This window comes from Anser brachyrhynchus (assembly GCF_964034855.1).
Source record: "Anser brachyrhynchus genome assembly, chromosome: 2".
In the NCBI taxonomy this organism is placed as follows: domain Eukaryota; kingdom Metazoa; phylum Chordata; class Aves; order Anseriformes; family Anatidae; genus Anser; species Anser brachyrhynchus.
In genome coordinates, this window is record NC_137695.1 from 141,092,096 (window position 1) to 141,164,184 (window position 72,089).

At 39.2% G+C, this 72,089-nt stretch overlaps 2 long non-coding RNA genes across 2 annotated transcripts; both read right to left on the reverse strand.

The window, feature by feature from the left end:
- Positions 1 to 18,824: 18,824 nt before the first annotated feature.
- LOC308189973 lies at positions 18,825 to 28,067 on the reverse strand. The gene is made up of 2 exons (XR_013946760.1): positions 27,219 to 28,067; positions 18,825 to 19,563 (listed from the first exon to the last, which is right to left on the reverse strand). It is a non-coding gene; the product is annotated as an uncharacterized lncRNA (long non-coding RNA).
- Positions 28,068 to 54,131: 26,064 nt separating this feature from the next.
- On the reverse strand, positions 54,132 to 57,039 carry LOC308191369. Its single transcript, XR_013947921.1, has 3 exons — positions 56,879 to 57,039; positions 56,339 to 56,393; positions 54,132 to 55,670 (listed from the first exon to the last, which is right to left on the reverse strand). It is a non-coding gene; the product is annotated as an uncharacterized lncRNA (long non-coding RNA).
- Between the last annotated feature and the right edge of the window lie 15,050 nt (positions 57,040 to 72,089).

Consider the following 72,089-nt stretch of genomic DNA (forward strand, 5'->3'; position numbering starts at 1 on the left):
ATGTCTGCAAGAAGTTTGGAGGCAGGCAGGTAGTTTCACCACATCCACAGACAGTCACAACATGCCACTGGATTCCAGTGTGCCTGCTGACTGCCCCGAAGTATCCTGTACCCCCTCCCCATGCCTCTGCCAGTGCTGTGACATGTGCTGATGGTACAGTGTGGCTCTCCCCTCCTCACGTCGACTCTAACAGCAGCAGAGGTGGTGAGGATGAGCACTGGTTTTCTACTCTTCTGTGATTCTCTTCATAGAATCATACAATATCCCAAGTTGGAAGGGACCCATACAGATCATCGAGTCCAACTCATGACTCCACACATGACCACCCAAAAATCAGACCACATGTCAGAGAGCATTGTCCAAACACTTCTTGAACTCTGGCAGGCTCGGTGCTGTGACCACTGCCCTGGGGAGCCTGTCCCAGTGCCTGAACACACTCTCGGTGTAGAACCTTTTTCTAACATCCAATCTGAATGTTCGACTGCAGTGGACCTGCCCCAGGCTCATAAGCACAGATCAACAAACAGTTTCACTTCAAAATGGGACAAAAAAAAAGGACAAGGGGGAATGGTCTAGGACAACGGGGAACGGTCTTAGTATAAAGGGGAATGGTCTTAAACTAAAAGAGGACAGATTTAGACTAGACATGGGAGGAAATCCTAAATTCTTCACTGTAAAGGTGGTGAGGAACTGGAACAGGTTGTCCAGAAAAACTTTGGATGCCCCATCCCTGGAGGTGTTCAAGGCCTGGCTGGATGGGGCCTTGGCCAATCTGATCTAGTGGGTGGTATCCCTGCCTATGGCAGAGGGGTTGGAATTGGATGATCTTTAAAGTCCCTTCCAACCCGAGCCATTCTATAATTCTATAAAATAAAACTTCCATGTGAAACATGCTCATTACCCTGACAAAGATCATCAGTCTGATCTGGAGCAGCTCAGCAGATTTACCCTTACTATATAAAGCTGGATAAGATCCTTTACGAAGAGGCTATCACCACGCCAGATGATCTACCCTGTGAAAACTAGTTTAGGAGACACAAGGTGCACACTCTTCTTTCTCAAGCCCTGGCCATGGCCACTGCAGGGACAACCTTTCTCCCCACCAAGGCAAGTCAAAGCTAAGAAGTTTGACGCAGCTGAAGGCTGAAGGGAAGACAATGCTATGCGTAGGGAAGGGATGTGCTCTGCACATCCCTCTTTATGGATGGCAGGCACTAGCAGCTAGGCAGTAGGCAGACCCGAGTGCCTGGACCACTGGGCGTGTAGTAATTATAACACTCCAGACTAGACCACTTTTTGTCCAGTGTGAGCCAAAGTGGTGCAGAGCAGGTATACTGCACCACTGCTCTATTAATCTCAAATACCCGTTTAACTTTTTACAAGAGCATGTGAGGAAGCCACAGGTTCTCCAGCCGCATACATGTAGGTCAGGAAGCTAAGACCAACAGCAGGCTAGTACCATTAGCATGGTGTTATGAAGGACACAGCTATCTGGCACCAGTACATGCTGCGGGCCACCCAGCTGGAAAACAGCTCTGCATAAAAGAACCTAGGAGTCCTGGTATACACCAAGTTGAACATGAGTCAGCAATGTGCCTTTGCTGCTAAGAAGGGTAATGGTATTCTGGGCTGCATTAGGCAAAGTGACACCAGCAGGTCAACAGAGGTGGTCCTTCCCCTCTGCTCAGCACTGATAAGGCCACACCTGGAGTATTGTGTTCAGTTCTGGACCCCCCCGATTAGAAGAGAGACACAGACATACTGGAAAGAGTCCAGCAGAGGGCCACCAAGATGATCAAGGGCCTGGAGTATCTCTTCTATGAGGAGAGGCTGAGAGAGCTGGGACTGTTCAGCCTGGATAAGAGGAGGCTCAGGGGGGATCTTATTCATGTGTATATACCACCCCTGAAGGCAGGGTGCAAAGAGGACAGAGCCAGGCTCTTTTCAGTGGTACCCAAGTGCCAGGTCAAGAGGCAACAGACACAAATGGGAACACAAAAGGCTCTGTCTGAACATCAGGAAGCACATTTTCTTTACTGTGCAGGTGATGGAGCACTGGCACAGGTTGCCAAGAAATTGTGGAGTCACCACCTTGGAGACCTTCAGAAGCCGCCTGGGCATGGTCCAGGGCACCCTGCTCTGGGTGTCCCTGCTTAAGTAGGAGGGTTGGACCAGATGGCCTCCAGAGGTCCCTTTCAACCTTAACCATTCTGTGGTTCTGCAATCTCTGCCAGCCTCCCAGTATTGCCACCTGGGGTCAGAGATCTCCAGGCAAATCTCCTGGGACAAGGTCTGCAAAGAAATGAGCCCAGCCTCAGCAAAGCAATATGAGTAGTGGTCTGTCAGGAGCCTGACTTTTAACCGAGAGTCTGCCCTCTCCTCTTTTTCCAGCATATTGAGGTACAGAGGAGAGTGAAAATTTGCTCCTGGGAGACTTATTTGAAGCTCCAAGTACAGGCTCAACCTGGCATGAAATATGGGACATGAGAAATATTAACATCAATGCCAGGTTTCTGTCCCTGATCCTGTTAAACTCTCCGTAATCAGAAAAGATGCATTACAGCATGTTCATGGCTTCTGTAGCCCCCAGCCATCATGTCCATGTGCCAGCCTTCATGAAGGAGAGTACTCACACCCAGAGGTTGGGGAGGAACAGAGCACTTGGGCCTTTTCAGGATCTGAATGAATAACAGGTCGTACTCAGCATATGGTCTGAAAATCATGGACCTGATTTCCACAGGGAATATTTTAAAAGATTTCCAGGCCAAGAAGGAAAGAGGAGGATAATGAGATTTTTGCCTTTTAGGTGTAGGTACCTCAAAAAGAACAGTTAAAAAGCACATATCCCTGTGGATATCACTATTGTCCTAAGAGGGACAGATACATCTATGTGACGTAAAAGACAGAAGTTTTTCTTCTGCTACTAATTACACAGTTGCCCTGTTTTGCTGAACAGGAACTGAAGACCGATCTTATATCAGGTAGGCTTTTTCTAATACCATTTTAGCTCAGTGCTTGAGATCATGGCCTGTCTCAATCTCCCCTTCTCCAAGGGTGCCACAGATATCCTGTTTGGTACGGGAATAGAGGCCTGAAAGCATCTGCTCTTTGGTTTTCTATGGGAGTTGGCTCCTGGCAGAAAGAAGAGAGGACTCTTTCCTTTTCTTGAGGTTTTGTGGACACCATGGGCTGTGTCAGATGTGGCAGGACAAATGGTCTTACCAGTGCATTTTGGTTTCCTTACTCATTAACTGCCATAAGCAAATGGGACACTGGCCCATCCTTGACTGGAGACTTTGGCCAAATACATTACAAACTGTAAGTGCTTGGGACTGTTCCAAAGTCAATATAAGGTGCAAAAATGGGTCAAAGTCTGTACGTGCTTGTCCATTTGTTGCATGAGCTAAGTGACAAATAAAGCTGTAGCAATAGCAAAACAAAACAAAACAAAAAACAAAACAAAACAAGAAAAGATATAGGTGCTGACATTTATATGCAGAGGGAAAAGAATTCTGTAATGGTACATGTTCAGTTCTGCTATCTGTGTAGTCACAAGCCAAAAAATAAATGATGCTAATAAATAATGGTGGCTGTGCTTGATGCAGAGGAGCGTGTGTGGTTTAGTACACAGTCCTAGCAGTACCAGGTCGCGTCTCATGACCCAGTGGCACTTCTGCCCAGGGATGGCTCTCCAGAGCTGCAGCCATGACTTCATAGGGTGGGCAGAAGAAGGCTGGCAGGTACCACAACCACTATTAATTCCCTTTGATACCAGAAGAAAGGTAAATCTAGAGGAGTTGGGAGCAGCCATTGTATGGCCTTCCAGTCCCAGGTCTCACGTGACTTGCTATCAGGGATGGGAGCACTAGGCAGCATGGTCTGCAGGCTCTGAACAGTCTGGTGAAGGGCCAGATAATGTGATTTGTGGTGACTGTGGCCTGTGGGTGAGGCTGGGATACAGGTAAAACTCAGAAAGTATGTAATAGGCAGCCTGTAAGCTTTAAAGGTCTGTGGGACACACAAGAGCACCCCGGTGTGTCCCAGGTGATACAAGCACAGAAGGCTGAGGTACCAGAAATGAGTGCCCACAGCAAAGATTAAAGGTGGGCCTAGAGAACTGCTGTTACCATTTGAGACAGCAGAGACATAGCCTACACTGTACTTACGTTTCAAGCTGTACATATACCAGTCCCACCATCTCCAAAAGTTAAAGAATGGGTAATTTGATTAATGCCTGACTACAAACTGAGCAAGGCTTCTAGGCTGTGGGCAAATATTAAATAGCATAACCCTGTACCCCCGTGCACACACAATTGCTTCCTCTGACACATAAAATAAACACAGGCTGGTGATCTTAACAGGCTTTAACAGCTCGATTTGTAACATCACATTTCCTCAGATACAATAGGTAATTTCACTCAGATTCAGACTTTCCTGGTGCAAAGGAAATATTTAATTGCTGACACGTATTTTAATGGTTCTGTTTTTAACTGGCAAATCTATTCATGTCAGAATACTATAAAGACAAACAAAATGATTTTACAAGAAATCGTTAGTCATTAAAATGCCCGAAGACAATTCTCTAAAGCACAAATAGAAGTTTTCAATTTCCCCAAAATCCTGAAACACTCCCAGTTTACAAGACTGGAGACACACTATTTTAGTGAGGTTGAAAATAACATTAATTATGTTACAAACTTTAATACTCGATTTGCTGACACACACATACATCTTGTCAATGCCTCTATTTTTCCTGTATCAAAGGCTGAAATCATATCTTAATTGTATTTACAATATTATCATTTAATCTTATTATTATATTTAAAATGCCTACTTTAAATATTTTGGACTGTTAGATGACTAAAGTCAAATAATAACTGTTAAGCAAACAACAAAATAATTTTAAGAATGCAATGAGAATCAAATGAAGTTACAGCAGGGTTCCTGCTGTGGCTGTAATTCAATTTCTCACTGAGCATGATCAGCTCTTCCTCTCTTGGCAAGGAGTGTGGCAGACAGGACTTGTCGTTTGCTCCGTTACCAGATGTAGGGCTGGTGGGGCAAATTGGTTCTGGTGATGACTGCTTTGGCTCACCAAAGATATTAGGACACAGTAATTGGCTGGTTACAGAAACAGTGAATTATTGCACTGGTGGTCCTTTCTCCAACATGGAGAAACTGGTATACCAGTAAAACCACCAATTGTTAATTCCCTGCATTATACAGCCATGTGGATGAAGGCAGCAAAGCCTTCATCTCTCAACCTCAAGTTGTGAGATAATTAAATATACAACAAGGTAAATCCTTCCCTGCTGGAGGGAGAGGTAAGGGCAGTGGAATGGCCAGAGGTGGGCAGGAGGTGCACAAGAGGTGGGCAGTCAAGCTGTCTTTTCTCAGTGTCAAACATCACCCAGTTGTAAAACAAACACCTTTGTATTTCTTTTCTATTTCCTTTTGTAGAGATTCAGAGAACCCAGTAGCTTAAAGCAAAAACTTGGAGAGCAAGACAGCAAGTTAAGGCTTGTTTATCAGGGCCACTTCTCATGAAGACTTTCAGCACTTTCTGAAAAAGTTTTGTTGTACCCCTGTGGTAGTTATTTTCCATCCACAGGAGAAAATGTCGAACTTGTCCCAAAGAGCAGAAAATGCACAAACAGCACTTGAAAGGATAAAGCTTACAATAGGCTACATCTTCGTGACTGAGTTTGACAGGAAAATTTTTCTCCGTTAAAGTGTAGCTTCTACTCCATAAAACACACGTTAATGATACCAGTTTCGGTCTTTGTGGCTTCAGTGCACAAAGGAGTATTCAGAAGAGATTCAAGGAGTAGAGGGCAATGCAATATAAGATGTGAGTGCAGTATCTTTGAAGAGGGGGACACACTGTAGATGGAATCTGCCTTGTAAGTACAGTTGATAGGATGATGCAAAATGAAGTAAGGTAAACAGAATTTGTTAGGAAGTTTCACGAAGGGAAAAGGGAAAAAAAACACAGAATGATACAATGAAAAGGGAGACTGGCTTCAGATGGATGTGGAGGTGGCTGCTTTTAGTCTGTGCCAGAGGGAAGACACAGAAAGGTCAAGAAGCTCAAGCTGTAGGAAAGCTACCATAGTCAGGATGGGAGATTATGAGCACCTATAAATACGTAATGATCTAAGAACTGCCTAATTGGATGTGAAAGGTGAAGTGAGAGCTTGATTCCAATTCAGCTGGAAAACTTCCGGATTGCAGTAATAACTCCGAAATCCACTTTAGAACTGAAGTGCAAATGGAGCAATACATTATTCATTTCCCTCTTTTCTGTATTTCTTTTCTTTTCTTCCACTGTGCTGCCAGTTTGTTAGTTCACTTTTGATGCACCTTTCTTGTCCAACAACGATTCTTCTGCTTCTATCTTCTTTCTTTCTCTCTAATTCTCCCAGGCTCTTTCTTTCCTCCTGCCTTTTCTAGCTTCCTGCCATTAATTTTTTATCTACTTTCCCCTGTTCCCCTGCTTAGTCCCATGCCTCTTTCCACCAGTTCAGTACTAGTGACTGTTTGAGTTAAAAAACATACGCTGGATTCATCACTGACTACTCTTGTTTTAAAATGCAACTCTTCTGATTTCAGCAGCCAGCAGCATTTCATTGGCATGATGCTAGAACAGCAACACAGGCAGGGAAGGGAATTGGACTCCCACATTTACAATGGCTAAAATCACAGATTCAATAAAACTCAAAAGGAGCTGAAATAAACCCTGCTTCATGCCCTTACACACGTGGAGGTGTCTTCCCTCTCAGCCACACCTCTGGCATATGGGGCTGAGGTGCAGGAGGAAAGCTGCTGCTCACAGCTGGGAGGACATGTATGGCACTATAAGACAGAAAGAGTGACTGACTTTGCTTACTGGGTGTGCCAAATCTTTCTCAGAACACATCTCAAGCTGCAGCACTGCACTACAATCAGGGAATAAATCAGGACACCCTTGACTGTGAGCAAGGCTACCAAATGTCTGGGTTTTGCCCAGACTTGTCTTCTTTCCAGCCCTGAAGATCTTTCTGGGTGAATTTCTGGCATACAGAAACCCTTTGATGATAAAATTGTTGGTCCTACTGCACTTTGTTGTCGCAAAGTGACATTGGACTGATGCTTCTTTTGGTGGCTGATACACAGCAAAAAGGTCATATTCTCTGTGTTTGGCAACACAGATCCTAATCCTAATCCTAATCTTAACAACTGTTTATCTATTTTCTTCATTGGACAAAAGACCAAGCATTGAATGCAGTGGTTAACAAAGAGGAAAATGACAGTGGTCCAGCTGTAAATTGGGGATTGGGTGTACAGCTGGTCCAAGGGTGACCCCAGACTGCTATATGGATTATCCAACAGCTCTGGGAAGTGCCACAACCCTGCTTCTGGCTGTATTATGTCATTCTGGTACAGGAGCTACCCTTGAACTACTCTTAAGCTAAATGCTGATCAATAGTCAAAGATTAGTCAATCTGATCTAACATTTTTGTAGATGGTCCCAACGTTGAAAGCATTAAAACCACTGTGTATGCCCTGCACACTCACAGCAGATCTGAACATTAAGGTAAAATGAGAGAGCAACTGCCCCAAACACAGGGTCTGCCTACGACACATTGATGAGCTCTATCTGGCACTAAGGGGCACACAGTGACAAGGGACTGCTACATAGCTGGGGAACATGCCATGTATCCATATAGAGGAGGAAACCCTTGAAAAACCTTATATACAGCCAGCAAAATAAACAGAGTTATTATAGGGTTTTAAACTATCGACATTTTTTTTTTCTGGTTGCACTGCAAGCACGTTTCTTGGAATTATTAGTACCAGGACGGTAAGGCAGAACGTGTCAATATACCTGTTCTTGCATAGTAAGGACTGCTAATAAATATAATTTCTACATAAACAAATCTTATGGAAAAAGGGGTAATTTTGTCCTCTCCCTTGGTTATGATCATTTGCACCAACAGTTACAGCATTTAAAAAAAAAGTCTTTTATTATTATGTTGTGCTAGACATGACACTGTCAAAAATGTGGTTTAAATTAGGCATCCCATTTTCAAGCCCTGCTACTTAAACTTCATTGTACAAATAAGACTGAGGTCAGCGAAACTTCTCACTGGCCCCAGTCAATTAGCATCAGTGATGATGAGAAATATCAGTTCTCCAGAAAATTATGGCTTCATCAAAATCATCCAGATTTGTCACTAATTAAAAATGGCAATGGTTGTTTTAATGCTTTGATTTCTGAATGTTAAAAGCAATATAAATGAGATATTTGCAGAACTATTACTCAGTACTTAATGAGCACTAGGCTGCTGTCCATCAGTTTACTATTTTATTAATAATTACCACATGCATAATTAGAGTTAAAAATTTATCTCTACATTTGCAGCTTTGTCTTGGGTTTGATAAACTGATTTACAAAAGGCCCATAGCATATCATCAGTGTAAAAGCCTCCTATGCCCTAAGCTCAGTGAGATTATTTTTAAACCCCTGAGAGCTTTTGTTGGTTAGCTGTGAGAGAGTGTGGGAGGACGGGACCAAGTGTACAATTTTGGAGAATACAGCTGCCATTAGTTAAGCACAGAGCATGAATTAAAGTGTCTGCACTGCTGAAAATGTTCAGAGCCTTTAAAAAAAGCCTCCATTTTATATCAGTCAATTTAAATACATTAGTTTTGAGATTTTTTTTGCAATTTTTCATCACAGGAAGTCAAGATATTTTATGCTCTTTCATATAGAAAAAACATTGGAATATGCTAAATATGTTTTATATATATATATATTCTATATAAAAGCTATCTTCAGAATACATAGGCTGCAAAAACAGCCAAAGTTAAATGTGTCTGCACAACCTCTTGCATATTCATTACATGTAGGCTTTTTGAACACTTACTTTCATGCAACTGCCTATGGAATATTTTAAACCTGTTTTCACTAGAGAAGCCTCCCTGTTATATAGGAACAACCACCCTAAAATAAGCTTTATCCATTTTTGCAAATCAGCCCTGCAGGTTGAATGTGCTGTCATTTTCCCAGCTGTTTGTTGCCTGATCTTTGCTGGGAGCCATCGCCATCCCCATTCTGAAAGTAGGAAAACCAGGGGATCCTCTCCTTCTCTGCTTGCTTCCAGCATGGGCAGTGGATTCAGACCCCCAGGGCTCCATTTCAGCACACTGAGCCGGAGCAGAACTGGAGGCATGGTTCCTGTCACCTGCAAGGCTGTGGAAGGGGACAGACAAATGATGAGCAGCTTGGGGACAATAATATCTGCAGTAAGTACATCCCAGCTTGGACAAGGATGGCTGTCCACAGCCTCGCTTACACCAGCAAAATAGTATTTTTGCTGACGTGGTCGCTACGAATTCCCAGAACAGAATTACCGAGTGCAAAACTTGTTCATCTGCTTTCTTTCCTTTTTGATTTCTTTCTTTCTTTTTTTTCTTTTTTTTTTTTTTTTAACCTCATCTATCCTTGGAGTCTTTGCCTGTATGAAACAAAAAACGACAGGGAAATACCAAGAGATTTAAGATCTAGACCTGCCATTAGACCTTTTGCCTTGAAGAGCATTCAGAATTTTGAAAGGGATTACCGTATGGATCACAGGTCTGCATTTAATAATCAATCCTTCTCAGAAGCAGTGATAAAGATGTGGATCACAGGCCTGCACTTAATAGTAAATCCTGTTAAAAAACAAACAAACAAACAAACAAACAAAACAAACAGAAAAACAGAAATCCAGTCATGAGGCAAAGCTAACAATTTACTTCTTGTACTTTGACGTGATGGGTATTCATTTTCCTCCCATATAGAGTCCTGGGAGTGCACATGCTTCCTTTGACTACCACTTTAAAGATACGGTCTGCAGAGGTGTGTGGTGTAAGCAGCATCCCAGAAAAATTGCAGTTCCCATATCTGAAATCCTCTTAGTAAAATTCTTGGACCCTGTTTAATATTAAGAGTCGAGAGCTAGAAATCACACACTTGGTATCATTTTTTACCCCAGTGACTTGAGTGATTAGCTTTCATAGTAGGTAGGCATACCACAAATCTTTTCATATTTCTAATATTAATGTTCTTTACACTCAATAAGTTCACCTTCCACAATTCTGAGTCATTATATTCATCTCTTCGTAAAGAATGACTCAAATTAGATAGTATGGTTCTGTAGTTTGATACCTACATTAAGAAGGTAGACAACCCTCGTTCTTCCATCATAACAATTTTTTATTTGAGACATACTTGAACAACTTCGAATAAATCTTTATCTCCTGACCTTGATTATAGGACAAAAAATATATGTGTATATATATATAACCAGCTACTCCTCTGTGACCCATTATAATCATTTTCAGCTTGGCTAATGTTGGTTGCTCACCTTGAATGTACATTTCCACTGCTCCAATAGACACTGTATCCTCTGGGAATTAAAACTTCTCTTTAGGTAAGAAGAAAATTCCTCATTCAGGTTTTCTACAAATTCCTCACTGCCTTGACAGCTGCAAGAAGAAACGCTTTTGGAAAGTAAAATATGAGAGTCCCAGCATGCCTGCTCCATCCTTCCAACGTTTCAGTCATTTCCATGAGAGACAGAGGAATTTGATCTCCACAATCTATCCGTATTTTGTCCCTTCTTTGGAGCTGGCCAGCAAACTGGGTAAATTAACATAAATGGCAAGAGAGGCTGGACATCTGGGGAATGACACTAAATTCATTTTACGTAAACTCCAAGTAACCAGATGGCAAATGATTCAAAGGCCTATCTTCAAGAACCAGCTGTATAGTCCAGTTACCAGACTGGTGTTACAAGTCAGCTTTTGCAGCAAGAAATTACACCTACATCATTGACAAGGACCTTGCATTAAAAATAAGTTAAAATAAGGATTGCCATACTACAGGAAATTTATAAGGAGCTTATCTGTTAATTAGGTATAGGCTATCAACAGTTAATTGTATAAAGATAGTACTTAACAAGAAACTGGTTACTACAGTGTACATATCTTACTCACCTGTGCAGTCTGTATATTCAAAACAGATTAATGTTAATTAAATGGTCCATCAAACTGGAGTGTGCAAAATCAATGAGCACTGACAGCAGTATAATAGAGATAAATCTAAAACAGTGCCAGCTATGGAAGGAGAAGTTTAGACATTACATAGAAACCATGGCACCCAAATTTTGATTTGGACCTCCTCACAGATTTAGTGCTTACTTCGTTCACTGTAGATGATGAAGACCAACTTTCAATGTTGGTGGTTTCCAGACTTAGATAATAACACACCATCTCTACTGCTCTCACACAAATTTAGGCTGATCCACCTCTCCTCCTCCCACAAAGTTACATGAAGTGTGGCTCTTATAAAGGGATATAAACCTCACGCAAAAGATTTCTGCTGAACATCTACACTAAAGTCAAAGTGACATTTGACTAAGCAACCCCCATTGCTTAGTAAATTGTTATTTCAGCTTTCTTTGCAGAATCTACAAATTTAATAAGTCCTGTTTTTATGGCATAACATTGTTCTGTTCCTAAAGAAGGAATTTTGGTCCTTCTGGAACTTCCCCTCCCCATTCTTTGTATTAATCTATGCATTAAAACATCTTGAAACAAAGTAATGTTTTAAATGAAAACGTCATGGAGTATTAACTCCATACTTTATGAGATGTCAGTATTTTACTTGTGTCTATTTAATACTGGTCTAACCCAGAAATCCTAACAGTCTCATTTCTTTTTCCTCAGAAATTCTTGACAACAGGATGTCAAAACAGAGAGAGGACAAAGTAGCATTCATAAACCAGGTCCTATCCAATATCAGCTCTTTTCTTTCTGTAGCATATCTGCTCCAAACATACTACGGTGGCTTAAGCAAAGACGAGAGCATCCCTTGATCGTGTATTGAGATAGCTACATGACAGGGTGAAGAGAAGTAGATTAGTTATAGTCAATGTGGATTTTTAATTACTTTTCTTCCATTGAAACTTTCTAACAAGGACTTCTGTAAGGTCCTGCTGTAAGGTAAGCTGGAAACTTTGGCAAACAGCAAGAACCCAAACTTTTCACAGAGACATTTCTGTCAGGTCCTTAATCCAGGTTCAGAACTTGCCCTTTTGAATGAATGACTACCATCAGGCAGAGGGGAAGAGAAAACTCTTAAAACTTTACAGGTAATGAAATGAATGATGTTTGGTTTGTAAATCAACTCTGTTTTACTTATTTAGAAAGGTGCAAGCTCATCTGAAGCTTCTATATACAGGTCATTTGTGTTTCATCCCTCTGCTGTTGACTACCCAATGTCTAAAAGGGAATGAGCATATCTGATATCTTTTCCTGAGGGCTCATATGGTATCTCTTTCCTCTGTCCAATCACCTGCGGTCACAACATAATTACCTCTGAGGGCTGATTTCCACAAGAACAATGAGCTCAAAAGTGATTAAGAAGGGAATCCACATCTGTATATGCTTGCACAAAAGCAATATGATTTCATTTCTATGATAAGCCAAAAAGTGAAGCACTTCTTAGATATCGGTTCATCAATGCAATTTCCTACAGTCAAAATCTGAGGGAAACATTAGCCAGCTAATTTCAATTGACTGCTTTGATCACCAAAATGAAATAAATAAATAAATATATTTTTTCTTAAGAAATACAATTCAATAAGGTGTTAGAGGAAGATTTATGGAGTACATCTACATCGTGGAAACAAGTAGCACATCCTAGACAAAAGGATGAGAAAAGATGATTTTAGTCACTCAGTCTCATCAAAGACACTATACATGACAAGCAGTTCTCTGTCATTCACATAAAAGCCTGATATAGCTTGTGTACCCAACATTTCAAGGTGCCATCGCTGTCTTTTGGGATTTTCTCTTTCCTTCTTTGTCTTCCTGAGCATCTTTTCTTTCTTTTAGGATGCACAGAGACTCCCATGACTATTCATTCAAAGGTTTTCTAAGCCCCAATATTTTTGTTAGTTTTGTTGACTAAATACCAGAATATTTTGAGAAATTGTTTGAAATGTTTTGGAAAATCTAAAAAGGTCTTTTTTACCCTCAGACCAGAATGAAATATTTCAGCATTTTCATATAGACACATTTCATTTTCTTTCATTAAACTGAACTGAAAATAGTTTATCGAAGGCCACATGATGTTGCAGATGACGTGATGCTGAAGTGCCTCTTGGGACCTGTCATTCTAGAGCCCTCCCTCTTGCCTCAGGCTTAGGCAGCCTTTCCTGCAGCATAGGATTGCTGTGACAGTGTGCCATAATACATCATGAGAGAGATGCAGAAGAAGCTCAGACCACAGAGGAGAGGAGTGCCACAAAACATTTGCACAAATCCATGAAACCATTCACAACACTTGGAGGTTGAACTGACTTCAGTGAAAAAGTTTTAGTGCAGTTCAGAAGATTTTAATTTAGATCAGATGTATTCAAGACAAGGTCATTTTTAGGTTTCTTAAAAAACTGAAATAGTGGCGTTTGAAAAGTGATGGTTTTGAGGAGAAATACCACTGTGGCTATTCCTCTACTATGCACAGAAACATGACCCTGGGGACAGGACTTGCTGACAGGCAGTCCATACATTCACATGGCTGGAAGGAAGATTTCTGTAACAGGTTTGCCTGCTCTGCAAATGCTGCTCTGCTTTGGCTGCACATGGCAGCAAGCCCTTTTGGGACTGAATCAAACAAAAACATTTCTATTCATCTTTAAAGCTCACAAAAGCCTGCACTGCACCTGAATAGAGGTGTCAAGATACTTTGCATGTGAAGCTTATTTTGACTCAACTGTTCTGAGGTTCACACAAAAAAGTACAACACAGATCGGTCCTTAGTTCCCAAGTTTGGCAGCTTGTGGTGCTTCAAAGGGCCAACGTCAATTGTGACTGTGTTTAACTGAGCCAGTAAAGGGCAACGGTGGAAATTTTTACTTAGGGTCGTCCCGGGTAAAGTTGCAAGTTCTTGCCTCCAGTCCAGCAACATTTTTTCTGCCTGCATCACATGAAGTAATGAATGCCACCTCTGACCATTTCCATTAATTGGGGATGTGCTTACAGCACGTATCTACCAGCCGTGACTTCCAACACACCTTCAGTTGTCAGTGGACCAGAAAGGCCAACACAGAATTTAACCACTTGGCACCTTCAATGACTTATCTCCAAGACAGACCGCAGCTATACGACTGGGAGGCAGGAAGGGAAGGGGAGTGCTGCTGCAGAGGGGTGCTGATGTACACCCGGCCGGCAGGAGGGCCCCGGGACACCAGGAGAGCCGAGGGGGATGAGAAGGGACAGCGTGGGGAGATGGGGCAGCGAGGGGCAGTACAGGGGGCTGGGAGGCCTGGCTCAGGGAGTCTGCAAAGGGAGAAAGATTATTGCATCTCCTTTTTTTCTCTCTGTCACATCTGGAAAATAAATCACATGAGCAAATAAAGGCTGAATTTAACTGACAGTGCTGTGCTAGAACTGTCGAAATTGCTAAGAAACAGAGGACTGTAAATCCCAATCAATCAGGCTCCCCATGCAACCAGACAGCTCACATTGCAGGTCCAGGATGCTGTTTGCGTGAACTAATGTGCCAGCTTGCTCTCCTTCCTGCAGCACTGGAAGGAAGCTGAGTCTGAGTTATTCACACTCACAAATTACGGAATTAAAGATCCTTTTCAATTCCTAGGAATAACAGCAAGATATAATCCTCAGGATATGAAGCTGAAACATGATCATCTATGCAACAGACAAATTCCTGGACGAGTGTAATCTTGCCTTCTGAAGAAAACGATCTTTTACTGAACTTCTTGAACCCACAAATTGTCACATACAGGCTTATAAATGATTCATGTTTCATTGTGCTGCCAAACTACAGTACTGATGGGAATCCAAAGGTTAATCCCAGCACTTGAAAAGAATAACTCTGTTTTATTGATGGCATAGTGTTTCGAGAAATAGATATTTACCTATTAGTATGCATATTAAATTAGTGACAAGTTTGCATATTATTATGAGAATTATCAATACATATTGCACATTATTTTAATTATCAAAATATTTATGATGACAGAAACTTTACTAAAAAAAAACAAATCTTAAAACTTGCATTGTTTTATTGTGCCCGAGAGGCGAAAAGGACACAGTGGGATTCAGGCTTCCCTTTGGCCTGATTCATTTCTTTATTGGACTCAGAAGTAGGAAACAAGCTGTCTGAAAAATCAGGCCATGGAGAGTATTTTATAGCAATGTGAAGTTTCATTTTCTTTATGAAACTCTTTTATTTGTTGGCATTTTAACTGTATTTGACATTTCCATAACACTTTCCGCCTTCAAGTCTCAGAATAATCAAGAGAGTTTGTTATTATGAGAATTGCATTGTCTTTTAAACAAAAACAAAAACAAAACATTACCTTACTGAAACCTTAATTTTTATGCAGCTATACTAGTTTGGACAAAATGATTTTCAAAAAAAAAAAAAAACACAAACCACACACACACATTTTAAAATAGGTCAAAATGGCTTACATTAAGAGTTTATAAACCTTTGTTTGTTTGTTTCAAAATCTGTGTGGAAAATTGCTTATTAATGAAATGGAATTCAATTATTAATGAAATAGAAAAAAATAAAAGAAACATCTTAGAAAAAACACTATTAAGTTTCTAACATTTCTTGGAACAAGAGCCCTGCATTTTGACCTATTCTTATTTTGTCCATATGCAGATGACTGAAAAGTGATGATATTTTAACTAAAGTTCAAAGATGGGCTCACCAAAGTTTGGAATTGTCTTTTCCTTGCACATTTTAACAACTAAAGCTTCCACAAATTTAAATAAAACCCTAAAAATTCCCCCAAATCAATACATCTTAAAAACAACAACAACAAAAAATCAACAACAAACAACAGTTTGAATATACTAAACTAAGCTTAAGGAAGAGTTCTAGACTAAAGTTAGAATCATAAAAAATAAATTGAACCACTTCATTCCAATGTGTTACCGAAGATTGCTTTACCACTTTGATCAGAAAACTGTTCTTATTTATTGGAACCTTCTATGAGCCAACATATTTAGTAAACAAGAAACTTGTACTCAACAAAGAAAAAGGTAGACGTATCGCTGCTTTGCCAGCATGACATCAAGAGTTTAGCTGAAGTCTGGAATGAACAGCAGCAGTTTGTCCATCTTTGATAATAGCACTGCTGTGCTTTGGAAAAATTTTTTTTTTTCACTGTTTGCCCCACAAAAAGTAAAGTAAATTTATATTCAGTTAGCTCTAATTGCCAGCAGAAATGTTGGCAACTTAAACCCATTCTGAGGTGACTTACAAAGACACTCAGCCCACACAAACTCAGATTTTTTTGGAAGTAGGCTTTGTTCTCTGAAATGTTGACTCTCCCCTAGCAGGGTATAACTTTCTAATCTCTTTCTGAACCGGTTTAAATGTGTTCATAATGCCCCATAATTTTAAGAAATATTTCTTTGTCCTAAAAAGATGAGAAGATTCAGGCGTCTGCCTCTAGGGACCCATGAAAACATATTATTATATTCAGGAAAAATATCCATAATCTTACACACAGAGAAAAAGCCTTAGAAGGGATTAGGAAATACCAGTGTTCTTTGCCAGTAAGTACATAATTCATTCAATTTAGTTACTGCTAATCTTTTTTCTTTACTTTTTTATAACTGACCTGATGTGTCAAATTTACATACATTTCAATAGAAGTGCAATTTCTAGTCATACAGAAGTAGATTATTTATTTGGTATGGTCCTTAAGAGTTGCAAACTGCTTTTAAATCCTACAAAGCAACAGTTTATAACTATGCTAAGTGTTCTTTTTAGATAATTGCCAATGAGAACATTAGCACTCTTCCTACACTAACAGTATCAATTAATCTTTTATATTAAAGCTAACTTGAAGTTAATGTATCATTACATCAGCAGTGCTAATTCCAGAAAAAAAAAGTATTTATTTTTAAAAAAAGAGACTAAAATAATTTTTGTTTTATAACAATGTCCTTATGCATATGGTTATCATTATTCACTTTCTTTAAATCGCCCTTTTGCCAGACATTCTCATCAGGGGAATGACAGTAAACCAATCCATCACTTTCAAGGAAGTGTTACCTTTTAGGGTCTCTATGCAACCACAGCAGGAAATATCTGCTTAAAAAAAAAAAAATTAAAAAGGAAATACTAAAGAAAATGCTTTCTGTCAAGCAAAGAACAACCAAAGCTGGATTGCCATGTGATTAAGGACTAGGGTTTACAATTAGAAATCCCAGACTCAATTGTATTTTCCAATTCACTTCATGTTTCTGTGCCATAACTCAGCATTTGTCAGATGAAAGGAAAACACCTTGCTACTTCAGCAGCTAATATGTTGGAAGGGACTGTTTCTCCCTGTGCTCCTGCACTGTTGCTTCACAACAGTATCCTGGTGTGAATGGAGATTAGGCACTGTGGTAGCACACAGTAGAGCCCCCACAGAAAGATTTATACAGGCTTTAAGATTTCAAGAAGGGATTGTTAATTGATAGGTAGGCTATGTCACAGCAAAATGTAAATGAACCAGCTACACAAGCATGAGAGACTAAATTTAAGGTCATGGAGTGAGGTACAAACAAGTTTTGGAACCAGAGCAGAGGTACCATAAGGGTTTTAAAGCCACCAGAGCAAAGGTTAACTTGACGATAGGTCGTCATTTTGGACTGAGATTTGCACCTCCTAGTCATAAAAAAGGAAAGGATTGGCTGGGTAGAAGATTGTTCAAGAACTTGAAATTACTTCAAATCTTACAAGGCAGCACTGAATATTTTCTGGCTTTCTTTCTTTCTTTCTTTCCTTCTTCTTTCTTTCTTTCTTTCTTTCTTTCTTTCTTTCTTTCTTTCTCTTTCTTTCTTTCTTTCTTTCTTTCTTTCTTTCTTTCTTTCTCTTTCTTTCTTTCTTTCTTTCTTTCTTTCTTTCTTTCTTTCTTTCTTTCTTTCTTTCTTTCTTTCTTTCCTTCTTTCCTTCTTTCCTTCTTTCCTTCTTTCCTTCTTTCTTTCTTTCTCTTTCTTTCTTTCTTTCTTTCTTTCTTTCTTTCTTTCTTTCTTTCTTTCTTTCTTTCTTTCTTTTTCTTTCTTTCTTTCTTTCTTTCTTTCTTTCCTTCTTTCCTTCTTTCCTTCTTTCTTCTTTCTTTCTCTCTTCTCTTTCTTTCTTTCTTTCTTTCTTTCTTTCTTTCTTTCTTTCTTTCTTTCTTTCTTTCTTTCTTTCTTTCTTTCTTTCTTTCTTTCTTTCTTTCTTTCTTTCTTTCTTTCTTTCTTTCTTTCTTTCTTTCTTTCTTTCTTTCTTTCTTTCTTTCTTTCTTTCTTTCTTTCTTTCTTTCTTTCTTTCTTTCTTTCTTTCTTTCTTTCTTTCTTTCTTTCTTTCTTTCTTTCTTTCTTTCTTTCTTTCTTTCTTTCTTTCTTTCTTTCTTTCTTTCTTTCTTTCTTTCTTTCTTTCTTTCTTTCTTTCTTTCTTTCTTTCTTTCTTTCTTTCTTTCTTTCTTTCTTTCCTATGCTTTGTTTCCTTGGGTGGATTTCAGAAAGGAGGGAGGATGAAACACCCTATGGCTACTGACCTCATGAGAATGGGTAATGCATGCTATTTCCCAGTTCTGTGGGAATTCATCAACCCCCTTCTCTACCAGTTGAAAATCATTATGCACATCCTATTTTTAGTTCACATGGTATTTGTTTGTCTTTTTTCTGTATGTCCTCCTTCCCACCAGACTAGGAGCGTTACTGTGGGAAATTATACTCTTGTTTGATACATATTAATTCTGCATTTAACAATCCATTGTTTTTTATTTTTATTTTTATTTTTATTTTTATTTTTATTTTTATTTTTATTTTTATTTTTATTTTTATTTTTATTTTTATTTTTATTTTTATTTTTATTTTTATTTTTATTTTTATTTTCTATTTTTATTTTCTATTTTCTCCTTTCCTATGGACAAGACTATAGAATACTCTTGAATAAATGGCCACTTAAAAACTTGTAGATCTATTAAAATGGTTTAGATTTATTAAAAAAAATAAAATCTTAAAGGTGGTAGAGAACCACAATATCCCAGGATGGCTGAGGCTGGCGGGGACCTCTGGAGCCACCCGGTGCCAGCCGTGCCCAAGCAGGGACACCCAGAGCAGGGTGCCCAGCACCACGTCCAGGCGGCTTCTGAAGGGCTCCAAGGAGGAGACCCCACAGCCTCTGGGCAGCCTGTGCCAGGGCTCCGTCACCCGCACAGCACAGAAGGGCTCCTGGTGCTCAGGGGGAGCCTCCTGGGGGCCAGTTTGTGCCCAGGGCCTCCTGTGCTGGCACTGGGCACCACTGGACACAGCCTGGCTCCATCCTCGCTGCACCCTCCTTTCAGGTATTTAGACACGTTGAAAAGATCCCCCCTGAGTCTCCTCTTCTCCAGGCTGAGCAGTCCCAGCTTTCACAGTTCTCCTCATGGGAGGGGTGCTCCAGTCCTTTGATCATCTTAGTGGCCCTCCACTGAACTCTTTTCAGGCTCCACAACATTTGTTTGTTTTCCCTCACTGTTCAAGCAACAACAAAGAAATGATAAAGCAAACTACGCATCTGTATTCAGTCTCTAGACTGAATTTTGTCAAGCATGAGCTACCGGCTACCAGTCACATCTTCATCTGCCACACTGAAAACCCCTCATTTATCAATTTCTAATCATAGTCCAGAAACAAGTCAGCCCTTAGTTGTTTCTCTGTCATGCTAAAATGAAGGACATCCAGAAATCTCACAGTGAACGACTGATTAAAGTTTTAGAGTTTTCCAGGCTCTTCTCTAAACCTTCATTTAGCAGGGGGAGGAACACAGCCCTGAAACATGTGCATGGCATTCCAGCTATGTCCTGTGTGTCTGGTCCTCCCAGCTCCCGTCCGCCTTCCTCAGCCCTCCAAACAAAACAGACCAAATCTGCCAAGGTCTCATCAGCTGCATGCTGAGGCTCTGCAGCCGCTCTCCCACATTTCCCATTGCTGCTCCCATCCTCCTGCTCCTTCAGGGAGAGCCGCTAGGCTGTGCCACATTCTGTGGTCGAGGTCCCCCCAGGGGAATGGGTGCCATTTTGTGTGTCAGCTTCCCTCAGGACTGCCACAGCTCGTCACTTCCAGAGCTTAATTGCTTCCATGTTGTAGGATACAGGTACTATGTGCTGAACTACAGTATACAGAAAAATAGAAGAAGTTGTGTGGCCAAAAGTTTTTAGCTGTGTGATCACACCACTCAGGACTTGTATTGTGTTATTTATAGCTTCTCGTATCCTCTCACTCTCCCCCTTTCGCAGTTAACAAATCCCAGATATGTTTGGATAAGTCCTTCAAAACTGTAAATTTAAAGAGAAGTTACAATAGAGAGCAAATATTTACCATTGCCATGGAAAATAACTATACTCCATGCCATGCTCTGTCATTCTAAATTTTTTTAGGCCTGACTGGCTGAGCAACAAAAGGTAATTGCATTCAAAATACACCTAACAGAAGTCAAGTAACTATTTCTTCTTAGGCTGCAAAACCATGAAGAAGATGAGATGCAGCACTGATTGTAGTAAATCAAAGGATCCCAAAGCATTGGACTGTCCTTTCCACACCCTGGCTGGGTGACACAGCGCTGCCAGCAGCAGCCGTATAGTGAGTGCTGAGTGAAACCTTACTTCCGTAAGATCAGGAGGAATTTGTCATTACCTTCTAAATAGAGACAGCAAAATTCTTTCCATGGAAGTCTGAAAAGGATGAAGGAGAGTCATGGTAAAGCCAGATTTCTACTTCAGTCACTTACTCTGAACCTTGCAAAAAACCATATTACATTAATTCAAATGTTTAAGCCCTCCATTAATTATGGAAAGTTGTTTGCATACACTTTTATAGCAGGACCATCTGAAGCATCTATGTAGCTTTTAATCATTCAGTTGTGCAAATGTTTTCCAAAACCACACCACATGTAAAATATTATCACATTAATATTCTATGGCCCTTTTTTTTTTTTTTGGTCACTGATAAAAAGGTCATTTATCTACTTTAAGAGGAGAATTTGAAAGTTTAAAAACTTATTGTGAATTGTTGCATATGTTCTCTAGAGCACAAAGTGTTGAAGATGAGTACATTTACTTTGTGCAGTTGGTCTCTGAGACAGAATTAGAAAGCAGTTTAATCCCTGAGTTTGCTCTCAGCAAGAAGGGAGCTTTGAGGGAGTCTGTCTCCAGATCTAGAATTTGGATTTTATCATCTATTAATAACAGGCCAGAATCATGTAGTCATTAACAAGGTAGATGTTAATTGCCTTTCTTTTCCACTAGCCTTAACAGGTAAGAGAAAAGTTGATTGCATATAGAATCATAGAATCAAGGTTCTATACGCTTGGGTTAGAAGGGACCTTCAAGATCATCTAGTTCCCTGCCCCCTGCCACAGGCAGGGATGCCACCCACTGGATCAGGTTGCCCAGGGCCTTATCCAACCTGGCCTCGAACACCTCCAGGGATGGGGCATCCACAGCTTCTCTGGCCAACCCGTTCCAGTGCCTCACCACCCTCTGAGTGAAGAATTTCCTCCTACCATCCGATCTAACTCTCCCTATTTTAGTTTAAAACTATTTCCCCTTGTCCTATCACTTTCTGCCTGAGTAAAAAGTCACTCTCCATCTTTTTTTTTATAAGCCCCCTTTAAATACTGAAAGGCTGCAATGAGGTCTGCCTGGACCCTTCTCTTCACCAGGCTGAACATCCCCAGCTCTCTCAGTCTTTCTTCATAGGAGAGATGCTCCAGCCCTCTGACTATCTTCCTGGCCTTCTCTGGACTTGCCTTAACACATCCACATCCTTCCTGTGCTGGAGACCCCAGACCTGGATGCAGGTCTCCTGGTGGGGACTCACAAGGGCAGGGTAGAGGGAGACAATCACCTCCCTCAACCTGCTGGCCGTGCCTCTGGTGATGCAGCCCAGGATACAGTTGGCCTTCTGGGCTGCAAGCGCACACTGCTGGCTTGTGTCAAGTTTTCCATCCACCAACACCCCCAAATCCTTCTCTGCAGGGCTGCCTTCAATGAGTTCTTCTCCCAGTCTGTACTGATGTCTGGGATTGCCCTGACCCAGGTGCAGCACTTTGCACTTGGCCCTGCTGAACCTCATTAGGTTCACATGGGCCCACTTCTCAAGCTTGCCCAGGTCCCTTTGGATGGCATCCCTTCCTTCTGTTGTATCAGCTGGACCACTCAGCTTGGTGTCATCTGCAAACTTGCTGAGGGTGCACTTGATCCCACTGTCTATGACATTGATAAAGATATAAAACAGCACTGGTCCCAACACGGATCCCTGAGGGACACCACTCGTCACCAGCCTATGACATATACAATTCAACAATCTTGATAAAAGGGTAAATGGAACAAACATGTCAAATGAGCCAACATAATTATCATGATCTAATCTGCTGTAGGTTAATTCTTATTTTCAGATCAAATCCGGTGTTAGCTTTTATACTTGTCACATTATACAGTTCAAGGGGTCATCCACCGAGTTGCTAATACTCATCAAAAGCAAAATTTTTAAAATTAAAAAACACTGTTTTTCATCCTTAAAGATCATAATCTTTAGGATTTTTTTAGTATTTCTAATGCTGGATAAAATCTGGACATGTTGCAGTTCTGAAATCCCTAAAACGCTTCTTTCCAGGTGAATGAAGCCACACAGGAAACCTTGTCAGGTCATCAGCAATGATTGCTCTGTGTTGGAGAAGGTGAAGGAGGAGAAAAGAGATTTTAGTAATGAAGTGTGTAGTTGTACTTTACAGAGAAAATTTAAGGATTCTCAGATGCATTGGTAACATTGAATTTTGCTACTCCATCGATGGAAAGCCAAGGCTTTCACCATGGGAAAGGGCAGAACCGTCATGGAAAGCTAGTGAAGGTACAAGGTTTGCTGTTTTTGCTGCTGTCAGAGAGGAGGAGTGGGCATTCCTGCTGTGCAGGGCTGCCTACATGCACCCTCATCCTCACGCAGCAGCTCCACTGCCAAGCTGCCTTTCCCAGTTTTGCAGCCTAAGCAGGAGGAGCACAGCCTTCTCACAGACCTCAGGAGTCTGTTCTCATGAGCAAACACCAGCTCTGCCCATGCCAATGGTGTTCAGTTATCAAGATGTCCCCATGGCAGACAAGTTCCTACTCCTAGAATTGGTGCCTGGTATCACCTTTTGAATGCATAAAGCAATATTCTTGTAATCACTGCATGCATGAGCACAATAGAAAAATACAAACACGCATACTCAATATAGAAGGATCCTCAATTTGCTTCCTAACAAAAGACTTGTTTCCAGTATTAAGGGCAGATACTCAGTTGCTATAAATTGCTACATGGTGCAGACACTCAGAACTCATTTGAAATTCACAGATCTATGACAATTTTCATTTTCAAGCAAATCACACATAGTAGAGCAGAGTAGCTGTAATTATTTGTATTGTGGTGTACATAGATGGCTGGAGCAAGTAGAAGCTGTGTTATGCAAGACAACAGGCAGGCACTCGGCCAGTTGTAATCACAAGGCAAATGGACAGTGTGTACCCAGTGGATGGGACTGATAGAAATCACTGCACTATGAAGACAGGACAGGCTGGACGATGAACAAATGTAACATCAAGAACATGGTTTAATATCGACTACTCAGGTGTACTTTTTATAAAAAAAATGAAGGTATTGGTAGCAGCAAGTGCAGTATGAGTGTTACAGCTAGGAAAATAAACACATTTAAGATGATTTTTAAGGTCTTTTTAACTGCTACATCAATTATCACATTCAATTTCTCTAAATTTGCTCACTCATAACTATATTTACTTTCTAAAATCTCTGCACAAAGAAGTCAAATTGTTTGTAGAACCACACATGACTGGTGGTGAAATGGAGATGCACAAAGTTTGGTAACTGAGATATTTGGGCAGCCTAACTTTGAAAATGTATTTGGGTTCATCTTGCTTACTCAGCTACCTTTACTGTCACTCAGACTCCATTTCCCTTATTAAATTTTACCTTACTGGGGACCAGAAGCGATCCCATTTGGCAGAACTTGAAAAAGCCCATATTACCAACACTGAGGAACAAATGATCAAAGTAGGGGAAGAAGCCTTATGCGATGTCCTTGGGGTGACATACATGCTGTGTGTCCTCAAACAAACATACCTAAGTCTTAAAGACACTCTGTGAATAGTTTGCAAACAAAAACAAATGCAAACTGAGAAGGTTATACATTATCAATGTAATGATGGGATATATTCACCGTAGAAGCTGGAAAGTGTTTATTATTTCTACCATTTTAAATAAAAAATAGTATTTACATCTTGAAGTAGAATGAAATAGGAAAGGAATCCAGGTATATAACCTGGTCTTCTACTCATGTTGACTTGAGACATCTAAATCTTTTCAACAGAAGTAGTTATTAATTAAGAACACTAATTTCCTGGACTTGTTCAGACTACACCGTTGATTAAACATCCTCAGGACCCAGAAAGAATAAAAAATGAACGCGTTATGACTTGTCAATTATACAAACATGGCTTTTAGCTAACAGGAAAGTCTTTGAGCTACAGAAGTACATGCTGCATTCCTGCAAAACACAAACCACATGGTGAATCGCCTCTACTTACAAAAAAAGGCAGCAGAATTGGATATAACTAGTCATTTGTTTTTTCACTGCTTAAATCATAACTTCTTAATAGCCAAGAGGAAAAGCAGAGATATTACATACTGGTCAACACACATTTGTGCATAAACCTTTGTGCCCACACATTTATGCAAATACGACCAGCACTTGTTTTTCCATGAGTGTCACTTCTTCCCCACATTGTTCTAGTTAATTCCTGCATTCGTTTCAAAGATAAATAAGTGGGAGGAAAGGAAACAAATAATAGAGGAGACAAAGACAGTCTGATTAAATAACGTATTACCTCCTCCCCGCTACTCCATTACATCACACTCTAGGAAAAGGTTTTCTGAAAATCCATTTGTTCCAGATACCTTCTGCTCTCCAGCTAATACACACATAGCTTATTCTGCTCTCAAAACACTTCAGACTTAATATTTTAACCAGTTCATGTCTGTACATTTGTCTGGATCCATTTGTGTAGGTTAGAAACAACAAAGATCCAAGCAAAAATCTTTGCAGTGCTCTGAAGAGTATTCTTGCTGTGATAAGGATCTTTTCTTTCTTTATGCTGGCCATTTCTTAACCTAAGCCTATGCTTTCTTTTTCTTGGATGCTAGTCCTGCACTGTGTACGTTAAGACAAAGAAGCCTATAAGAGATCATTTATACTACCTGCAAACTCAGATGCACTAGACCACAAAATGTTCATCTGAGTCATTTCCTTTGTACTACCCTTAGAAATAAAGCTTAGTCTCCTTCCTTTCTGGTTTGATCTCTTCACTACCAAAAGAAGGTACAATAATTTGTTGGTCTATAATGCAGCACATGTCAAGGATTAGGACTCCTTTGTGTTAGAAACTACACAAACAAGGAAGAAAAGAAAACCCTTGTTCCAGAAAGCTTGCTGTTCTGAGAATTATGTAAACTAGGTTGCAAAACACTAATGGAATAGATTGGTAAGGCATGTGATATGTCTTCCCCTGCTTTGGTCCTTACATAGAACAAGGGCCAGTCTCAGTTCACTAGCAATCAAGCTGTAAGCAGGCAGCAGGGAGTCACAGCAGAGGTAAATCTTGAGGTAGATTTGAAGAAGTCTCTATGAATGTCTATGCAGAACACAGAAAAAGCAGAACTGTATTTGCTGGAATTGCATGCAATTACCATAAATGCACGATGAGAAAGGTATTACCCTTCAAGTGACAAAGGCTGACAAAGCTTAAAGACCAAATGATGGACATGCACAAAGATTTAAGAGGCTGTTCAAGCCTAGAGGCCCCATAAGCACACACCATTAAGTAACAGATATGGAAGGAAAGCGGTAGCTGCCAGTTTACGCAGATGTTTGTGACTCCACAGCCCAAGGAACCAGGTCTGCATTTATGCTTGAATCAATTGGGAGTGCAGTGGAAAGCTCCAGCTGCTCTGTATAGAGCCGTAACAAAATACATCAGGTTCCTTGCCCCTGCAGGCTGGCAGGGTCAATGACACAATAAAACTCAGTGGCAGCGTTTTTAGCTCATCTCCCCTTCTCTCGCTCCATCAAGCCATTCGCCTTCCAGAAAATGTTTGGGCAGCAACGCTTGCTCCTTGCTGCCCTGTGCATTTGCTACTGCAAATATAAATAAAAGGCAACTCTTGCACTCTGATCTCATGTGCCAGGGCTTCCCCAGCCCAGCCAGGACACCAGGTGGCCGCCAGGACACAACACCCAGCTGGTGGTTGAGGTTGTGTCCTTCCATCCTGCCCGATCGTCTGCTCTCCCCCTGCCCTGGCTCCCCCTTTCTATTGCCACCACATGCAGAAAGGTGTATGGACTCAGCTGGTGTTTCCTTGGAGCAGCAGCTATTTTCTCGGGGGGGTTTCTTTTACATATTACGGGGTGAGCCACAAAGCATGACTAAATGGAGGGCATCACCAATGAACGTGTTGAGGTAACAGGAGCATTCGCAGGAGAAAAGAATTAGGATGGATGCACTAGTTTTTGCTAAATGCCTCAGTAACACCTTCCCAGGGGTGATAAGGGCCTACCTGACGGACTGCCAGAGGCAAGATGTAATTCTGTATCTCTCAACTAAAAAAGCTTGGAAGATTTTATTAAAGAAAGCAAACCTCAGACTTTGTTAAAGGCAAGGACTGCCTGATGGAGCTGGTGCCTCTGCAGTAACTTCACCCCCTGCTTGCAGACTGCAAATACAGCACAGCTGCTCGGTCCCGGCCCTGCTGGCAGCACGGCCCTGCTGGACTTGCTCAGGACTGAGAGACACACAGCCCACAGGCCACAACGCCCGAAGAATTATTCGGATCAGGGCTCTGCCAAAAGAAGAGAAATTAAAAATCCAACCTGGGAAAAGTTTTCAGGCAGGGGGAGAATGTGCTTGACGTAATTGAAATGTACACTAGCTGTGGTCTAGAAGAAGATGGCCTGTACAGAGCACCGAGGATCTCTCAGCCCATAGGGAAAGGAGAGCACAAATCCCTCCAGCTTCCAGTCCCGCCTCCGTTTCCTGGTCCCACCAGTCTCTCCCACCCCCCACTTCTCCCAGTGATTCACTCACCGCTGCCCTCATTTCTCTCCTTCCCCACATCTGTGTTTCTTTGCCCTCCTGATCTACATATGCTCTGCCCCTGCTCCCTGAGGCTCCTCTGTCCCCGCCCCGTGGTCATCCCTGCGCACCATTTATTTTCTTTCTGGAAACGGAGTGTTTTCTGAACTTTCCACTGCACATAAGCTACATCTCTTTTTCAGGCCCCTCCTCCTTCTCTCCCCAAATCACTTTTCCTGCAGAACATAACCAGCTTTATTTTTTCTCCCTTTTCTTTTTTTTTTTTTTTTTTCTTTCTGCACAGATTACAGCTCCAGCAGCCACTGCCTTGGGGTGAGTTTCAGGGTCATTTCCACTTTCCTGTGGAAAAAGCTACCCGTCTCACAGAAAAACTGGCAGGCGAATGTATTTTGGCACCACTGCCTCACATTATAGTTTTGGTTTGCAAATAAGGTTAACACTTCCCTGCTTAGATCACGTCCCCCTTTCCTTGTTTCCTTTGCGTGTGTTTTTCCTTTCTTTCTTTTATTTTTCTTTCTCCTTTTTTTTTCTTATTTTTTTATTTATTACTGTTTTTCATGTTGTTCTCCCTGTAGGTCAGTGAGTGACAAGCTTTAGCTGAGTAAGCTTCAGCCATATAAGCTTTGGCCATGAGGAAGCACAATCAAAACATGTATTTATTTCTCCATGTTTCTGGAAAACTGTGGTAGAATGTGTCAAACCTTAACCAAAGCAATGTTCAGCACGGGGCTTTATTGCAGAAACCCTGTACTGAAATCGTACCCAGAGCTCCTCGCGGCCCTGGGCACTCCTTCTCCTTTGGGCATGAGGAGCCACCAGCCATTCCCAGAGCTCCGACCTTTCCACAGAAGTCCACCAGAGCTGGGGTTTTGCCCCAAGATGAGTTGATAAAGGTAAAGAGAAAAAGCTTGTATCCATGCGTGGAAGGCATAGTTGAATTTCTGCTGACTGGTAATCACTGGGAAGGTGTTAGTTGCAGGAAAATACCATCCTATAACTTCCTTTCTGAAAACATGGGTATAAAGAAAACAGAGCAAAAGGATGCCAGCCAAAGCATGCCATGAATCTGGCTTGTGAGTTTCAGCTCGATAATGCCTGGAAATAAATGTTCTCTCTCTCTCTTTTGTGTGTGTGTGTGTGTGTGTGTGTGTGTGTGTGTGCGCGCCTAATTTCTTTTTGGATCAGACCTTGCTCTGTCTTTTGCAGAAGATACCTGTTAGAATTGCTCAGGCTGCTGTCTCAGGATTACATTGCAATTTGGCGTACTCAAGGTCAGCGGTCAGGCTGTGCTGGAGCCCACAGGCTCCCTACTAAAAAGAGAGAGCAGCAGTGCACTGCGGGACTGGTTAACAAGGTCAGTATGTTCAAGAAAAGGTCTCCTTTTCAGAAGGATTAGTTGTAAAACAAGCAATCCCAAATGTTTTCTGCAAACTGAATTTATCATAAAAGTTCATGTCTGCACGTAAATTTGTTTCCGGTAGTTTAGATGCAATAAATACTAGGATGTTAAATCACAATAAAAGAAAAATTTCTTTAGTCTTTTACCAGCAGAGACGTTTAACTGGAAGCCCAAAGGAGGAGAAGAGCTCACTTAACTTCAAATAAAGCCAAATGCCAGCTGAGAAGATTTGCATTGAGTAAAGAGAAATACAATGCACATATGAAAAGCAGGACTCTATTTCCTATTTGAAAATTTTATATAATAGTTCTGTAAAAGGACTGAGCTTAAAATTAGATATCTGTTTAGACAGATTACTTAGCACTTTGGCACAGATGTTCTGTATTTTTTATTATAGCACTTTAATTAAAGAACATCCATCAGCATTCACTCAGCGCGGCGAAGTGCCACTTTGAGCAGAGCTGCACCCGGAATGCATTTGGCCGTTTGCAACAGCAGCTCTAAATCTGATGGTGACAGCGAACGATTGCCACGAAGCCAGTTACAACCTTTTTTTTCCACTACTGAGCAGAGAAGGAGGTGGAGAGGGGACTCTGGTCTGCCTCGCTGCCTCATCCCACTGCTTTGTGCTCTGGTCCCACCAGCTCCTGAGCAACAAGGGTGAGCTACCAGTAAATGGTTTTTAAAGTAAAAGTGGAGGAGAAGAGGGTAAAAGTGGAGGAGAAGAGGGTAAAAGTGACATACAATTTATCTTAGCGAAAGGAGAAATTTAGGATTATATATCCCAAGAAAAATATAAAAAGATATCCAGGGAGGGCGTAGAATAGTCCTCCAAAACTATGTGCCAGGTCCAAAACATAAATTCTTAAACACTGGATAGGATAGCAAGGAACCAAGGATAAAAGTTGACAAGTTTAATTACACATCCCTGCAAAGTATTTCTGGCAATTCAGTGTGTTCATCTCACAGACTTCTCATGGAAGCCTCTTTCAAGTGCATCAGGCCTTCTATCCTGGGCTCTGCCTGGCAGAGACCTGCAGAAGTGACTACTACTTGCCACAGAAATGAGCTGGGTGGTTTTGATTTGTAGAGAGCCTATCATTTGCCTTCTATCTCTTTCTAAACCTGTTACATCCAGACCAATGGAAGCTGTCAGCTGAAGTGATTTTGTCAGCCAGATTTGAGAGACTACACATTTTATGACCATTATAGTTTTCTGTAAATTCTCACTTGAATTTTTCCATGTCAAAGAACGTGGATTTTTTGGTTTGTCAAATTCCAAAATAAGCATCAGCAGTGATAAGAACTTGTCAGCCTGACAGGAAAAGAACTAGGATTTGTTCTCTGGGTTATTTCTGTTCTTTTATTCTAATGAATGTTTAATATAAATGCACAGACAATCTATGTCATTATTTTACAGTCGTGCTCCTTCTTATGCACTCCCATTCTTGACCCCATGGGTTTGGTTTGCATTACCCACAGAATTCTTCAGAGTTCTGCAGCTGTTCAGCAGTAGAAGGAGAAATCTGTTCCCCAGAACTTACTTTTACCCCAGTGCTTATGGTACATTCCTGGATCTTGTAAGGTGCACACTTGTTTTGGGCTGAGAGGGCCCTGAACCTCAACCTCCCCTAAGGCACAGGTGTCAACCTCAGTGGAAAATACCCATCTGGGTGTAAGTGGGGAGAAGATAACCTGAAGCTGCTGTGTCCTCTTTAGATACCAGCACCATTTCAGGCATGTTTATACTCTCAGACAGCTCCAATGCAGCACTTCGTTGGGAGGCCCGTAGCTCACCCACTTGCTGGAGCTTTGGGACAACAACCCTTTTCAGCATTGTCTCTAAAACAGTTTAGTGAGTCTCTCTTCCTGCATATGTCCTTAGTCTTTGTTTTTCTGATTGTTTTTTTTCTGTCCTATTTTGTGTCGGTATTGAAGCAAGTATCAAAATTCTGCTAATATGCACCTTGACTCCAGCTGTATGCTGATATAACAAGAAAACAGTCAAATGTCTAATGCCTTAGTCTTTGCTCTGGTTTTGAAGATGTTAAGAAATCTGGGAGACTCTATTTTGAATTGTGTTTCTCATACTTTGATCCCTACCCTGCTGTCCATAAAAGACTTTCCGGATGAGAGGAGAAACCCCGTGTGCCCTGTTTCAAATGCTGCTGTTTACCTTTCATAACTGCATGAATCAACAAGTTGGATAAATATTTTTCCAACAGGAAGGGATGACAGAAAGATGGAAAGAACAATATGTGACAGATGTAAGTGAGTTCACTTAATGTGTTACTGGATGGAAGTACATTACAAATACTTCAATCAGAAAAGCAGGCCAAGAGGAGAGAAGGATGGAAGTAAGAAGCACTGAGTGTTCACGCCAGAAAGACCATTTTGAAACCTCTAGAAAGACTGAAATGATCTCTTAACTTGTGTATATGAAGGGCAGGATATTTTCTGGTTATGTCTACCTAAAACAGGTTTTGTCAGTATCCAGGATTTTCTTCAGTTAAGTATCAGTGTGGCTGTATGTTAAAATGCCATACTGCAAGAGCAGGTACAGTTTATCATCAAGTTCTCTCATTAAAAAACAAGGCAGATAAGAGATCATTGGCTGCTTAATGTAGTTTAGAAATGTGATCCTACAGGAATGTGGCTATTCTGCAGAATAATTTGTGTTTCAGCCATTTTTCATTTTTTTTTTTTTGAATTCAAACTCTCTGAGACAAGTGTCACATCCCTGGCTTGCTTTGTGCTTGACAGTAGAGTTGTATATCACCCTCCTTTCAGGCCTGCTATCTCTCCTGCCTCCCAGACCTCACCACTCCATCACTTGTACAGAGTCCCTCGATTGCATGATACATGCACACTGGGATTTCTGAAATGAGCTGATGTGAGCAGAACACAGGTGAGCTACCTCAGCCCTTTAGAAAGTTGAAGATTTTATCAGAGCAATTTTGTTTGTTCAGGGCAGGGGTAAAGTAGATTTAAGATTTTTTCCTGATTTCATCTCAGTTTTATTTTGATATTTTCAAAAGCAATTTCAAATTAAATAACGAGAACATTTCTTAAAATTACCTTCAATTGAAAACTGAAACTTGAAATGAAATATTTGATTCCCTCTCCATCAAATCTTCTCTATCTCAGAAATGGTTTGGAGCCAGCAGTTCAGAGCCAAGGAGTGAACATCTTTCCTGTCATGTTCCCACACTGCCTCACCATGGCATTCCTCTGTGGTTTTGCAGATGAACCTTGAGCCCAGGGAGGTAACAAAACCAGCACTAATACCCTGCAGGGCAGGATTCTCTCTCTTTCCTTCACTCAGTACCATCAGGAGCAGGGACAGCTTCTTTAAGAGAGCAGATTGCTGTTTCTGCTCCTTTAAAGCCACTTTGCCCATGATGATGAGCCTCTTTGTGCCACAGGTTCCTTTCATTTTCTCTGCTCTCTTAGTTTCAAAAGCCCTTTAAGAGCTGTGTGCAAATTAAAGTAATTTAAAAGTAACTTAAAGTCACGATATTAGTAAGAGAAAGCATTAAAAAAATAAAGGAAAAATACTTCAGTAGTATTTCTAGCTTGGAAAGAAAAGAAAGAGAGTAGTTCCTACCAGTTTTGATGAATGTAGAGCAAAGCACAGGCAAAGCTCTGTCTGCCACCTGACTATTTCTAGAAACCAGTGTGGTCAATGAGATAAATGGTGACGGATATTGAACGGGAACAGAACATACAGGGCTCTGTTATAGAAGCACTGTAGGTCAGGACTTATGGACTACCAAGGCCAAATACCAATGTGCAGACCTGTGAGCTCCTTTTACAAGCCAGGCTACAGTAGTAGACAAAGAATACAATAGCCTGAAGTATTCTGGAGAGTTTTTTATTGTGATTTAAGTTTTTAGTGGTATTAATATGAAAACAGGAAAAGATACATATAAATCCAAACAGCAACAAAGGACTAAGGATATCAATACTTCCAGATACTGTTCGCAACAGTAGTTTATAAACAATAAAACTGAAGCTGTTCTGAAAGGACGATAACTGAAATTATAGCTATAGGTCTTCAGCAAACCGAAAGACACAGTTAACTTTAGAAGTAAGGAATTTCCCTCATCATCATCAGCAAGTAACTCAGTGTGCAAACAGCATCGTGGCCGTAGCTTGACCCCTGAAAAAAACAGCAAGATCAACAGCTGAACAGTGACTCAAAATTGCATGAAGTGGCTTATACATGATTTGTTTCTACCAGACATGTTGCCAAGATCCTGACCTGCATCTTTATTTACCAAAGAGGTTTGTCCTCTTCACTAAAGGAAAGTCCCTAAAATTAACAGATTTAAAAATATATATTATGTTTCACATATGGAGACAAAACAAAACAAAACATAACAAAACAAAACAACCCAACTTATAATTTGTTATGGAAGAAACAAAAAGAAAAAAAAAAAGGGTTTAACTGGCTTTCTTGTTAGAAGATGCAGTTTTGGAGCACTGCTGCACAGGCGCTTTAATGTATGATTTTGTTTAGAATTCACTGTAAATGTGTAAGTAATCTTCGAAAAATTGATGCTGAATTTAATTTTGATTTGAAAATCTGTTTTCATGATGAGATGAATATAGAGCTGCTTAAGTTCATATATTAGAGAACAAAATAAGTTTTTTTTTTTTTGGGGGGGGGGGATAAGATGCAGAGTTCATGTGTACAGGAACAGTCAGCTGGGTCCCTATGTGCACAGAGACAAGGAAGACCTTTCTTTGGTCAACCTACACCAAGTGTACAACAAAGAAGCATCCACAGGAGACGTGCAAATATATATAAACAGAACGGTGAGTAAATTATGTGAGTCAGTGTTTCACGGGTTGCTGCAGGGGAAGAAAAGTAATAATTGATGTGTAAGTCCTATGTTATGTACATAGTCTTGCTGCACGGGTTCCCTCTGTTCATCGTGTTGTAAATAGCTACACCAGCTTCATTAAAAACACCAGGCAGGCTAAATAATGCACCTGGTGAGGAATGCTTCACAGGTTACACATGCAAACAAATTCTTTTTCATCCTGCAAGGAGTTTAACCTCGTACGAAAAAGCGAGCCGCACCAAACGCCTACTGCCCAACAGTAGTTTGGCACCCCCAGCAGAAGGCAGCAGCGGGGTGGGCACGGCCACGGGGCCCAAGAGAGGCCCCACAGCGGCCCTACCGCGGCCCCACAGCGGCCCCATAGCGGCGGAGGGGCGCGGAGGCCCCGGCGGAGGCCGCCGAGCGCCGGCCGAAGAGCATCCTCTAGCGGCACCGGCCTCGACGCGCTCCGGCACCGGCCGCCGCTGCTGCTGGAGGTCCCCCTGCGGGAGGGAAGGGCTCGGGTCGGCTACAGCCACCGCCCTCAGGTTTAATGAAAGCGACTGTTAAAATCTGCTGGTGACCGATGAGCCCTGATCGCCGTTTAAAATGTCTATTACTGCTCGCTGAGTTATGCGGGTTTTACAATAAGCTGGAGGAAAATGGAAGCAATCTGAATGCCCGTTGACCAGCTGAGACTCTTCACAAAGAGAGTCGTCTAAATCAGGTCTAAAACCCTCGCAACGACAGTCCCAGTTCGGCAGTCCATCCCTACTCAAGTAAGCCGTGTCAGCATGCTACTGACTTCGCTGTGATGGATAACAATTTTTGATACTCCAGCATTCCCCATCTAGATACACAGAGATGGATCCTGCTGGGGAAAGCTCGCCACTGTTCAAGGAAAAACAGGGAGAAAGGGAAATACGAATTACAGGAATGAGACAACTTGCAGAAGAGCACAGCACAGACAATCAGCTGCCAATTTGCAACCAGAGTTTATTTTTTTATTTTTTTTATTTATTGTCTCAGATTAGTGTCCCTTCACTAATGCCAAATAGGTACATCGATATTCACCAGTGAATGAACAGATAAACGGTAGAATGTGTTCTGCCAGAAGTCAAAGACGATATGAAACTGTCTCCTCTTTCACACAGCTTGCATCTATTTGACCAAATTAAAAGTCTGTTCTCTTGGGTACATGTAGATCTCCAGATCCCATGTGTTAGCACTTTGCTTTCATCATCTACAATTTATTGAGCTAGTCAGTAAATATTATTTATACCTGTTGAAGCAACCCAAGCTGCAGGACTGGTTCTTCAGAAGTACCTTGTGGAAGCAGATAACAGGAAGCAGGTAAGAGAGCACACTCCACAGCATACCAGCACCATCCATCTCAGTGACAATGTCTGGACTGGCCAGTTCTGGGTTGAGGTGTATTTTACAAACACACTATTTTGTCAGTAGTCTCAGCAGTACTTGAGTTAGGGATGGAGTTGCATCATGCTGGAGATTTAATAGTTTTTCAATAAGCATGATTTTTGTCTGATTTGTGATCGGATTGAAATCCAAGTGTGAGTAGCATGCGAGATTAACACCAGAGTCACACAGACTACAGAATGTGAAAAGAAGCAGTAATATCCCAAAGTTTAACTGGACTTCTCTAGCAGTCCCGTAGTAGACCCACACTGTCTGGAGCTAGAATCAGACAACAACTAAAGTTCCATTCCCGCCAACAGTCCCCTTTTGGGATGTCTCCTGAGGTGGTGTGAGGGATCCTCTATTTATCACTGTCTTGGAAAGTGACTTCAGTGCACCGTCCCAGAAGTGGTACAAAGCTTGCTGCCCACCCTGTCCCTAAACATGGCAGTGAAAGCTGGTGTAACCTGGAAGAGTAGCCTGGGATAGGCCTTATTCAGTGACATGCCTTCTGTGTATTGACATCTGCTTTGCCCATCACAGGCTGGCTGACCGTAAACTTGTTTTAGTTCTGTTAGTTCTGCCAAGCCATACCCGAAACTCCTGTATTCAGTAGAGACTGAGGCATATATGTTGAGCACTGCTATGATAAACAAAACATGATTATTTGAATGGTTTTCCATTTCATTGCCAACTTTATTTCTACAGTTAAGGCTGAATATGCCAATCAGAACTCTGAAAATTCCTTAAAACTTATAAGAAAAGTTCAAAGTTCAAGTTTCCTGAAGCCTAAGAGCTTCAGCCAAAGTTGAGCAGCAGTGCTCTGGATACTTAATCTGCTTGAAGAATTTTTCCAGAGATTTCTTCTTTACAGTGCCTTCCCCACACCCTCCCTGGACTTATAAAGTTAATAACGAGCAGTTTTTAATAGTTTCAGCTCATGATTCTTGGTGTATTTATTAAACAACATAAAAGATCTGCTCATCATACAGTTTTGTTAGTGTCTCATAGCTCTAATCTTGACCTAGTTTGTGAATGTTTTATTTATCGATGGTGGGCTACACAAACAGCCTCATCTCAGAAGAATTCCAAACACAAGCTTGGTCGAACAGCATACATTTACTCCAGGGCAATCCCACCCCCTCTCTTCTTTCATAAGGTACCCTCTTCCTCCTACCATGTCTTTCAAATTTCGTTTTCTTTGATGGTGTTTCTGTCTTTCCTTTTTTCCAAACATTGCCAACAACATATACTTACAATTAATTTATCTTTCCTCCTACCAATGCTGACTACAGATTACACACACAAACCTTGCAGCATTATTGGGAGGTCTCCATGATGGTATGACTTATTTCTCAGCTGAGATTGCAAATACTTTGCAATCTATGGCTTTACATTTTTCTCTTCTTTCAAGAAAAATACTCTAGGAAAAGAGTCAATCTGGAGGATCAAGGAAGGAAGAGTGACAGAAACGCTGAGAGTAAGTTGAGCATGTAGTCACGAGCTTCATCAAGGGCCACACATAATGTAAAATTTTTATTCTGGGCTTCCCAGTGCTTTATGGCACTTCTAATTTAGAGAAAAACAGAAGTATGAGACCCTTAATGTCACCATCTGACAAGGTTCTTTGTCCAAAAGTCCAAAAGAAAAAACCCAGCCAACAAAAATCCCACATAGAACCACAAAAAGGTTTTTCCCCATTTAGTTCTAAAATATAACAGGAAGTTTCACATTTGCATCTAGAAAGAAACTGGTCATTTATATTCTCTACATCTTGCTGTACTTTTAGAAGAAGCCTGGGGAGGTAGGCTACCAGGAAAGTCTGAAACTACTTGAGCAGAAGGTGTTTGCTTTCAAGACAACCATAATACTTTTCAGAATACCAGGGCAGTGCTGTACCGAACTGTCACAGCTAGAGGAAAATAACAACAAATGAAAGCAAATAGAGACTTCCACTGCAGGAGGTTATTTCAAGAATAAATGTAACATGCTTTAAATGAAGCAAATTGACTCAAGAAGGCTGTAAGAAGGAAAACATTCCTCCCCAGAGCCCAGCACAGGCCTCCTCCAGAGAGCCATGAAACCCCCTGGTCCCTCTGGGAAGGCTCAAGTCATCCCCCTGGGACCACGGGTCAGGCTCAACCCTCGTGGCATCCCAGAGCTGCTTCAGCTCTGAAAAACCTCTGGGAAGACATTTTGGCTGCTACAAATTCCTGCAAGGAAAGAGAGCCATAGCGTGAAATGAGCAGAGCTTGGGTGCAAGGATGGAAAAAAGAAGAGAAAGACTCCAGCCTCTCTAACCTCTCTAACTTCTCTGACCATTTCTAACCAGCCACAGTTGTTTGGCTCCTGGCTCACTACATACCAAACAGGTCTCAGAATAGGTACTGCCTCCCTCTGCCACCAATGTATTTACAGACTGAATTTACTTTACTATTTTCTTGTCACGTGCCCAAAGTCCACCTTCTGCCCAGCTCTTTGTCTCTACCTCTGCCAGCTGTTACTATCGCAGCATCTCATCAGCATATACTTTCAATTCCCCATGAGACTATTTAAAGTCTATAAAGAACATAAATTCACAATTTTCTCTAAATATATTAAAGATTTGACTACTTCTCAGCATACTAAAACTGGACTTGTATAAAGAGGCTTTGAAAAGGTCAAATTCTGTGAACATCCAGTTTCTAACTACATTATATTTAGCTGTGCTTATATTCTTTTTGTGTTCACTTTGTCAGGCTATGCTAACAAATGAGTTTGCTGATATTATTTATGGGATAGTAAATCTTATGTGCAACAACATAAAATTCATACTAATGAGCAGAAATCCATCACTGATCTGTATGTTCAGGCAAAACAAAAATAAATATCTCAGACTGCTAATACAAAATTCTTAATAAGTCCTGAAGATACACAATTTGAGGATTAAATTATTCATAACATTTCCACTGACATCAAATAATATGTGTATTTGACAAATCTGTAACGCATTTCTGGTTAATTTATAAATGGGAAAAGATGAAATTTGCCATATATGTGATTCTTACATTTTTTTTCCCCCAAATAATAACTTCCTAATTTTAATCAATTTAGAACCTTGAAAGTTTCCTAATGAAGTACACTTCGATTAGTTTCAAGAAGATTGTATCGCTCTCCAAACTGGTTTACAGTGATATGATTTCACAGCCATCAGTGGAGCTAAACTGATTTATTCTTGATGAAGATCTAGCCCAAAACAAGGTACTGAAATCTAAGCGAGGGGCTGAGCAGAAAGGCCTCACAGCTGGAGGTGCCTGCAATAGTGTGCTGGTGAAGATGTGATGCAGGTATTTCCACTGTGGCCTGGGGCATTTTCTCTGCACACCCAGTGAAAGAAGGGCTTGTGGGGAGTAATCCCAATTTGGCATGGTGGCACAGCAGAATTACTTGCACCCAGACTCTGGTCTGATTTTGGGCTGTTTGCTCTTGTTTCAGTGTAACCAAATGTGAGCACCTGAGGGTCACAGGACGGGAATCTGTATTTCTCTACTCCACATCCCTTCAAAAAACCCAGTGAGGTCTTGAACTTTGCACTGAGATATCACTACTGTAATACATCCAGCATGTGCTAACATGCAATTTCATCTTATCAGGCACCCTGTGAGGGAAGCTTTATTTTTATATAAACCTTTTCACAAAATCTTTGCAGTCTCAGCCAATTAACAGAATTAGAAAGAGAGAGAAAAAAGTGAAGAACAGAAAAAAAAAAGAGAGAAAGAGAAGTGAAGAAATGAAATTCAGGAGGAAAATAACAAAGGAAAAGGAGATAATTAAAACCCATAAGTATGACTTCAAGCTGCTAATTAATATTGTGGTACTGTGGTCATCAATGAAAGTGTGTAACATTCAATGGAGATTGTCAGCTTTTGTGATTAAGGTATCCTAGAATAGTTTGTCACTAGATGTCTGCCCTTGCTCTGCCCTTACATTGTTTTCTTTCTTGTTCTCACAGCCATGTTGCCATTCAGTTCTCTGTTTTTTGTTTGTTTGTTTGTTTGTTTCACCAATGTCCTCTTTTGCCCCTTCCAGCAATGTTTCTGCATCTTTTGCCATCCCTATGGCTTGTGCAAGACTCACAGCTTGCCCAGCCAGCTCTTCTTCCCCCAACAGCAAGCGGGGTCTGTATTCCCCCACCTGCAATCTAAATACGCATGGTAAGGGGGGAGCAGGGAGGCGCTGCCAGCAGTGGTGACTTGCTCCAAGTCACAGCACAGGTCAGTGGCAGTGGCAGAATTCAGTTCTCCTGCCCTTCTGTATCTATTTACTGGGGTAGTCCCCCAGTAAAGCAAATATTTAACTACTCATTATATTGCTAAGCCATGATAGCTTTGGGCTTTTACTCTGGGTTATAAAAGTACCTCAAAGGGTTGAATCGATTCTGTTAAATGACATACCATAAGATGTCTTCTGTGCCAACTGTCTCTTCTCCCCTTTCTCAGTCCCACACCTCTGCAAATGACTCACTGATTTGTTAAGTAAGGAAGAGGAAACAAATGAGAAGGGAAGAGTAACATCACTTCTTTAGATTCTGATTACTAATGCAGACCTTGGATTTGTCTTATGGATGGTGTCTGGCTTCTAGCAAAGTTAGTGAGTACTCCTGCTCTGCATCGATGTGGGGAAAAATCACATTGACTGCACAGATCAATGGGTCAGACACACAAAAGCCTTTTGCATGCAGGCTAAATAAAGATCTGTTAAAATGTGCCATATAATCCACATTCAGAGAGCTGAATCTCCAAGAAACACGCTAATATTTAAATCAGACCTACAGTGTGAATAAATCTCAGTATCATCTGCTGGAAGTGACAGAAAAGATCTACTGGATTTCCTAGAAAAAATGACAGTCTGCTGTTTGGGAGTTGTCAGAGAATGAGGCTGTTTTCTGTATTGATTGATGCTATGAAATACTCACCCACAACCAACTCAAGGGTACTTCTTCCAAGAACACAATGCTTGTGACTTTAGTGGAAATGAGAGATAAGGAGAAGATCCTCCAGGCAGCCTGGAAAGAGAGAAGCATTGAATTCCAAGGGCAAGTGATAACAATTTCTCCAGACTTCAGCCAAAAGATACAAGAAAGAAGGAATTGGTAGAACTTTAAAAAGCCTTTGTAGATTTTAAATCCAAGCCTGTCTTCTCTTCTGAAACTGGGAGTTCTACATGAAAATAAAGATTACCCCTTCTGGGATGCAGATTGAGGGAAACAGTTTCTAACAGATATCACACTCACTGTGGCCCCGGGCCATTCAGATGGATTAATTCCTTGTGTTTTGATGGCAGAGCCCAGGTAGTGAGTCCCAGCAATGTGCGCTGTGTGCAGAGGGATCCATGGGAGTTACAAGCAGTCCACAAAGTCTACTCCATCATGGGGACTGAGACAGATGGCACAGCTGCCAAAGCTGGTGGGGTTGAGCATCTGGTAAATGTGGTGATTTAAAGCAGTTCTCAAGCAGCATCCACTGCTGTGGCTGAGACAAGCACAGTTCAGAGCTGCTTCCCTGGCTGGAGCCCATGGGAGAGTTGGGGTGGTGTTACCACAGCCCCTTCTTGGAAGCAAGTACCACATCCTTCGGAAGATGAAGAAAAGCAGCTTCCCTTCTGGGCAACCTGTCAGGAACTGCTGATATCAGGAAGGGAGTCAGAGCTGTGGAAGGTTACTGCTACCACTATTTCACAATGATATTTAGATTCCTCTAGGAAAGCTCTGGTCAGGCTTTTATTTTATTTCTTGGCTTTGTCAGTACTTCCTGTCTCTCTCCCTCTCTCTGCCTCGAATAAACAATGTCTGGTTTAAATATAACTATAGTTCGGCTTCTGACTATTCATAGCTGGAGATGAGCAAAGATTTCCCTGGGGTACAGACAGCACACAGGGAGAGTTTACCAGCCCAAAGCTGATACTACAGCTTCTGTGGCTAAACCTCAGCTAGTTTTAAATCATCACTGTGGCAGGCAGGGCAGGCTTGTTCTCTGTTTTTATTCAGAGTCTGAGACAGCTTTTTTTTCTCCATTTGTCCATTCTTGCATTTGCACCAAGGGATAGCACGCCATTTCAGGGCCACTTAAATATATCCATAATGATAGCAAATCAACAGATGAAAGCTGGTTGGAAGGGTCTGATGGAAAGATTACAGGCTTGCAAAAAGTACTGCAGGTTTATAGTCTGCATAGACAGCCCCAGAAAAGGCTATGTACTATTAAATACTGTTGTCATGCTTAAGAAAGAGAGCTGAATGAGGCCATATTATCCCAAATACCATTCCCACAAATTCAATAGGAAGTGGCCACTCAAATCTAGAGATATTTTAAAAAATACACCTCACTGCTCTGGAGATATAATTATTTATTAGAAAGAAGGAGTGTCAGTACAAAACCAATACCTCTTGTGGGTGTCAAGCCTACAACGCTGGAGAATGATGGCCAGCAGTGCTCTCAGGAAAACCCTCCAAGTATGCCCCATGTGAAAGCCTAAGCTAGGCTTAGGCCTTGGTGGTCAAATACGAAGGGTACTGGAGGATCAATTTATAGCTGTAAAGCCTGACAGTATTTATAGTTGAAAGCTTCTCCTTCACCAACAAATCCCTGCAAAGTGGTCACTGTGCCAACAGCAGTGAGATCACACTGCTTTTGCCAGCCATTTCTTGGATGAACACTTTTGCAAATGAGAGCTCTCTGATCAAAATGGCCAGAGTTTGCCTATGCCTCCTAGTCACATAGTCTTCTCCACTGTACAGGTTCCTTCATTTCTGTGACTTTTGGTTTACCTAAGGAATTAATGCTTGATATAATAGAGGCTGGTTTACACCTTAAGAACTGAGGAAACTTTTGCACATTGATAAAATTTGACATGTTTTATCTGTGCCCTGCCATCAGAGTACTAATGGGAATCCAAATGTTTTTAGAACTTTTTAACTGCCACACAAACTGTCAAGAGAGATACACTATCTCTCAAATCAGAAAATAGCTTCTTTCCTGCTATCTTATCAAACAGCACCACATAGTTCTACAAAATGTATCCCGGCTGAACTACTAATGGGGAGATGTTTACATACTAGACTGGAAGCTATGAGACCTGATTTGGGTAATCACAGGAAATGAGGGAGGCAAAGTGTGGTGGAGAAGGAATTCCAGAACTGATCTGAAGGGGAAAGAAATGTGGATATGAAGGCTCCTCTTAAAAGCATCAGGAACCTGGCTAACAAGGCTTTATGAATATGGGTGAGAAGATGTGTGTAAAATATCCATTTAAAAATACGGATGTAGTGACCAGAGAAAAGGTGATTATTTCACTGGTACATAGGACAGTATGAGAAATTTATTAATATTCATTAATTTGACAGTTTGACATTTTTCCATCATTTATATTAAACAAAATATTTAACAGCATATGTAAGCGTAGACAAAGAAAAGATAAGGATTTGTAAATTAAAGGAAGCAAACACATGATATGCATTCGTATGTAATGCAGTGCTTTACCCTGAGACAGATCAGCGGCAAAAGTAATCATATTTTGTTTAAAACTAAAAGATATTAGAAAGTTTTGGAGATAGTTGTACTTCTAACAATTCAAGAATATTGGTATATAGAATATAAATGTGCATGAACTTTATAATTTTCTGTTACTCTTTAAAAGGTGGAGTTGATTCTTATTTTGAGAAAGAAATAACAGTATTATTAATAGGAAAAAAACACTTCTCTGTTCCTCAACCCTTGGTGTTTTAGTGATACCATCAGGAAGAAAGGCACTGCTCTACACTGTAAAGTGTATTGGCCACACTAGACTGATGAGCTTTTACCTCCTCTTGCCACCTTTTGTTCCCATGTCTTTCTCACTTCAGCAGTCAGGTACTCATTTTCTCTCTCATCTTCCACACCCTGACCTGCTTGATTCCCACCTCCACCTACCTGTGACTGCCAGCTGGTGCTGCCTACTTTTTGCTTTCCTCAGAAGTATTCTTTTTTCTTCTTTCTTCCTTCTTTCTCCTACCCTGCCCCCAGACCTGGGAGATGTCCCCTCATGGCTCCTTAACCTCCATCCTTAAAACCTCTTTGCCTTGATGTCTACAAGACAAGCTGACACTGTTGAGGTGACTGGGTACCTTTGTCTATCACCTGCAATAATTGTCTCATTCCTTGTTCCTTCATGTCTGTCTACATCTGTCTGACTAAAAGCACATGGGTTTCACTGCTATGAATTCTCTTGTGTTCATAGAGATCCTGTCTGGCACAAGCCTTTGCCCAGAGCTGAGGGGCACTACCTCGTACTTTCACATGCTGCAGTTGAGGTATGTGGTCTTTCTGTGTAAGAAAGCCCACTCCTGATCTGCAAGTTTAAATATAGAAAAGACAGAGCATTTTATCCTTCCCTTACACAATATCCACTTGGATTTAGGAGTCAGCTCAGAGAGTCTTGTTCAGTCGCTGAGTTCAGCATGGCCGTAATGTGCTTAGTTACAGTCCTGCTCTTGAAAAATTGATTCTGCTTTCAGAAATATTACCAATTCTAGTGGCATTCCTCACCATAAATATAAGGAATTTTGGAAAAAAAAAAAAAAAGAGGAAATCATGGAAGCAGGGTCAGCTTTATAAATGTGTTCAAGTGTTCTAGCTCACCTGAAGTGCAGGAGCACAAGCCCCAGGTATCTGCAGGCTCATTTCATCCAGACTACTCTAATCCAGGAATACCTCAAAGAAGAGATTTTCTTACAAATTTTTATATACTCATTGAATGTCTGTTAAAAAAAGAAAAAAAAAAAGCCAGCTGAGCCATCAGCTCAGACTTTTCTGGTTTGTTTTTATGCGCAATAAGTGGTCTTATAACTGCTCCTAGACCTATCCTGCCCTAGATTTTGGCCAGGCTATATCCAGAAGATACATGCAGAACTTCACACCTGAGTCTCCCAGTCATGTTTCCACAAAGCACCACGTGTCCTAAGGCATCTGTCTCCAAACGAAGGGGTAACAACCCTGTATGCCCCTTGACAGTTAAGCCTTTGAAGGTATCTACACTGCAGTCAGCAGGTGTGGACAAGCGCTTTTGGATCTAGCTGGGCTTGAGTAGCAGAGAGACAAGCATCCTCTTTCATGTGCAGAGCTGAGTTGAAGTCTATGATGAGTTGAGTCCTTCCCACACTGCTACCTATAGGAAGCTATCTGAGAGGTACTTGCTGTACACACAGTGGCACATAATGAAAGCTTTTTACCCAAACTATAGGAAGCATAGAGGTGTAGAACAGTAACAAGGGCAGAAGGAAGAAATCCCACCTCCGACTTCAAATTGTCTTTTAAAAGGGTTTTAGTGTGTATGATAAGTTTGGGTTAAATATATATACACATATATTTAATTTGCCTGTTTTTTTGTTAATGTGTTGCTGGCCATTGTAGGTTCTGGTGTGGGAGTATCCCATGACTAAGTAGCCTGTGTTAGGCTACTTACTTCCATGGGAGGGGAATGTGGCAGGCCCAAGTGGTACCGACAGACACCAGGAGCTTCTCAAACCCCAATACCTGCTGTCCTGAGCACACCACACTTTTCTCTGACCTTGTCTTTTATGGTAAAAACTGACCGATCTGTGCATATGCAGTGACAACAACAACACAAAGCCATTAACTTTTAACATGAACATTTATTGTTAACAAGGAGCTCAGTTAGACATGCAAGCCACTCTTTCATGCAATATATTGTAGTTACTAATATAATATAAATACTAATATAAAATGCATTGCTAAATGCAAATTCCTACTAAAGAGAAGACAGGAGAAAAATACGTGGCATATGTGAGTCATATCATTTAGTGTACTCTTTAAAGATACTCATAAGCAGTGGAGGGAACAGCAGTACAACGACATTAATACAATAGAGTAGAATAGAAAAGAATAGAAGCAAAGTGACAGGATAAGTGAGGAAAACAAAGCAGTGGCCATAAAAAGAAACGTGGACACTTCTATATTATGAAGTACCATGAAATGAAGAAACCTACAACCTCAGGGAAATATATGTATATATATATATATATAAAATTATAATTTTAAAACACTATTTTTAAAAGGTTCTGTTAATCTTCATACGGACGCTAGATGGGGATCTTGAGTCAGCCATGCAAAAGACTCCTTTATCCTGCTTTTTCTTTATTTTAATCTGTTTTATCACGGACAGAGAACATGCAATGCAAGTTTACTCTTCGGGCATTTATATTTTTACTATTTTTTTTGAGGGGGGGTCAGTAATTTAAAGTAAATAAATATTTACTTTTAAACCTGCAAGTTTAATTAAGGTTACACTGCATCTTACAAAAGAGAAGGGAATGCATCTGGAATTGCAGAACACATGCTCTTCTTCGTACTAATTATTTGTTTAATTCCAGTGGCACATTACAATTGTTTTCTCACTTTTCAGTGCAGGATGCGGTTTACACTGACAATTGCCTTACCACCGTGTAGCACAGATTATGACAAGGGAAAAGACGGCGGAGCCGTTCACTTGCGGCACTACTAATGACCCACGCATTGTTATTTCCATAAATGGGATCTTTGTGTGCTAACTAAACCTGAGCAATACAACTGTGAAAGCTGCTTTCTTTCAATCTTCCCCAAATCTCCATATGACTTGTACACATGATAATAAATTAATCTCTCTTGTTAACATGTTGTTGTTCATTTAATAAATACCTCTTTCTTTCATGCTATGGAAAGCTCAGGCATAAAATGTGAATCATATTTTGAGCCATTGTCTTAAATAGTTCCTTTCTTGATAGATTCTTTCTTCTCCCTTCAGTAAACTGGGCTTTTACAAATTACATCCCGGAGCAGCACATAATGCACTGACCTCAAGCCTTTGGACACCGTTACTGACTGGCCTTAACTGAAATGAGTTTGACTGTCTCAGCTCATTTCATAGGGACACAATAGTGCACACCACAGAACATGCAGTTTGGGATTATTGCCAGTCTCTCCCAGATGCCCAGAAATGAATTAGTGAAGGGACTGAATTACTTCTCTCTACATCTGCAGAGATGGGGTGTGTGCAAGGCGAGGTGGGATCAGTCCTTGGGCCATAGAAAGGAGGGACAGTAAAACAAACAAACAAACAAACAAACAAACAAACAAATCTGCAGTGGACCTGCTGTTCTCAGTTTCTTATGCCATTAATGTTGGAACAATTTGCACCAAAACATTCCTGTGGAGGAATAAGACATGCTGCAGTGAAACAAGATAAACACCACATCAGTTATTTTAAAAGGATAAATTTTTAGAATGCATTATAAATAAGCAATTGTTTCCCAGTCTGGGGAATGATTTTATTTGATGGCACACAGTACTTCTTCTGCAGAGCAGATTGCACTGTCAGAGCAAAGGGAAAAAATAATATATTAAAGACATGAGATGCATGAAAAATGTCATCAAATACGTCTTTACTAGCCTTGAAATGGGGATGGTTTGCATAATTGATTAATCATAAGGGGACATTTTTGGTCACAGAAATTATCATTAGCAGAGCTCCAAAGTTAAATAATCTTTATACTAATAAAAAATGCCATTTTTTTTCCTCAGATCTTCCTAAGATCTCTTCTTTCTTTCAGGCTCTCTGACTTTTACGGGCCTTAATAACTGAATGGTATTTGACTGGAAGTGGGGGTGATGAAACCATTGCGAGCAATCTGCACAGCTCTGCAGGAGCAGCAGCATGCTTGGGCCCAATCCTGCAAGCTCGGCCCCGCAGCCAGCCACAGTGCTCCACCTGCCTGCACCCACGTCTTGGAGCTGGGTCCTTCTGTCCGAACTCCATGCAGTGGGAGCTGCCCACATTTCCTTCTTATAAAAAGAAAAATATAATCCTGGAAAGCGATATCTTTGTGCACCGTTTTTCCTTCCTGTGTTAAAAGGCAACTCTCCTGATTGTTCCAAAATTATTCTGACAGATTATTTCACCTCCTTGTGAAAATGTGTGCGTGATACATGCTTTCTAAGACAGTTTGCTGTCCTTTAGGATGAATGTTGAGGCACATAATTCAGAGATATAATAATAAGTATTTTTTTTTATTGCCAAGAATTTAATTAAGGGAAGCAGCTTTGGATACACAGCTCTCTGTCGAAAGGATTTTCTTTAGCCTGCTTTCTACCAGGCAGTTTTATATTGAATAAAACAGGGACTGCCTGAGGCAGGAATGGGTTAACCGAGGATTGCCATACCTGATTTCATTCATGAAAAATAAATGGAGTATGGGTCCTAACCTATTCCCTCACAATGAAGTGGCCATCTTCTCTAATTCTCATTTACTGTAAATCCTTCAGAAGGTACAAACAGTCAGAAATCACGTCCATGACAAAAGGAAGAATATTTGGCATCAGGCAAAAGACTTTTCCATTTGGTATTTTGCTATGGCCAGTTTAATGTGGTTTATTTAACCAAGAAATGACCCCTAAATTGAGACATATAGTACCTTCTTATCATAAATGTCCTTCTCAGGAGAGTTCTCATCAAATGTTGCTATACGCTGTCCAGACAGGAAAATGTGGTCAAAAGCTCATTTATTACTCCAATTTTTATAATGTGAAAATAGGGAAATATTTTTCTACCTCAGTAACATATTGTAATGGTTTCCAAACATAAGCATAAAAACGGGGTAAAATTAAACTCAGTCTATAAAACTCTCTGATTTGTATTTGTGTCTGTATTTATATAGAGAACATAAAACATGTAAACATAAGCTCACTATTCAGAGAAGCTTATATACTTACTGAACATAATTACACAGACTTGAATATTGATACATATGGGAAATGCACAGTGTAAATATTTAAAGGACAATGCAACAGACATTTAAGAGCAAATTTCAATGCATTTGGGTACTATTTGTTGCACAAAATTAAGATTTCTTTCATGAATGATAGTGGTCATATTTATAGCAGTGTTTTGCATGCGAGGAACTGTTTTCTAAATCTGTAGTTGTAGTTAGCCATATTCAAAACTGATTTTGAGGGTTTTGAAGCAAATCAGATTTTCCCCTCAGTTTCCTACTGGTTGTCATTAGTAGAGTGGAACCAGAGCAATGCAGAGATTTACATCTTTTCAGATTCCATGGGCAAATTTATATACTCCTTTGGTTTTAAAGAACATAAATTATGATTGCTGAAGGTTCTTAATACCATAACTAGTACTTAAAAAGCCCTTACTATTTTCCTCCAAATTTGCTTCTTCTCTACCTATATTTTATTAGTTCAATTTCTCAACCTGACATATACATATATTTAATATCTTGGTATGTATTTCATTATCTTGTAGGTATGTAAAACAAGTGTATTAAAGTTGTGTGCGTATTTTAGAAGATTACTGCCATAAACAGGGTTTTGCAAGTTAGGGACAATTATTATTATGTTTTCATGCTGTAATGATGGCTGTAATGAAGTTCATTTTATCCCTACGTTTTGGCACTCTCTTCTTCTGTATCATTGTACATTGACTATTCACAATTATCAAATACTAGTATGAACAGGAACATATTACAGTGCTCTAATATGCTCAACCAGTATTACATATTTTTATTTTGCATTTTGCATCTGAGGTTTTGTGGCAATCCTTCTGCCTCCACCTGCCAGTGTTTTCTAGTAACAATCGAAATGGCTCATTGAATGCTGTGATTTTTATTTATCTTTTTTTTTTTTTTCAGAGAAGTTGTTTGATGTATATATCCTTTCTCCCACTTCATCTCTTCCCTGTGAGCTCCAGTTCAAGAAAACTTCCCATCTTCTGTATTTAGGAAGGTTCTGAAAAGAATAATTTTGACAAGCTTAAGCATTTATTCTGAACTTGGTGTGTATATTCTGAGGAAATTAATAATTATTCAATATTTACATGACGGCATATGTACTGTCATGACATTTAACAGAATAAATATTTACAATGCAGTAGTCATCTTTGTCTAGCCCTGGAAAAAATGAGAGTTCAGCTGGTGTTAGTGGGAATACTTTCTCTCAAAAATATGAGCTTATCATCGTCTCAGCCCATGTAGAGTACTAAAAATCCATTGGATAGCAATGACTTTCAATCACAAAAAAACGGTTGCCTTCAGACTAGTGACCTAGATAAGATGGGATCTGTATTCTATTATCAATCCCTAAACTACCTAGTTGCACATGGTACTTTATCACCTTTCATATCCCAGTGTGTTATAATATGCTGCTAGATCATATAGCACAGGATACTGCATCCTAGCATGTTCTTCCTGTATTATTATGCTTTATATTTACTACGTCTTTAAAAAAAGAGATGTTGAGCCTACCGATCTTGTTGCAAACTACAAGAAAAAATAAAAATAAAATAAAAGGGAATTCTGAGACCGTGCAATTAAACCCCCAAGAGAACAAAATTTCCCTCCTGCACACATGGAGCTCCATCCAGACAGCCAGCACTGACTTCCATCTACCTCATCATGCACATTCATCTAATGTGTGCTAAATGTACATTGATTCAGTCAGCAGCTAATATGGGTGCCTGAGTGAATTATCCAGGGAGGGAATATTTCTCTACCTGGCAACACTGGTGCTGTCCACAGCGTACCAGGTTAACCTATTCATAGAAAGCCCACGCTATTTCTGGCACAATTCTGTTCAATATAGATACTTTTCATGGAAAATCTGTTTCCAGTATTGTGCACATGCCACTATCCCCTCCCTTGTCATAGTTGAATGCTGACATAAATCTTTTTCTAATAAAATGAACTATTCAAATTATTTCTTTACTGAATGATGTCTGAAACAGATGTATTTTAATCTGCTGGGCATAGAAAATGAAATTTACATGTCAGTGAGGTCTTTCTGGTTAATAAATGTTTTAAAAGAGAGAAAGCAGGAAGCTAGATGTATGTAAAACTGCACTGCTTTGCATAGTGTGTTTTTAGCAGAAAATACAATATTCTAATACTAAATTATGTCTTATTTATGAGACAAGAAGTATACGTATTTTGTGCTAACAAATATCATCCCTGTAGAGGTATCATATAAAACACTGGAAAGAATTCTGATTTCACCAGCAATACTTCCCTTGTGGTACTCCCAGTAATTTCTTTTTCTTTTTCTTTTTCTTTTCTTTTTCTTTTTCTTTTTCTTTTTCTTTTTCTTTTTCTTTTTCTTTTTCTTTTTCTTTTTCTTTTTCTTTTTCTTTTTCTTTTTCTTTTTCTTTTTCTTTTTCTTTTTCTTTTTCTTTTTCTTTTTCTTTTTCTTTTTCTTTTTCTTTTTCTTTTTCTTTTTCTTTTTCTTTTTCTTTTTCTTTTTCTTTTTCTTTTTCTTTTTCTTTTTCTTTTTCTTTTTCTTTTTCTTTTTCTTTTTCTTTTTCTTTTTCTTTTTCTTTTTCTTTTTCTTTTTCTTTTTCTTTTTCTTTTTCCTTTTCTTTTTCTTTTTCTTTTTCTTTTTCTTTTTCTTTTTCTTTTTCTTTTTCTTTTTCTTTTTCTTTTTCTTTTTCTTTTTCTTTTTCTTTTTCTTTTTCTTTTTCTTTTTCTTTCTCTTTCTCTTTCTCTTTCTCTTTCTCTTTCTCTTTCTCTTTCTCTTTCTCTTTCTCTTTCTCTTTCTCTTTCTCTTTCTCTTTCTCTTTCTCTTTCTCTTTCTCTTTCTCTTTCTCTTTCTCTTTCTCTTCTTTTCCTTTTCCTTTTCCTTTTCCTTTTCCTTTTCCTTTTCCTTTTCCTTTTCCTTTTCCTTTTCCTTTTCCTTTTCCTTTTCCTTTTCCTTTTCCTTTTCCTTTTCCTTTTCCTTTTCCTTTTTCTTTCTTTCTTTTTTTTTTCTTTTTCTTTTTCTTTTTCTTTTTCTTTTTCTTTTTCTTTTTCTTTTTCTTTTTCTTTTTCTTTTTCTTTTTCTTTTTCTTTTTCTTTTTCTTTTTCTTTTTCTTTTTCTTTTTCTTTTTCTTTTTCTTTTTCTTTTTCTTTTTCTTTTTCTTTTTCTTTTTCTTTTTCTTTTTCCTTTTCCTTTTCGTTTTCCTTTTCCTTTTCCTTTTTTTCCTTTTCCTTTTCCTTTTCCTTTTCCTTTTCCTTTTCCTTTTCCTTTTCCTTTTCCTTTTCCTTTTCCTTTTCCTTTTCCTTTTCCTTTTCCGTTTCCGTTTCCGTTTCCGTTTCCGTTTCCGTTTCCGTTTCCTTTTCCTTTTTCTTTCTTTTTCTCTTCCTTCCTTCCTTCCTTCCTTCCTTCCTTCCTTCCTTCCTTCCTTCCTTCCTTCCTTCCTTCCTTCCTTCCTTCCTTCCTTCCTTCCTTCCTTCCTTCCTTCCTTCCTTCCTTCCTTCCTTCCTTCCTTCCTTCCTTCCTTCCTTCCTTCCTTCCTTCCTTCCTCCCTCCCTCCCTCCCTCCCTCCCTCCCTCCCTCCCTCCCTCCCTTCCTCCCTCCCTCCCTTCCTCCCTTCCTCCCTTCCTTCCTTCTCTTTCTTTCCATGTGGGGGACAACATCTGCACAAAGTTTTATTATTATTATGTGTGTGTGTTATTTTGAACTCATTATGTTTTCCTATTATTTCCTATTATTTCAGCTGTTTACATAGCACCAATTTCAGTACATTACTGTAGCTTTCTCTTATTATGAGAGAGCCAGTTCCAAAGCTCACTGAAAACAGTGGAGGGACCCCATTAGCTGAGGTTGACTTGTGACGGGGTATCAAGGTTAAGACAACAAAGGGTTGGTGTCAGTGGCCCCTGGAGATTCAAATGGACTTCTACATAACCAAGAACACTTCTAGATGGATATGTAGTTGAAATGTTAAGATCCATCACAATAATGTTACTTATTCTGCAGTGTTATTGAGGGGTGGGGGAGGCAGGAAAAACAAAGAAAAACACACACACAAAAAAACCAACTTTAAACCTTATATACTTTACTAAACTGTTGCCAAATTTGATAAAGGTGCAACAGCAGAGTTTGCCTAAACTGCTTGTATGGAAAGGCTACAAATAGACCTGCAAAAGGAAGGCTGCCTCACTTGGCTGTGCCATGCATTTTTCTTTGACCAAGTCCTTCACCAGGACTCTTCTTACCTCCCTCTCTCTCTTCCTCCCTCCCTGTATACCTCCCTCCCTTCCTCTCTGTCTCCCTCCCTCCCTCCTTTGCCCCCCAGCTCTCTGTGCTCAGCACCCAAAGGACTCATCCCTCTCATCCCTGGGAAACAAAGCAGTAGCTTCAGTGACCTGAATTGGACCTCAGACATGACGACGTTGTGAGAGACTCTCTTTTCACCCCAGTCAATGGCTGGAAAGTGCAGGAATTCTGTTCTGAACACGCTTCCTCACAGCTAAAAAATGGGGCTTACACAGCATAGTAAAAATCATTCCAGAGGTGTTTCAATGAAGAGCTCAGTTGTTATCTTATCCTGATTAAAAAGTGCTTGGGTCTGTATAAGTTTTCAGCTAGAGAAACTCAGAAATGATGTCCAGATTCATTCTTTAACAATTAGCAACTCTGAGCTTCAGAATGACAGATTACTGCATTTTGGCATTATCACCAATAGACAGGGAGTTGTGAAATTGTAAGACATTATTGTATTGTTGGTAGCCTGAGTAAATCTAAATCTTTTCAAGCTTTGCTTCAGTGGGTTAATTCCAGAACCTGAATTACAAGTGCAATTTGAATTACATTGCAAAGACTGAACTTACCTCACTTTAGCAAAGACTTTTTTCTTAAGACTTATGAATTCCAGTTATTTTGAAATCCTGAAAATGTTGAAATCTTTTGATACATTTCTTATTATTTCCAGGAAAGACGGGTAAAGGTTTTCACTGACTTTCGCTGACAGAACCTCTTTATTTAGGTAAGTGTTTCTTTGACTCTACCTTTGTTTCGTGGTATCTCACCTGCTGTTGCAGGTTGTGTACATCCACAGTTACACCAAATATCTGCACAGGGGCTTTTTATTCTCCCAGTCCTAAACCTAAGATATTGTAATAACAGAAGGAAAAAAACCTTGCCAGAATCTGAAAATAATAAGAAGGATATAAACCAAATAAATGTTCTCTGTACATTTAGGAAAATTGAAGAGGGCTGTAAAACCAAGTATGATTTCAGTTTGTCTCTACATATTTTGTCTGGGAATTTTAAAATACTCATCTGACTCTAGCTAATTAAGTCTCAAAGCTTGATGCTGAGCTATATGAGGCAGGGTAGGGGACATCACCCATTTTTTAAGGGAATGAAGTGAGACATGATTACATGATCTGCTTGGTACAGAAGATTATTAAATATTGGATTTGTGAATAAAGATACATATTCCAGTTACAGTTTAACAAGAAGAATTGATTTTTTTTAACCACATAACAACAGCAATGACAGTAAAGAAAAAAATATTCTGCAATGAAGTGTCTTATATATATATTTTATCAGTAGCTTGAGTTGTTGAAAGAAAGCTGTATCTGACAAGAATACAATTTTACTTACAGTAAAAGCTATGATTGAGCTATACCAGCTGAAAACTATAGTTTTTCAGGTTATTGAGGTGTTTATTATACATTCTCCCCAATAAGAATACTGATTAAGTAATTGTTGCAGAAGGCAGGAAAGTACAGGATAATAATAGCAGTTCAAAAACTCAACACTGTTCTTTTTTATTTTATTTTATTTTATTTTATTTTATTTTATTTTATTTTATTTTATTTTATTTTATTTTATTTTATTTTATTTTATTTTATTTTATTTTATTTTATTTTATTTTATTTTATTTTATTTTTTTTAAGAGAAACAACTAAATGAAGCTGTGACAGTGCAGTTGTTTGCAGTAATCAAGGACTTTCAATAGATAAGTCCTTATTCAGTTTCTCAGAACTGTACAGAAGCAGACTGAAAATTGGGTACCTACTGTTCAGGTTTTTAGCTTAGTTTCTGAGTGGTTCGGTTTTCTCTTGCACAGCATAGGAATACTGCACTGTGATCCATAATTCTGCTTCTTTGTGTTTCTCATATTAATAAAACAAAAAAGAACTGGAGGCAAAGAAAATCAGTTGCTAGAAATGTTTAGTTTTCCACATATACCGGTTGCATTTTTTTTTTTTCTAATGTGAATTCTATTTGTAAGATCCCCTCATTCTGCTGGAAAAATATATGCTATTAATATTTCTTACCAGTTGTGCTAGCCTTCCAAAATTATTCTTACTGACACATATAATTCCAGTGATTTTAAAACAATTTTATACTAGGGAACTATGTCTGCAAAATAAATTTTTGTTGAAAAAAATTTTTGTACCATATTCTGTCTGGAGATTAATTCAAGATTTGGCTCAAGCTAAATTATGGTTGCAAATGCCTTATGTGAATTTGCAGGTTGTGTATCCCTGTAGTATCAGGTCTATTTTTCTGTGCTGCTCCCTTTAGGTTCTTACAGTTCTCTTAAAATAAATTCCTGAGCATTTTGGGTTATAATACAAATAGGGGTAGTAACAGAGGAAAGCAAGATTAAAATTTACTAAAATTTGGTTTATGTTGCTCAGAATTCATATCGTTTCAATATCTATAACTCTGTATGCACTATGTTCCTTATTTATTTGCAAATTCACTTACTCCCCTGCTCACTTCTTGTTATATTACATGCCTTAAATCTCTCAGGGTACTGCAGTGCAGCCACTGATGTACTGCAAGAAATGCCTTATGCAGATTCTGAAGAACGTATTGGAATCAGTTCATAATTACAAGATTTTAAACACATAATATTAGATCTCCCTCTGATTACATATAAGCTATCTTCTGTAACAATTTGAATCTGTGAAGCTGGGAGGGGAAGACTGCATGTTCACTGACTCCAGTGGGATTTAGATTTTCAAAAACCTAATACGTCCCAAATGTGAAAGGGGGAAGGCTTTGCCCAGGACTGGTGACTGGTGTTGCTGACAACCACATTAGATCATAACATCCCAGAGCTGGGGAATATCCATCACACACGACACTCTTACTGAGGAAAAGAAGAAGGAAATGGAGGGTCATTCTGGGATTTGGGGTTTACACTACCATGCAGATACTAAATGTCCATAAAATACATCCTGGAGACAATTCTGGCAATCTATGTTTTGATGCTTCCGCCAACACTAGTAAGGTTTTCTTCAGAGATTGTTTCGGAACCTGTTTTTCTCATTAAGGTTTTAAATCTGTGGCTTCTTACTCTGATCTCACTGGTTGATGTTAATTCTTATTTTAACCTTCTTTCTGTTTTTTTTTTTTTTCTTTTATTCTCAAATCAAGACATACAACACTGCTGCATCTGAGTAAACAAGCAACTATTTCCCAGTAGAAGGTACAGATAGTCTGCTTTTCCCCAGGCAGAGAGGGAGGAAACATTGAAAACAGACTGAGTTAAATACCACTGCCAACACCTGAACACAACCATCATTCATGTATTTACTTCATTGCATCCTGGATTTTTGATTTTTTTTGGATTTTTTGATTTACAAGTAAGATTATGAGAGAACAAGTTCCTTGAACAGCCCAAACCACCCTTTCTTTGGTTAGCACCTCTCAGCACAGCAGTAGGTGGATGGGTGTGGAAAAGAGAAAGGAACTTTCCCCCAGCTGGATGGGGTTTGACTATTGAGGTTTGTGTTTGAATGGGATTTCATGGCAGGTCATATGTGAGGCATGTTCTGGTGTAGTCCAGGCAAAAGAAAAACAGTGAAGCCAAATGGAATATCATCAGCTCTGTATTTGCCAATTTGCCCTATTGTCTCAATTAACTTTGCTGTTTTCTTGCAGAAGCACAGAAAAAAAGGTTTAACGCTGTCAGGGTTGTACTCCAGAGGCAGCTCCAGCAAAACCCCTGCAGAGGAAGAGCAAATGTTCGCAACCCATCAGGATCTTCTCCAGCAAAAAAAAAAAAAGGATAAAGTCTTATTTATTTATTTTTTTTTTTAAGCTCTTGTCAGGTTCTACAGTCAAATAAACAGTAACTGACAGTCTCTGGAATCGAAGATCGAAGGTCACCAAGACCTGGAGTTATTAGTAGGGAAACCAAACGTTGTCCCATTGCCCTAGGGAGATTTTCAGTCACTGAAACTGATGCCCTTCAGATGCCATGTCAAGGTCTGAAGCCTGACTGATTGGTGCCTAAAAATTAAGAGCAGATGCTGCTAGACACTATTTGCTATCTATCATCTCTTCAATAATCTTGCCCAGAAACGGGAGTTTTAGCAATCAGACAATAGTTGGCAAGAAAATTAATGTCAGGAGAGGATTTATTGAGTAAGGACCCAATAAACACATGCTTGAATGCTTCTGGCAGTCTGCCTTTCCTTAACGAAAAAATACCAATTGTAGGTATATCCCCCTAATTTTCACCGTGGGAAACATACTTTTCATCTGCGGAGTGCTTATGAAATTTTCCTTAGAGTACTTAGGACCTCCAATTGAAATAGAGCAAAAGTGAATTAATTGAATAATCTGGTATCTTTATGCCTTTTTGGTAGTTTTATAGTGACAAAAGCATACCTCAAATCCAAATGTAATGACAGCTTTATGCAGCAAGATATAGTCCGGACTAAACCTGTTGGAGATACTCTTAGTTAATCACATAGAATAACATCCATAATAGTTCCATGAGTTTTTAAGACTGTTTGCTACTTGCAATGGTAGTGTTCAAGTCCAGTCAGGACTGGATTTTCATTGAAAGAACACTACCCAAATGCTGTGATCTATGCTCTACAAACTTGCCATTCATTGTAAGACCAATGCAATATGTAATCATAGAATGGCTTGGGCTGGAAAGGCCCTTAAAAACCATATAATTCCAACCCCTCTGCCATGGACAGGGACACCTCCTGCTAGATCAGATAATGATGAGAAAGAGATTTTTCTTCAAATTCATCATCAAAACTGTGACATCTTATTTATGTGGTAGAACCAGATGTAGTATTTTCTGTTCCGTGTTCTGAGGACATTTATTTGAACCTAATATAACCTACTAAATATAGCCATAGATCATCATTTCGGGGAAGAAAATTCAAAGTTCTTAAGTCTGTTTTCAAGTACCTTAAGTCCTACAGGTTTGCTAAGACATACTTTTAAGTCTGCAGTCCTAATTTATCCTGCTATTTAGGTGAGAATCAAACATAACATTTGGATACAGAGCAAAACAAGAACTTTAAAACAAGATGTATTTGAGCTATGTTTTTTCCCACATCAACACACAAAACACTCACAGTCTCCCTCCTACTGAGTTTTAAAAGGGTGAGAAGGGTGGGGGGAAACAGCTAAAAATTAGCTGAGAAAAAGAGCACCTGTGAGTTAATTATTTGAAAGACTTTATCTCTGCGTCAAGTTCTATATTTTCTTTGTTTCAACATCAGCAACTCTTTCTATTTCCTTTCTTCTGCTACTCTACATTAGGTATCCAAGCTTTGTCTCTCTCACTTAAGTGAAATTGTATTTCTGAGTATGGCAATAAAGCATGTCTTCTCCAGGTAAAGATTTTTTTGTCAGAATATCTATATTGGAGCTCAAAGACAAAGACCCCATTACTTTCCTTTCTATTCTGAATTCTGAAATGGTGTTACTATTTCTCAGTTTCAAAAGGGTATGTGCATCTTGACCTCATAATTAAGAAGTCTAATTATTAGTCCTAGTCTTTACAGTGACCCATCTGGCATTCACCAAGAAGTAATGGCTTTTCTTGATGTTAGGTGGCCTTGCCTTTTCCTGATGTGGACCAAAAGAAGTAAAAATGGATCCATCCTGCATTGCTGTGGGTATGGTGGGAGTATCAAGGAACAGACTTGCCTGTATGGTTACAAGAAACAGTCCAAAGAAAGAGACATTAAACAACAGAGCTGGAATCAAGCGAACACATCACAAAACAAAATAGCAGATTTCATCAATACAGGAGAAAAATATCCTCTTGGAGGAAGAAGAAAAGATGTATTTTGTTCAAGTAGTAAGCTCCTTGTATTTTCTCCTAAAGTACCTCTTCAATAGTTCAAGGCTGCAATCACTGCTTTATAGAATTCATTTGAAACAAAGATATTAAATATGTTTTTTTTGTTTGTTTGTGTAATACATGACTTTTTTAAAGTCTTCTGGGTCACTTCAAGAACAATGGTTCTTCAACAGGTAAGGACAACTTGAATTGCTTTCCTTTTCACTTGTTACACAATTGTGTAACTTTGTAGATTTCATGGTTGTTCTTTTTTTATTTATGCCAGTGTAAGGGTTTCATCCAAAGACTACTGTATCACTGAAGAAATTTTGATTAACTTACACAGGCTTAAGATAAGGGTGTAAATAAAAGAGGAACTCTGAATCATTGTGCTTCAGTACTTCTATTACAATTACAGCCTTGATCATGCTGCTTCTGACATAGCACATAAAAAGAACACATCCTCCAAACATTCAGTCATATAAAAACAATCCACAGTAAGAGTATTTTAAAAATTATATCAGTTCACAGATATTCCAGATCCATGTATTCATTCATTCATTAAATTAGTTTCATTTAATTCATATAGGTGGGGATGAGGATTTTCCTTTGTTTTGTTCTATGACTACTGAAACACTGGAGAGTATTGGCTGACATTTCAAGCAAAATACCAAACATAGGATCATCTTGGTGTTGTATCCTGCCAAAATACATTTGGATTTCAGAGGAGATATTTACTTTTACAAAACACACAGGGAATTAAAAGCATTTTCTACTTATAGAAAGTGAATACAGCTGAAGATGTTCACATTGTCAATTTATCTCATGCAATATATATTGCAGTACATCGTAAATTATGCTCTTCTGGGAGGAAAGTAGGAAGGGGCCTCTTTTAATCTTAGAAACTAGCATACTCACAAAACCTTTCCAATTAGACCCACTAGAGGAGCTGAGTCTACACATCAGTAATAAAAAGTAGATTTCTAATGATAATCAAAGGTAATGGTGAAGGAGGAATTTTGTAAAATACCTGAACTATGCAGCTTCCGTAAATTAAATGTTAAACAGCCTAAATCCTCTCTGGGCCGGGGAAAAGGAAAAAAGTTCATATTTTTATTTTTCCTGTTGACAGTTATGCCATGTATGTATGTATGAATGTGCTCTATTTTTCTAAATATGCTTTTGTAACACATGCTATAATATTTAATTTTATGGTTTAAGTGAGTAAGAAAGTTTTGTTTCTGTTTTTAAGCATGTATAAATTATGGCTATGTTTGCTAATATATATAACCAGTCTCTCCGACTGCAGGAAGCCTGGGAACCAGGCAGCACTCAGATGAGGAATGGGTGCCTATCTCAGAAGGCTCTTCCATTAGTTTGGTCTATGCTGCACCAGCTCTCTTCAATGGCAGTCAGCGTAGACTGGAGCTTTGTCGTGTTGTCTTCCAAGAGAATGTATTTTTGTTTCATAACATTTTTATGTATAAAGCCAGCCAATGAAAACATAGCACAATTCCTTATTTCACTCAGCAATGGAAGGGTACACTGTTTTGAGTTTGGCCGGTTCTGACAACTAGTATTTAGCCCCAGAGAACTGCCATTGGTATTCTGGGGATAGCAATATTTTTGGATTCCTGGGTAGAAATCAGAAGAAAACTTTTATTATAACATTAGCTACAGAATTTGACAATAGGTGAGCTTGTGTGCAGGTTCTCTGAAGATGCTAAATGAAAACACAAGGCTCTTCTGTAATGATACATGAAGAGTGGCCACTGTTACGGCACATTTGTGTTGCTGTGCAAATGTCTTGCTAGTTTTGAAGCCTTGCACTTCAGTTTTGTTAGACTGTTGGAAGAAATCTCATTTAACTGGCATTTTTACATCTACATTAATTCTTTTAAAACACTGAAGTGAGTGTTCTACAGCTATGTAAAGAAACGCATTATCAAAGCATTAAGATATGATTAAACTGACATTTTCTTAAGAAAACGAAAGGAGCAGGAAAAAGCCATTCTAAAAGGACTGAGTGCTACATACTCCAGATATTATCTTCAGTGCTTACTCAGGGATCTTTAAAGAAGCTTATTACCAAGTACCCTAAGAAGACAAGTGTGGATGTGTACAGATCAGAGGAATGCAAGTTAATGCACCTGCCAGATTTTACTATCGTACAAAGCATGTCAATCAGCACTCAGACCTTGCGTTTAAAATGTGTTCCCTCAGATTTTTTTCAGTGCTGTATCTCACATAACTAGAATTCCCTAGTCGGTAGCCGTCCAGTGTTGCAAATGTCATAAATTATGCTACTGAATATACATCACTGAAATTAAGGTGAATATTCCTTCGTTAGCCTCAATAATGGCTTATATAAACAGCAGTAGATATAATTGCTGTGAGTACATACATTTAAGAAATCTTTGTCATATTCTCCGTATGACAAAAAGAAATAAGTCTTGTAAAGTAAAAAATAAATGGGTTCTAAATAAGTTTTCTGTAAGAAAGAGAAATTAGTAAACTTAATGAGTTGAACAGATTGAGCTGTTTATAACACATGAAAGTAAAGCTATTTGAAGCTATTTGATGCACAGTTACTTGATAGCTACCTCAAATTCATATCCCACAGGACTGTTTGCAATGCATTGGTTTCAGCCTGGTCTTTATTAGGAAAAATACTATCAGAAAGCCCTCTTGAGAGGTGAGAGATCCACCAGCTGGAAATGCCTGTAGCAGATGAGTGCATGATGTACCATATCGTCCCAGGATGGCTGCAGGCTGCCAGGATGCTGCAGCCATGGAGAAGACATACAGAAGAGAACATTGTAGAGATAAAAGGCCATTGCACGCTACAGTAATAAGGTCTTGCTTGTTGCCCTGTAAAAAAATCTGGCATTGCTTTAAAAAAAAAAAAATCCAGACTGGAAAAAAAAGTGTAAAAAGGGCTACCAGTGAGGTGTGGGGAAAAGAAATTGTTTTAGAAGAGCAAAAGCTCTACCTACAATATTTAGGAGAGATATGACTAATGTCTGTAAAATGGGGTCAGAGAGAGGAGTCATATAATCTAAAGGCTGCTGATTGCAAAAGAACAAGCAGTCACAAGAGAGCATATGGATGAAAAGCCTGTGTCAGCAGGTGGCTGGACTCGGCTGCCCAGCAGGACCCTCAGGCTCTCCACCAAAACTGGGGGCCCAAAACCCGGGAGCTTTTGTGGGCATCGTCATGTTCTCATGCTCTCTCATGTGCAGCTCTCATACAGACTGAAAGGTGTTCAGATGGTGCAGAGGAGCTCAGCAACTTGCAAACCTGTCTATATTCACAGTTTTAATTAGTTTCAGGATTTAGCCTAAATATTTTCTTGAGTAAGAACTCACTATTTACTGAGTTAGCATGTTCAGGTCTTAGATGGAAGTCACTTAATAAAGAAACTAGAATAAACATAAAGTGACTGAAGATATTCAAGTGACACTGTTGTACTGAAAATATAGTTGTATAAATAAATGGGCTTTATCAGTTTGCTTGTACCTCCAGCAATGCTGACATTTGCATTCTGCTCTCTTACCTCTGTCAGACTTTAGTTCTATTAAAATAATGAATTCTCATACAGATATTCGCCTCTTAGCATGAGGCATTTAGAGCAAGCCAACCCATTTCCAGGGACGAACTTTGGAAGTCTATTAAGATGCACAGATTTAAAAAGGAGAAATCTGTACAGATGTCATGGGTTAGAGATCTGTCTTTTTATCAGTTCTCATAAAACATGTCCACATATGCTGTATTTTCCAATAGGAAAATGAAGCACAAATCCTGTTGGGATCACCAGCAGTGTCTGATGTCCAAAGGCAGATATTTTATTTAAATGTTCTTATACTGCTCAGTAGGGAATACCATTTTCATTGTGTTTACTAACATGTTAGCATTCATTAAAATGTTTTTGTGCTGCCCGTAAGATATGTATTTTAAAAGGCATACTTGTGAAGAGCTTTAGAGCAGTAGAATTTTTTAAGACTGATCATTTGACATGTTATTTCACATTGAAGCTTGCATTGCAGAGAACTAGAAACCAGGTATTCAGAACACTGTTAACACTGGACAACAACTGGACCATAATGCCCTTCAAAAATAGTTTTTGCTTTATAAATTTCTGGGTTACTTTTGAAGTCAGAGTGACATCAGAATGTGACATACTGTGGTACAAACTAAGCCACTGGGCTCCCCAATCAACCCCACGCCTTACTTGCACTTGTTATTGGAATCTCATCAACATCAGCATTTCCTTTTCATGAGTTCTGCATAAATGACTTAAAATTCAAACAGATACTTGTTAGTTTTGGCATCATCAGTTTTTATAAAATATTCAGTAAGTGCTTTGATAAACCTTAAACGTCATTCTCTAAAGACTTTATCCTCTCAAAATTTTCTAAAGGGCAGAGACACAGTTTGTGAAGGTCCATGAATGATTTTAAATGCTTAAAAAAGGGATCATCCTAGTTCCATCTTGAGACTTTTTGGCCTATTAAAAGGTTATTCTATTCAATTTACCTTTTTTTTTTTTTTTTCTTTAATATAAACAGCTCTCCACTGAGTATGCATGAGCCAGGAAGACATTTGGAGATCAGATCAGGAGTGCAGGAGAATGATGATGCTGTAATAGGTGCAGGAGAGGAAAACAGGGAGTGAACTGGAAGATTGGGGTAAGGCTCATATTGAACTGGGGAAGTGAGGGGACACACAACTAGAATGCGGGTTATTTGCCTTCAGTCCCTCAGAAAACACCACTAAATGTTGATTATTTGTATTCTGCTGCCTACAGGCACTAATCACTGCTTTCAAGGAAGAGAGCATTTACATGTTTACATATAGGAGAACACAGTGATCATCTTATGGGAAAGTGCAATAGTAACTGAAGGTGCAGAGCTAAGTCCAGAAGAGCACAAAGGGGTTCATATAAAAGAAGAATGATGCTTTTGAAAAAATACCCATCCTTATTCTGACAGAGAGTTGCCTTTCTTGATATTTTAAATCAAACTGCTGTGTTTAAGCAATGATCTGACTGCATAATCAGTTGCTTCAGTGGAATGACATTTTCAGACAAATTTAGCCACAAAAAACAAAAAACAACAACAAAAAAACTTCCATGCAATATATGGAAACTAGGGCTAATGTTACTCTGATACACATGTCCTTAGAGCTGATTTCCAAAATTAGAGCTAGCTGAAGAACAGATTTTGTGCCAAATGAAAATGGTATTTTTGGTTCAGGGACAAAATGTAATATTTAATTTTTTTGTTGTTGTTAAAACAAAGTATATAAAAAAACAGTTTATATTGAGGTGAGTATTTTCTAAAATTTCATTTATACCTTCTTTAATATTTTGATAAATTTGAAATATTTTAGGTACATTTAAAACATATATTTGAAAATGAATGTACATATATAAAAAATACTTTAAAAGCACAGCATTCATAATGAAGAATCAAATAGTATTAAACATTTTAAAGCATTTTTCACCATTTTTTTATTAAATATTTTTAATAACATCCCACATAGGAAAACTTTGTCATATTTCCTATGACAAACTCTGTCTTAAGTAAAAAAAAAAAACAAAAAGGGCATAAAAAATTGATTCAATTTTAATACAGACACTGCAACTCATACTTACATCAGACGACTTAAGAATTCAACTTAAGTCACCAATAAGCCATGTCCATGTTTCAACCATGTGGTATCCTGTACTTTGACACTGCCGTAGTATTACTTCTCTGCAATAGAGAAATTTCAGGTTGATAGATTATTCCCTTTTAGTCCTACCCCAAAGCTGTTTGTTAAAGCATGGAAGCAATGATGACAGTAGGGAGCAGGGGGGTGGTGTTCTTGTCATAGAATCACAGAATCACAGAAACAGGTTGGAAAAGAGCTTCAAGATCATCAAGTCCAACCATTCCTTTCTGTTCCAAATTTGATAGCCTGGTATAAATAATCTTCATAAGCAGCCCCGAAGCAGAAGAAGATTTCTAAGCCTTGTTCTAACAGAGGCAGGAGTCTGCTTTTGTGGCACTACTGAAATATTTTTTTACAGAGCTGGCAAGATTGCTTGGTATTCTTCTTCCTATAAGCTCTCAGGTGCACAGAAGGATCTTTAAAAGCAGATATTTCTCTCAGTTGGTAATTGTGATTCTTTAATCCTCTGGCAGAAATGACTATCACCAGCATTGTCACAATATAGGGAATTTCCACAAAAAACTGATTATCTTCATAGTGTAATGTAAAAAATATTTCTTACCATGTCCTTTGACTTCACCCAAAGCTAGGAGTTTTGCAGAATATTTCAATGAAGGGAAAAGAATTACAGAATTTGGTTATTTCTTTGTTACAGTCCTGCTTATTTGCAAAGAATACTTCTTTCCACATACTTCTTGTGAGAGGTCAGATGACATTACCAAAATGATTTTTTCTAACATTACAGCTTAGGAATGCATGACTTAACCACCAAATTAAAATAACTTTTTAGATGCAGAAGGTTTTTGAAAAGATTTCAATACCTAATTTACTTTGAAAATGATTTTTTTTTTTTAATTTCAATCAATAAATATTGCTCTATAGTATTTCCATTAAAACATGCAGTGCTTTGAATCCAATCAATCCTTGTGGTATGCATACTTGAAGAGACCTATGCTCTCAGGTATGATAATATGGGTTTCTTAGCTTAGTACCTGGCAGTGTGTATTATCTAAGTACTGTTTTCTACTTGGATATTGCATGTTATGACAATGATTGTTCTGCTGACTACCTTAAAAGTACACTTTAATTTCTTAATTTGGGTGTATAAAACTGATAGTCGAACTTTTAAACACAAACCTCCCTTATCACATTTTTGCCATTATGTTTAATAAAGTTATATGATATGGTCTTTTCCTTTTTTATTATTTTACTACATTCCTGGGCTAAAACATATGACCTTGAGAAACTTTTAAGTGAAAGAGGTGTTTTCATCTGTCAGAAATGCCCAGCTCTACCAAGACCTCACACTATACAGCATTTACTCCACAGCATACTGAAAGATTATGATTATATCCTGGAGATGCTAAAGTTCTTTTAGCTATTAGGACAAATGAAGACCTTTGTATAAAACTCACTTTTTAGACCACAAATCATCTGGAAAACAGCTTCAGCAACAGTTAAGCCTTGACCCTCTGTTGGACAATGTTCCTTTGAATGATTTCCTCAAATCCATAATTTTCTCTAAGTTCTTCTTCTTCTTTTTTTTTTTTTTAAAGCATTATTTAATGTGCATGAATAACAATGAATACTCATATTCAGGGATAAAGCTGCATCATCCTTGCTGATTACTTCACACTAGCAAAAAGTTGCTTTATTTATTATTATTATTTTTTTTTTTAAATAATATAACTGTAAGATACAGGGAATTTCCAGTTTTGGGTTGTCGTTGGTATGCAGAATCTTACAATCATTGTTCCAAAAAGTCTATGAACCCAATTATGAGCTCCTGGCTGGCAAGTAATTACTCGTAAAAGTAGTTCTGGTTGGATCACCACAGTTGTAGCTGTGTAGTGCTCCTCAATTAAATTCATAGTCTACTCATGCAAAAGAATTCGCGTATGAGCCTGTCCACTGCATCCATTTAAATTCTTCCTGGAGAAAGGAAAGAATGGATTATTTTAAATATACAGTTACCTTGAAAATGTTAAATTATTTTACCCTTTTACCACCAAGATCTAACGATAATTTGCTAGCAAAATTCCAGGGTTTTTAGAGTAAACTCCTTAATCTATCTTTTAAGCAAAATTCTCAATCATACCTCTAATTCTAAATTCTCTGAAGCTGGGAAACATCTCTGTATATGTTTCGATGGGTCCAGGACAATGGAGATGTAGCCATAATTTGTTTAGATACAGCTACAAATGAAATGCTTACTATTATTTTATTTGACCATCATAGCATTCATTCATGAAGTGGAATGCCAACAATACTCTGGACGAGCAGAAGTTTCTTGATCATATCAGCTTCATCAAATTTCATTTTTTGCAAGTGGAAAACCTTTTCCTTATTGAATTATCTAATAGAAACCCAAAGAAGTTTGTGTATTTAAAACAAAATAAACACAAGCAAAAGCAACTATCTCACAAGAATTCTATTCTTGCTCTAGAGAGGGGCAATACATGTGGCAAACATCAGTTTAATGTACAACTTGAATAATACTGTGATGTGGATGATAGGAAAAGTTAAAGGTGACTATTATTTTAACTGTCTGTGCAGAATAAAAATAGACATGCTTTAACACATTGCATACCATTTTACAAGTTCTAACCAATCTTTGAAACAACACTGATTTATGTACACAGTAACTATTTGCATCCATCTACTTAGCAGAAAATTAAAAAAAAGATTAGGATGAAGGTTCAGGATGAAGTTGCCTTACATGAAGTACTTGAATTTGGTTTTGGACTCTAAATAAAAATGGCCTAGTTTTTAGAGCTGCTGAGCACAAATACTTCCAAATAAATCTGATGACAACTATAGCTCTCACGCAGTGAGGAATCTGGTCACTCTTTGAAGTGCCTAACATAGGTTAAAGTATCTAGTTGATGTGCTTATATTGAAAATGATGGCCAAAGGAGCTTGCCCCAAAACAAGCTAAGCAGTTAATCAAAGAGAGAAGGAGTCCTGCCAGAGGCACAGACAGCTCTTGTACCCATACAGCAGGCAGAAAACTCCATAGGGCAGGACAGCAGCAAGAGCAACAGGGATGCCCCTGCTTCTGCAATATCTACCAGATCTTAATGGACACATGCAAAACACTATAAAATAACATAGAGTGAGTAGCTGGGAACTACCCTTGAAATCAGAGGTGATGAACTTCAACAGCATCTATGGTGCTTCTGGGTCTCAAAGAGTTATCTTTTCACAACATCTTTATTTGTTGTGTGGGCACACCTCCCAGCTCACACCTAACACAGGTACCTCTAGCATGAACACCGTTGTACTATGGGGCTCTACTCTTGGGTTTATTTGTTCTCCTGAGTTGAAGATATCTTAAGATATCCCTTTCCTCCTTGATTTTCTCTACCTCGGCTCAATCTATTTCGGAGTTATGAGGTCTTTTCCACATGCCAGTCATGATTCCAAATACAGTTTGAAGAAATCTGTCACACATATGCACTTGAATAAATATTCATAGGTAATGCTCCCCTTATTCAACAAAAACTTTGCTTTTACCATATCCAGTTGTCATTCTGGTGAGGCAGGATCCAGGTAAAGCATAGTTGTCATTCTGGTGAGGCAGGATCGAGGTAAAACATCATTTTTTTTTTTGTTTCTTTTTTAAAGCATCAATATTTTGCACATTAGACTTACTCATCAGAATAATTTACCCTTCTTTAGCCACTGACAGTGGCTACTCTAAAAACACAAGCTTATGTGAGGTGATGTGGTGTTTCTCCCACTTCATGGAACAATAGATTTTTTTGCAAAGCCTCGGTGTGTGGAAGCTAGGGTTTCACTTCCTAAATTGATCTTGTTTTACACTGCTAAATGATCTTTGCTGTGTTATTGCAATAACATGTACATTAATAAGCACAAAATCAGGCACAAGGATGGATTTGAACAGAAGGCATACTATTTCCATGTGATAATGATAGGGATGTTCCTGCACACATCAGGCAGTAAATCGTCTCCAGTGAGAAACCGGAAGGTTTTATATCATATAACTGATAGATAGAGATTGGCTTTTTTCAACCTGTCCCAGTGCTACAGTTCATTTCTGAACCCTCCCATCCTTGCCCGGATTGGAACAGAGGCAAATGAAGAGGGACTTCTACATGCCAAATGTTACCTGCTCCACATCTCAGTTACCTCTGGCAGCCGGCCTCTTTTGTGTTCATCTGCAGGGGACTAAGACTGCAGTAGCAACATGCTCAGTATTTCCACGAATCCTTCTAACACGAATTTCCTGTTCATTTAATTCTGACAGGTCCTTCCCTTGAGACCCTTGCCAAATGGACTCGTAAGGGGGAAACGATCTTCCCAATCTCTAGACAGGATCATTCGTCACAATAACCATATCCAGGAAGCTCAGTTCTGTAGAGAAGGGGTTAGGTTGGTTATGGAAGAAAGTTTCTGGATGCCGAGGTAGAAATGGAGGACACCAAGAGAATCAGTCTGCTTCTTGAGGAAGGACTTAGGAAAATGATAAGTCAAGTCCCCAGTCCTCAAAGTCTGAATGACGCAGACTAAGAACTGTTTTTGACTATATACCAAAGTAGTCCTGTAGTGTAGGTATTTCTAGGTAATACTGGAGATGAGGGTTCTATGTCTTTGACACCCCATTTCAGTGTGACCCCAGAAAGGGCACTTAGCCTCTGTTTCCTTGGGAATAAGGGGATAATGCTGTCCTTTCACCTCACACACGTGTTTCCCCATGTCACTGGAACAGGAGCCATCAGCCTATGATGTTCAAAGATTGCCCACACTCTTCCTGGGGCTGAGCATTTTAACAACATCTCTTTCCTCAAAAACCCTCATAGATGGGGTTCTGGCTTATCACTGTCGATCAAGGGGTGCAGGAGAGGCTTCCCTGCTTTATCTTGTAATTCAGTAACAATAATAGGAGCAGTTAGCACTTCTTTCCTACTTTACAGTCTGCAGAATATATTAATTAATTAATTAATATAAATATTAACTAATTAGCCCACCCCAGTCAGGACAATGATTGTCACATTTGCCCAGAAATTTACAATAAGTCTGGGATATTCACACAGGCATAAGGGAGCTCCCTGCCCAAATCACGCTGCATGTCAAGGGGAGGTGGATGCTGACTCCCTGAGGTACCCTTGAAAAACTGAGCTCTAACAGATCATGTCTGCAATCAATTTAGCATACAATTAAGCATTTGCACAAAGCAAATAGCGCAAGAACTTCTCCAAATGTAGTCCTGCCCTCTTGTTAAAACACGCTTGGCTGTTTGGCATTACGCAGAATGACTGTCACCAGAGCACTTTGAAGTCACTGTCGTTAATGCAAACACACACAGGTACAAATAATTCAGCAGCAGAACACTGATGCTAACCGAGTTTCTTACGCCATGCGCGATCCTGAAGATTTCAGGATCATATTTTAGTCTATTTATTCTTTACACAAAAGGTACTTTACAAAATCTGCTAAATAGCTAGGCCTACTTAGCGAGTCACAGGAATAGGCCCTGCACACATCTCATCAGACACGTCTGTGTCTCTGGCTCTCAGCTCCTCTGTTCTCTTTCACCAGCAGCTGGTCTCTGAATGGATGTCAGAGACTGATCTCTTTGCTTTGCTTAGTCTGTGGGATTGTTTCTCTTCTGGTCTGCAGAGATCTGTCAATATTAGCTTAAATGTAGGTTCTTTTTTTCTTGTGAAAAGAAAAGAAAATAATTCTTCCTCCTGATGGTAGCTTACAACACTTCAGATTATCCCTTGTTATTTCTTTGCAAGAAGAAATGTATATTCTCTCTTCATAAGAATTATAGCAGTTAACAATCCTCAGGCCCAAACTTCGTCCCATGAAGAACTAACATCAATGGGAGTTAGCAATATCTGCTAAGGGTAGAATTAGGATTCTCACAGAAATCTTTAGGTTCAAATAAGACAATCTTCACTGGTGTAACTACATGTCCTACATAGTACTTCTAAAGGATATCTTGGTCAAACATAGCTTTCAAAGTAAAACATATTTTTTTTTCTCACTCTAGGCCACGTGCTTTTTGCTATCTACAGGTTTCTACTCTTCACAACACAAACTTCTCCACGGATGTCAGGAGTTCTGGAGAATACATCAGGCTGTTTATTTATTTGTCCCCATTTTGGTCTTGTTTTCCAGATTGTTTCTCAGTCATACAGGGGTAGATCCTAATTTAGCAGTTCAGAAAAAATCTCAGTTCAATTATTAATGATTTGTGTTGTGAACTGTCTTTGTATGGTTATTAGTTATTTGTATAATTAATTTGCCTATTCACTAGTATTCCCTGGCCAACTTTAGATGTCTAATTTACATGCCTAAGTTGGGAGACTAGTATTCCTCAGCTTCCAATATAGCTAATAAAGAGAATCTCCTCTTGAGGAAAATTTAGGCTGCCTAAGTTAATTTCCTGCCTGAAACATTAGCTGAAGAAGCCATTGTTAGAACAAAAGACTGAGCAGACTTCCAGTTCAGGCACCTATAGAAGCTATAGAAGCTATAGAAGCACCTAAGGTGCTATAGAAGCACCTAAGATTTGGTGCTAGGAGGGCCTTTGCCTTGCAAATGAAGAAAATCCCTACACCTAATGTACCCTGACATTGAGTTTACTTCTGACCAGAAGTTACCGATGGGCTAGAAACAGTGCACTGAAGTAGGGTTAACACCAGGCCCCATCCAGATCATGGCCTTGCAGCTGGTAAACCAGGCTAGGGCCTTGCCAGGGAATCTTGTCTCCTGTGTGGCTAGTGGAAAGGATACAAAAAATATTATTCCTTCTTTTATCATCACATGTGCTTGGTCAAATTGTCAGCTTTTTTTTTTTTTTTTTCAGGGTTGAAGAAGCACTCAATATACATATCAACGTTTCTGCGGCATTTTTGAAGGCTAATGGTGAAACGTCAGTCAAGACGTGACTTAACAGGTGGAAGCACTGAGCTGTCCTCCTTCTACACCGCTGTTTTTGTTTATATTAAAAAAGAAAATATATTTAATCTTCAGGAGAGTTAAAATTAGTATATGATATATTGCTGATGAAACTTAATACTAAGTTTTAATGCAAGTAGGTCACACTGACAGGCAGAAAGGCAAAAAAAAAAATCCATAAAATAAACAGCAAAAAGACTTGGCTGAAATGTCAAAAGAGCATGATTGTGAGCAATTAACAGCTTTGTCCTTGATCGCTTTACATATCTTCTGGTTTATAGGACCAGTTGTCCAGTGTGGGAGTAAGAAGCTGTTCTCTGAGCTACAGAAACAGCTATAGTAGCTATGGGGAGAAAACAGGCAGCAGGGTCAACTTTTCTTAATAAAGAGATATTATCATTAGAATAAATTATAGAAGTCTTGTGAACCAGCCTCAGGTTTTGCCTGTCATCAGTATTTTCTCCTTGATCTATCATTCGCATTATAGAACTGTGGCAGCAGTAAAAATTTCTGTTTGTTTTACTGAAATGAAGGATTATTCTAATTTTATGAAGTGAATGTCCCAAATACTCTCCTTCTCCTGTCATCGAAGTTTGTTATAGTAGGCTGTAGTCTGCCTCTTTGATATGGAGTAAACATTAACAGGTGTGGTAAATCTTTGCTGCATATGCCAGAAAAGTCAAGGTACCTTCCTCTATTTGAAATGTCCCCTAAAATATCTGGTTGTAAAGAATCTATAGGCACACTGGGTGCTTAGGCCATTCTTAGAGCTGAATTCCAGGCAGCAATGTACACTCCCCTCCCCTTCCTCAATGAAGATCTGTAGCTAAAAACAGATATGCACATATACAGTACTGTTAAAATGAATCGTTTGCAAAATGTAAGTGCATTTAATTATAGAGTATATATGTCTTACAGGATCACATTCAGATACATGTGCCTTCCACAATGAAAAATGGATTTACAATTTTCATTTTCCCTAACTATAAATATTTGTATACCACTTAATTTAAAGATTATATTGACAGATATAATTTTCGATTAATATGCTGTATTTTACACCGTTTACATTCCATTTCAATATGCTTGCCTTCTATAAAATGTATTTCAAGACTCCCTAAAAAAGAGAAAATAGGCACACTTTAAGCAGTTTACAAGAGACAGATCATTATCTCCTACAAAGGAAAGGAAACAGGAAAGCTGTAAATAATAAGTTCTGAATAGGAATGACATAAACAGCCTAATCAATGTCTTCCAGAACTGGCAAGTGACACCTCTTTGTTTTTTGCAAATAAAAACCTTCTTAACATCACAATATAAACCATTATCTCTGCAGGCAAGGTATATTTAGAAATGTACAAAATGTACATTTCCTGCCAGCCACTAGATCAGTAGGTGGAGATCTAAAGTCATGCAAATATTACAGTAAATGCAGGCAACCAATTTCTAATTATTCCATATCAGCAGATTTGTGAGGAATATAATTTATTAAAAAAGAACAGTTTATGATCAGCAGACCTTAGTTATGACTGTTTAGGAATTCAGTGCATTTTGATCTAATCACAAAATCAAAATATTCATGAAACACAATGATATCTCCCCAAAGCAGCCGGGCAGCCATTAATTTTGAAATTCGGGTAATTTATTAACACTTATCTGTAGCTGTAAAAGCTTACCTCT